The sequence below is a fragment of the Lathyrus oleraceus genome, chromosome 5 (assembly GCF_024323335.1).
Source record: "Lathyrus oleraceus cultivar Zhongwan6 chromosome 5, CAAS_Psat_ZW6_1.0, whole genome shotgun sequence".
Taxonomy (NCBI): domain Eukaryota; kingdom Viridiplantae; phylum Streptophyta; class Magnoliopsida; order Fabales; family Fabaceae; genus Lathyrus; species Lathyrus oleraceus.
The window spans coordinates 348,141,524-348,213,612 of NC_066583.1; the positions used below are offsets into that span (position 1 = coordinate 348,141,524).

The 72,089-nt window shown below is 38.3% G+C and overlaps 3 protein-coding genes across 3 annotated transcripts; all 3 read right to left on the minus strand.

Annotated features, from left to right (window-relative positions):
- Window positions 1-7,771: 7,771 nt before the first annotated feature.
- On the minus strand, window positions 7,772-11,471 carry LOC127084583 (non-specific phospholipase C1). Its single transcript, XM_051025066.1, has 3 exons — window positions 10,153-11,471; window positions 9,060-9,236; window positions 7,772-8,325 (listed from the first exon to the last, which is right to left on the minus strand). The coding sequence occupies exons 1-3, from the start codon at window positions 11,267-11,269 to the stop codon at window positions 8,024-8,026; spliced, it is 1,596 nt and encodes a 531-aa protein (XP_050881023.1). The 5' UTR covers window positions 11,270-11,471; the 3' UTR covers window positions 7,772-8,023.
- Window positions 11,472-45,458: 33,987 nt separating this feature from the next.
- LOC127080604 (uncharacterized) lies at window positions 45,459-46,639 on the minus strand. The gene is made up of 2 exons (XM_051020919.1): window positions 46,193-46,639; window positions 45,459-46,007 (listed from the first exon to the last, which is right to left on the minus strand). The coding sequence occupies exons 1-2, from the start codon at window positions 46,637-46,639 to the stop codon at window positions 45,459-45,461; spliced, it is 996 nt and encodes a 331-aa protein (XP_050876876.1).
- Window positions 46,640-48,053: 1,414 nt separating this feature from the next.
- On the minus strand, window positions 48,054-49,623 carry LOC127080605 (uncharacterized). Its single transcript, XM_051020920.1, has 3 exons — window positions 49,385-49,623; window positions 48,789-49,273; window positions 48,054-48,673 (listed from the first exon to the last, which is right to left on the minus strand). The coding sequence occupies exons 1-3, from the start codon at window positions 49,621-49,623 to the stop codon at window positions 48,054-48,056; spliced, it is 1,344 nt and encodes a 447-aa protein (XP_050876877.1).
- Window positions 49,624-72,089: the final 22,466 nt, after the last annotated feature.

Here is a 72,089-nt window from a genome sequence, read left to right on the forward strand (position 1 = left end):
AAGAAGTCAGAGGTTTCTTGGGACGCTTGAATTACATTGCCCGATTTATCTCCCATTTGACCGCCACCTGCAAACCCCTCTTCAAACTACTGAGGAAGAATCAAGAGATGATATGGAATGACGAATGTCAAGAAGCTTTTGACAAAATCAAGAAGTATCTCCAGGAGCCTCCGATCCTGATACCACCAGTTGAAGGAAGACCTCTAATTATGTATTTAACCGTGTTAGAAAATTCAATGGGGTGTGTGTTGGGGCAACATGACGAGTCTGGTCGAAAAGAGTATGCCATATACTACCTTAGCAAAAAGTTTACCGACTGTGAAACAAGATACTCACTGCTCGAGAGAACTTGTTGTGCTTTGGCCTGGGCTGCTCGCCGACTAAGACAGTATATGTTGAATCATACCACTTTGTTGATTTTTAAGATGGATCCCATCAAATACATATTTGAGAAACCTGCCCTCTCTGGAAGAATAGCAAGATGGCAGATGATTTTAACAGAGTATGATATCCAGTATACTACCCAGAAAGCAATCAAAGGAAGCGTGCTAGCTGATCATTTGGCTCATCAAGCAGTGGATGATTACCAATCTATGAATTTTGAGTTCCCAGATGAGGATGTCATGCTTGTTACTGATTATGAAGCACCTGGACCGGATGAAGGACCCGAACTAGGATCCCGATGGACTATGGTGTTTGATGGATCTTCTAATGCATTGGGCCATGGTGTTGGTGTGGTAATCATTTCTCCCGAGGGTTACCATACGCCTTTCACTGTTAGACTATATTTTCATTGTACCAATAATATGGCTGAATATGAAGCATGTATTTTGGGACTCAAGGCTGCTATAGACCGGAGGGTCAAGTTTTTGAGTGTGTACGGAGACTCAGCATTAGTAATCAGTCAAATCAAAGGAGAATGGGACACTAAGCATCCGAATCTCATCCCTTACCGAGAACGGGTGATGACATTAATCCCATACTTTGAAGAGATTACATTCGAACATATCCCACGAGAAGAGAATCAGTTGGCAGACGCATTGGCTACCATGTCATCTATGTTCAGAGTCAGATGGGACAATGAAGCTCCCATGATCACCATTGAGCGATTGGATGAACCAGCACATTGTTATGAGCTTAATACTGACGAAGTGGAAGAGAAACCTTGGTTCCACGAAGTAAAAAGATATTTAGAAACTCAGGAGTACCCTGAGGGGGCATCTATCAATGATAGAAAATTCCTGAGGAAGTTCTCTGCTAAATTCTTTTTGAGTAATGGAGTATTATACAAACGTAACCACGATTCGACTTTGCTTCGCTGTGTGGATAAAAAGGAAGCAGAAAAGATTATGGGAGACATGCACGACGGTATTTTTGGGACTCATTCTAGTGGACATACGATGGCCAAGAAGATTATGAGATCAGGGTATTATTGGTCTACCATGGAAGCTGATTGCCACCATCACTCCAGAACCTGTCACAAGTGCCAGATATATGCAGATAAAGTACATGCACCTCCTGCTCCATTGAACGTGTTGACCGCACCTTGGCCCTTTGCAATGTGGGGTATTGATATGATTGGGGAGATTAAACCTACTACTTCTAATGGACATCGCTTCATCCTTGTCGCTATTGATTACTTTACAAAGTGGGTAGAGGCCGCCTCATTTGCTTCTGTCACCAAGAATGTGGTGGCACGGTTCATCAAGAATAGTCTTATTTGTCGGTATGGTATCCCTGAAAGGATTATCACCGACAATGGTACTAATTTGAACAACAAGATGATTACTGAACTCTGCACGCAGTTCAAAATAAAACACCATAACTCTTCTCCGTACCGGCCAAAGATGAACGGCGCCGTGGAGGCCGCTAATAAGAATATCAAGAAGATCATACAAAAGATGACGGTGACGTACAAAGACTGGCATGAGATGTTACCGTTTGCTCTTCATGGTTATCGCACTTCAGTACGCACTTCGACAGGAGCAACTCCTTTCTCTTTAGTCTACGGAATGGAAGCCGTTTTACCAGTGGAAGTTCAGATTCCCTCTCTAAGAATCATGAAAGAGGCGGGCCTAGATGAAGATGAATGGATTCAGACTCGACTCGATCAGATAAACTTGATTGATGAGAAGAGACTTGCGGCTGTTTGTCATGGACAGATATATCAGAAGCGCATGACCCAGGCATTTAACAAAAGAGTCAGAAGACAGGTGTACCATATTGGTGATTTGGTGGTAAAGCGCATCACTCTACCACAAGGTGATCCCAGAGGCAAATGGATTCCCACGTACGAAGGGCCGTTTGTAGTTAAGAAGATATTCTCTGGTGGAGCCATGATACTAGCTACAATGGACGGCGAAGACTTCCCGCATCCCGTGAACGCAGACATAGTCAAAAAATACTACGCATAAAAGAGACCCGCTAGGTCGACGTACCTAGGCAAAAGTAAGGGCATCCCGGCGAACCAAAAAGGTTCGGGCAAAAATTAGGGATAAACATATAAAGACGTACACCCGGCAAGTCGAAAACCTGAAAAGGCGGCTTGGGCAAAAAAGGGTATCCTGGTGGATTGAAAACCTGAAAAGGCGATCCAGGCAAAAATTAGGGATTAAAGCGTATGACTATGTCCCGTTCTCAGACGGCTTCATCCAAGTTCAAAGGACTGAACAAACTAATCACTTCTATCCGACAGCAGGAGATGAGAGGCTTGAAGACATAATGGCAGTAGTGGAATTAAAGTCAATAGGACGTTTTCGGCATAGCTTTCTCTCTGTTTTCTTGACAATTTCCTCTTACTAGGATTTCTGTCTCCTTGTACACAAATTGCCTGTTTATAGGCCCTCTTTCAAAATCAATATAATTTCATTTCCAAAAAGATGCTTTTGCTTTACTTTCTCTGTTTTGTTTGCGTAAACGTCCATTGATTTAACTTGAATTGATATATGCATTTGAATATGATCGATGTTTACCAAAAACGCGTGCATAAAATAGGAATAGCGATTACTACAAGGCTTCAGGATCGAGGAGAAGGTCTAATCATGCTTTCCAATGAATCCGTTGCTAATCCTATCCCCCAGCAAAGCCAGTCATTCCAGAAGAGAGTGGCATTACTAGACAAATGGGTCATCTCTTCCACCCCCAGTCGGGCTTCTGTTGAACATTTCTACCATCAGACAGAAATCAAGCATCTCCGGCTACGAAAGGGTCATCGATACCAGTATCTCCCAACCAGAAGATTGAGAGTTGTTTTCCCCAGTAGAGTCCTCTGGAAGAACTGTTCAGATGCATAATTCATTCATTACATCATTTCACAGCATATGCATGCATACATCGTTTGCAGTTATTTTCAGAAGCATAAAACATCTCATGCATCATGACATGGCATGAAGCTAACTTTATTTTTCAGGTTAATTATCCTCCTAATGGTGGCATCTTTAAGCCCACCCCAGATATTCATTGCCAATACAACATCTACAAATACGATCAGATACAGTCTAACGTACGGTTCATTCTGATTCAGCCCAACATATAACTCCTTCCACTCAGATACGATCTAACGGACGATCCATTCTGATCTTCAACTACTCCAACACGGTCTAATGTACGACCCAGTTGGACCTTCATTTCTCAGGTACTGCCTAGCATACGGTCCATCCTGATTCATCTCAACATATGACTCCTTCAACTCAGATGCGATCTAACGTACGATCCATTCCGACCTTCAACAACTCCAATACGGTCCAACATACGACCCATTTGGACCTTCAAGGCCTCGGATGCTACCTAGCGTACGGTACATTCTGAAGGGTAGTCTGGCGTATGACTACCCCTTTATTATCAGATGCAGCCTAACGGACGGCTCGTTCTGCTACTCAGAGACGGTCTAGCTTACGACCCGCTTGGAGGTTCATCCCCTCAAATGCTACCTAGCGTACGGTACATTCTGAAGTGTAGTCTGGCGTATGACTACCCCCTTCATTATCAGGTACGGCCTAACGGACGGCTCAGTCTACAACTCAGATACATACGATCCATTCTGATCCTTCACCCCCAGTAACGATACAGTCTAACGGACGGCTCGTTCCGCAACTCAGATACGATCTAGCGTACGATCCATTCTGATCCTTTATCCCCAGCAGTGTATGACTCATTCGGATTCTTATCTCATTTTGATTCGGCACAACATATTACTCCTCCAACAATACGGTCTAGCGTACGACCCATTCGGATCTTCATTCCTCAGATACTACCTAGCGTACGGTACATCCCGAGGTGTAGTCTAGCGTACGACTACTTTTCGTCAGATACAGCCTAACAGACGTCCCATTCTGCAACTCAGATACGATCTAGCGTATGATCCATTCTGATCTGTTATCTCCAGCGGCGTATGACCCATTCTAACTCCCCAGTGAAGTCGACGGCCTAATGAATGACTCACTATACGGGCTAGCATATGACCCAGTGACACCCATGACTTCAGATATCTTCTAACGTACGACGTACTCTGAAGCTCTCATAAACAAACTTCCTAGATGGCATCTTTAAACCCATCTCCATCAAGACTAACTAATTGACAAGTGCAAATTTTTGGGGCGTTCTAAGTGTTCAATAATCTTCCACCTCCAGACCACGAATGACGTACATACCATTCTGACTCTCTCGGTTCAAGAATATTGAACAGGGGCAGCTGTCATACCCCAAAATTTGCCCATTAATATTTTAAGACATTTTTCAGGGCACTCCGACTCATTTTTATGACACTGATCTTAAAGGAACGAAGGCCCAGCTCACGAATGGCCCAATCCAGAAAATGGCCCAAACTGGCCTGTTCGCTACACGCTCGCCTAGCGAACGTTCGCTACACGCTCGCCTAGCGAACGTTCGCTACGCGTTCGCTACACGCTCGCCTAGCGAAGCTGACAGACAACAGAAAATTTCGGGCTTCATTCTGAGCCCATTAGGTCACAAAAAAGAGCATTATAAATACCAGCACTTCAGTAATGAAAAGGAGAACGAAAAAGGACGAAAGGAGAACCCTAGCAAGCAAACCCTGATACTCATTGGAGGCAAACCTGGAAGGAACTCGGCGGCACCAAGTTCTACCTCCGCCCAATTCCATCCGATTTGCCGATTCGAAGTCACAACTCAGTTGCTAACAGGTTTACATTGCTATCATTGTTTTATATTCCTAATTTGCATATGACTTTATGATTAGATTTATGAAATACCTTAAGCTTGGCATGTGAACTTTAATATATACCATGCATACCTTAAATGATTAATCGTATAATTGCAGTAATGAGATCCATAAGGCATGAAATTGGTTGAGATTATACTGATATCATATTCAAAAACCAGCAGCGCTCGCTAGTACATCGCTAAGCGAGCCAGTAGCGAGTACTCGCTAGGCCTTCGCTAGGCGAGGCAGGGGCGAATGGAACAGCGGCTGTTTCATTTTATTTTTGGCTGTTCTATCTTATGTTATTATAATTCTGCATCATTTGGTTTGAGTTCATGATTGTTGTGTTTATTTTATGGTGCAACTTTCAATTATATTTTATCTCGATGCTCTAATCCGTGTGTTGAATTGTGTAAAGGTTTACATGTTTCCAAGGAAATGGCCGGCTAGGCATTCCACCTTAGGGGTGGGATACCCTTGTGGAGTTTCACCCTAAATTACCTAATTAATTTTACTGTATTAATTTTAATGTATTAATTGTAATGTGGAGATTCATCCTAATTACCTAATTGATTGTAAAATACGGCCTCTAAATATGTGATCTCGGACCTCTCTTTATTGCCTTACGATATTACGGTATTACGGTCATGTCCCGCGAATGTGGGGATACCCTTAGCAAAGACCCTTCGATTAAATCATCATGTCCCTTTAAAATAAATCATAGTCCCTCGGATGTTGCCTTCGAATATATGATTTTGTCCCTCGATGACCCTTCGGTGTAGCCTACGGTTAAATGATGATCGTCCCTTCGAATGCTAAGGTATCCTTACAACTGTTGCCTTCAATGACCTATCGATGACCCTACGATGACCCTTAAACATCCAAAGGGTAAAATTACTTACTTCTCAATAGTAAGGACAATTTTACCCTCATAAGGATAGGAAACGTTCATAACGACCTTAGGAAGGTATAACTCTCAATTACTGGATCATAACCTAAAATATTTTCAACACCTCACACCTTTCAAAACCTCTTTTGGAAAATCACCACTTGGTATACATTCATACTAGAATCATTACCGAGTTATATTTTTTCAAACAACTTTCAAAACTAAACGAGATAACCACTTTGTATACATTCATAGGAGAATCATTACAAAGTTAAACTCTCTTTTCAAAACACTTTCTAAGCCGTTCACAAGCACTTTTTCAGACAAGAAAAATAACATAAGTGATCCAGCAATTAAGAGCCCATGGATAACCATGGATACAAAGGGTGCTAATACCTTCCCTTTGTATAATGTACCTCCCGAACCCAAAATCTATTGAGGTCTTTCCTGTTCTTTTCCACCTTTCCTTATTGGATGAAAGAAAAGTCGGTGGCGACTCTTGCTATCCGCGACATTGCGATAAAAAGCAAAACACCCCAAGTCAGTTCACCGTATGACAGTTGTACTTCTTTATGGTTGTCATAACCCTCCCTCCAAGATCTTGTGTTTGAAACTCCCTTGTTTTTCACCCTTCAAATGCAACAACTTGATCCATAGAACTCCCATGTGATTTCTTCTTTTCGATCTTCTATTGACTTATACATCCATAACCAATACTCTATGTTAGATAGTCAAATTTTCTCCCGGTATAACTTTATAGTTCAAGCAAATCTTCTTATCTGCCTTCCTAAAAAGAAAGAAATTTATTTGATAATATATCATCTCACACTTATATATAATAAGAAGTTCATCGCTTTTCCTAAAGTATGTATTAGTTATAATAAGATCAAAAATCGATGAAAACTCCAAGATAGATTTACCTTTCACGTTTACCTCCCTGAGACCATACCTCTCCTGCACGCCCTTAAAGTCTCTTGATACACTTCCCTACATGCCCATTAAATCCCCTCTTAGAAAAAAATTCTTTCGGAAACATCCTGAAATAAACCTACTAAATTCTTCCAAAATTTTACTTTAAAGTGTTCTGTTAACATAATATGAGGTGCATAAGGGTATATTCGCTCTACTACAAATTTATGAGTTGTGATTCGATCTCCTGTTCTTTTCACATCCATAATATCCTTCTTCCATTCCTAAAGACTAAGAGAATCCTCAATCCATTTCTCGATTTAACTTTATCAATATGTCAAAATTTAAAAATCCAAGCTTTATTTCCCCTTTGGACCCACCACTTTATATTTTGTAGGACATAAAATTGATCTTCCTCCTACTAAGATTTTTCTTTTTTTATGTTGCTGCCAAGGATTGAGTTACCACACCCTTTTGAAAAGCCTGTGTATCATAAATATTATGATTATCCAAAGCTTATCTTTAATTTGTTTGATTTAGCATTAGCCTTATTAATACCAAAATGCCATGGCCATATATACACATACAAAATAAAGTTTTACGTTATTTGACGATAAATAAAAACTAAAATATAAAGTAAAATGTTTTTTAGAATAAACAACAACATTACATTGAAAACAAGATACTGCTTCACATATTACATATTATTGTCTCGGTACATGAATGTCCACACAATATAAATACAATTTTACTTATATAGTCTTAAACATTTCATCTAGCATGTACTAAAATTGATCACAAATTTACAATACTTGATTTCTTCGTAAAGTTCAACCAACCACCACCACCACCACATGATTAATTATCAACTAAGTAAATAACTTAAACATTTTTCTAGCATAATAACTAACTAATTATCTAGTTAACTGTTCTTACTGAAAATATGTTTACCAAGACAACTAGTACATTTTTCTTAAGTTTACTACAAGCTAAACGTATATATATATATACTACTATATTTACACCTCAGAGTTGTGAAAGAATTAGTAAGATTCCACAGAAGCTCTACTGGTAAGAGAAGGTCTCATTATGACAATAGCAGATTCATTAGCACCAGCTTTAAGTGCAGCTTTTCCAGCTTCAAGAAACCTCTTCACTGCATCTTCTGCATACCTGTTTGCTTTTTTTACTGTCATACTTTTCCCGATATTCGGATAGGAGTTGAGTACATGATCGCCGTTGAGCTGAGACGCAAGCTGAATCAGTTCCATTTGGAATTCTGAGAGACTTGAATCTTCTCTAGGTCCATATGGCCTTAGATTAGTGTTGACTTCAGGAAGTGTTTCTATACAAGATATTAGAAATTGTGTCAATACAGAGTGCTGGAAAATAAATCAATAGCATCCAACGACTCTTGTTAGAATGACAGAAAATTTTGTTACATTTTGGACCATTTTGTGATTAATAATTGTACCATTGGAATTTGATTATACTTCCAAACATGCTTTTAAGATACAGACAGAAGTGGAAGTTTCTAAGACTGCACACAGACATGGCTTCCGAAACTAGACTGGTGTCAATTTTGGATTTATTGCCACGGATGTTAGCGTTAAATTGAATTTGGTGCAGTTTTTGCATCATGCAGTTTCCGATCTCGGCCGTCTGATTTCAAATTAACAGTCAAGATCATTTTAAATCGTTTTGTTAGTGTAATCTGTACTTTCTGATATCAGACTAACAGCCTAGATTGAAACTGCATGAAACCGTGTGCTTTCCATTGCAGGGAAAGCGGATCATCGTAGCTTCAAAGTCTACTGATCACCAGACTGAATGGATGATTATTCTTTTTTTATTCTCAGAAAGAGTAAAATAATAAGATCTGTGAGAACTACGATATTTGGCAGAATAACACAGAATGCACTATAACAATTTGAAGTTAAATTTATCTTACAAATCGAGTTTTGATATAGATATAGATCTGGCCAGCTGATAATGATGATTTAATTAGGGATCTAAACTTGAAATAGAGTGCAAAGAATGATGTAATCAAATTAAACATTCGAAGAAGTAGATGCAAACCTGGACAATCATCACGAGGAGTATCTCGAATGTAAAAGTATTTCTCAAAGGTACCAGCCCATGCATCTCTCTTTGTCAAGAAATTGGATTTTAAATTGAAAAGCTTCTTTACTGTGGCAGGAATAGATGAATGTTCATATTGAGAATATGGTGTTGGTCCATCAGGTCCATGAATCACTGCAAGAAAAGGAGTAGAAAGAGTTCTCATCACTATCAAACATATCCCTATTTTCATAACATGTCTCAATAAATAAGATACTTCCATTAACTCATTTAGTATATGTATCTATGCTCAAACAACTTTGTTACGTTTCAGTCAAATCTACAGGAAAGCTTGTTTAGATAAGTGAGAACTACAGTATATGACCAAATATTGTTTTCAGTATATTCTACAAGAGTACACAAAAGCATATTCTAAAAAATTCCCAATGAGTAAGGAAAATAGTACTGAAACCTGATCAAGTGCAACACTAACTAGATTCATGTCAAACTAGACCCAAAAATAACTTCAACAAAGGCAAGTACAAAGCCATATAAAGTTATCAAACAATTATATCTTCAAAATACCATCCTCTAACAACCAAATAAATCTAAGCATTCTGTATGTACATATTCATAGACCAAAGTATACTTCAACCAAGTCTAGAGGTACAACACAACTACCCAATCTGCATCAAATTCTGAAGACCAACAATAAAATAACACTTAACATCAAAATCGAACTAACATAATTCCGAAAAATAGGTATTGGACCTTCCTAGTTAAGACAACTTCAAAGACTAAAACATTAGCAATGAACAAGAACAAGACCCTGGTTTCAAAAATAGGTCTGGGACTACAAACTAAGTCACGACATTGAAGCTTTTGATGTCTTTGCAACCGCAACAAAATCACTATCAAAGTTACAACCGACACATTTGACTGCTATTCTCTACAATATTAAGAGTTGCATTAGGCCACTATTCTACACAATATCAAAAGACACTACTCTACAAAATAATATCAACAAATCTAAGCAGGACATAAAATTAAAACATTAAACAAGATTTCCAAAAACAAAAGTACTTAAAAATGGAAACTTTGGAAGTTATACCTGTACCCTTATCAATCCAAGGAGAGATCAGAAAAGTGGGAACACGAACACCCAATCTATCAAACCTAAAATAATAAGGGTGAGGCCCAATAATCCCATCAGGGTTAGGAACACCTTCAACCGGTGTAGGAACATGATCATAAAACCCACCATGTTCATCATAAGTTATCAAAATCGCCATTTCTTTCCACTGAGGACTCTTCCTCAATATCTCATACACTTCCTTCACAAACCTCTGTCCTATAGCCACATCATGAGAAGGGTGATCATCGTTCGCCGGAGAAACCTTCACGTCGAAGTAACGCTGCTCAACCACCACATAATTCGGTAACTTCCCCTTCATGGCATGCCTCTTAAACTTCAAACCATAGCTATGAAACTTGACAGTGTTCTTCAACTTTCTCAAACTCTTGAAAAATAGCGTTGCGGGGATGTTTTGGTAATAGATACCGAAACTAACGCCGTTATCGTTGAGCGAGTCGAAGATTGTGCGTTGAGGGAAACCGTGGATGAGATTCTTCCTAACGTTACTCATAGCACCGTGAGAAGTTGCGGAGTGGACATAAAACCGGTTCGGTTGAGTCGAAGCAGGAACTGAAGCGAACCATTTATCGAAAACCGTGAACTCGTTAGCTAACTCGGTGTAAACCGGGAGAACCTCCGGTTTGAACCCGCTCATAACGGTTTTCGACATTCCTTTGAGAGTTTGCTCGGCTTGTTGAGCGAAACCGTTCATCGGAGCCGGGTTAGACGAGCTTTCATTGGATCCGAATATTTGTGCTCTGATAGCTTGAAACGAGTGACCGGGATCGGAGTCAATGAAAACGGCGTCGTTTGAGACTGAAACTTTGGGGGAAGAAGGGTCGGAGACTCGGATCGGGTTTGTCTCGGTGCCGGTGAGTCCGTCGATGTCGGGTCGGGTTGATTTGAGCCAACCGAGTACATGGTCAAAGGAGCGATTCTCCATGACGATGACTACCACGGTTTTAATCGGACCTGAGATTTTGTGTTTTTTCCGGTAGAGATTTTCATCAGAGGCGGCGGCGGAGGAGAAATTGGGGGTGAGGAGAAGATATAGGAAGAAGAAAAAGGAGAAAGAGACTCGCCGGAGATTCATCTCCGGTGGTCAGTGAGGGGTTAGAAATGAGAATTAACAGTGAAGAGTGGTTTTGGTGATAAGTTACGTGTACGATTTATATAAGTGGTGAATGAAATGAATACGGTATATGCTTTCAAAATAAGGATCCGTTGTTAATGTCTTTGTCTTTTCTGTATTCAATACAAGAAAAATCTACAAGCTCATTTATGTGTAGGTAAGATGAGTACGTGCACATTCCAACAACCACAATCTTGTATTGGATATTTATTAGTACTAGTACCAATTAAGTACTCCTTCCTAATCATACAAGATGTCTCAATTACATTTTTCTTTCAATTTTAAAGTAGTTATATTTTCTCTCATCAATATATTTAAGACTAGTATTGATAAAAGAACAATTAATATTGAATGGAAATTTAAAAATATAAGTAAATTAAATTAAATAGTTTTACAAACAATTTAAAAGAATAGGAGGGGTATTAAAGTTGTCCAAAATTTTATTGATATTTAGCAGAAATCTAAAATTTGTCAATGGCAGAAGATAAAATTTTATGGTATAAAATTAGAATATGTTGCTAAAGTTTTTATAATTGTTCACTAAAACTTTTTTCTAACAAGTAAATTTGATTCAAGAAGTAAAGGGGTGTTTAAACTCACAAGAAAACAATTACAAAGACTTCAAACTTAAATTGGATTGATGTTCCAATCCTGAAAATTACAAGAAACATAACCTTTACGAATAGCAACGAACCACTCTTAAGAAATACTTTTAATAAAGATTAAGTTAAGCTCCAAATTCTTGAAGTCACCTTTGAAAAGAATGTCATTCCTATTGATGATTTAAATGATCGAACAAGAAGCGAGTCAAAATAACGCAACAAACCTACTCTTCAAAGAGACTATGGGATGGTTTCGAAAGATACTGAAAGTTGCGAATAAAGTATCTTGGACACCCTCAAAACTCATACCAAGCTAAGTAAATATATTGCTCCAAATTTCGACTACGAAAGAGCAACTAACAAAAGGATGGTTGACGGTCTTATCAAGATTGAAGTAGAGGGGACAAACTATGTTGTGAGAACCAGAGAGAACATTTCTTTTGAATAATTCTTCATTCGTAGGAAGCCTGCCAAAGAGAGGTCACCATCCAAAAATGAGAACTTTACAAGGGGCAATGGATTTCCAAAGACAGTTCAGGTCTTTTTGAATGAGATATGTCTCATAAATGTCTTCATTGTGTAATTCCAACAATCTTCAATAACTATCCTTCACCGAAAAATCGAAGTTATCTCTCCACCAAATGAAAGAGTCATTAATCCCATTGACTAAATACACCCCTTGTAGAAGCAAGCTTAGATCTGCAAGTTGGGATTGACCACGGTTTGAAAGGTTGCAAACAAAGATACGCATATTCCAAATCCAACCATTAGCACTCCAAGTTCCCATATTAGAAACATTATCTTCCACACATACTGCACTAGCAAAAAGATCAGGAAAGAGAATGCTCAATGGTTTAATTCCAAGCCACAAATATTTCCATAACATGATAGAATTTCCATTGTCAAGCTTTCCCTGGATACTACTCAAAAACTAGTTAAGATTTGAAGAGAGTAAAGTCCCTACATAAGTTATATCTTTCCACCATATAGAAGCTTTCTTTGAAGACAAAGGAAAGGAATCACACAACACCTTAGATTTAATATCCCCGTATCTAAAGACTAAAAAGTCACTCCAAATAGCTTTCTCCTTACTAAGAACACGCCATTTCCATTTAGAAAGTAAAACTTGATTGAACCATTTAATATTTTTTATCCATAACCCTCTATCCTTCTTAGATTTGCAAACTGAATTCCAACTAACCGAATTAATCTTCCTTTTATCACCTTTCCCTCTCCAAAAAAAAAAAGACCTAAAAATATTTTCAAAGTCGTGAATAAAAATTTTAGGGGCCTTGAAGAAAGATAAATAATAAACAAGGAGACTATTAAGGACATAATTAATTAAGACAACTCTACCACCAATTTAAAGATGCTTACCTTTCCACATAGATAATTGACTTTTAAGCTTGAGAATAATGTGGTTCCAAGAAGATTTCCTTATTGAATTGGCTCCTACTTGAACTCCAAGTAAAGAAAAGAGGATGTATCCAATTTAACAAGACAAAAATAAAGATGCAGCTTGTAAAAAGTGACCATGCACACTGATACCAATCAACTTGCTTTTGAAAAAATTGACTCCCAATCCTGACACTAATTCAAAATCTCCCATGATTGCTTTTATAGACAACAAATTATCCCAACACCCTTCACAAAGAATTATAGTGCCGTTTGCAAATTGAAGTAGATCAAACTAAATGTCATCTTTGATTTTGAAAGGTTTGAATACTCCTAAAGTGTTGGCATTACGAATTAAACCAGATAAGCCTTATGTAGGAATATAAAAAAAGAGACAAGGGGTCCTCTTGGTGAAGCCCTTTATGCACGAGAAAAATTGAAGTTGGACTCTCGTTTACCAAAACTAAAAAGTTGTTATTAAAAACAGAAGATTCTAACCAATTCATTTATTTATACCCGAAATTCATCCTTTTTAAAAACAAAACGAAGATAATCCCAACAAATCACAGGTTATCATATGCTTTTTAGCAAAATCCACCAGCTTATTGAGAACTAGAACCTCGTCTATCATTTGCATTTTCTTGATGAAAGAAGATTGGGAAGGAGGAATCAAAGAAGGCTTTACCTTTTTCAATATTGCAGACAAAACCTTGGAGAGAACTTGATAGAGACTATTGATCAAGCATATCGAACGATAATCATAAATATCTTAAGGATTCTCCGACTTCAGAATCAGAGCTAGAAAACTAGTTGTGATAGCTTTAGAAAGAATTGCAGTGTCAAAGAATTCATTCACAAAGGAGACAATGTCATCCTAGAGATTGTCCCAACATTTCTTGTAAAAGTCCATGTTAAAATTGTCTGGTCCGAGACTTTTATCAACCCCATAAGACCAAATATCATATTTTGCATAAAGGTTCTTCAAGAGAGGAGGACTCACTAACATTAAGCATGTTGAAACGCACTCCCTCAAGCGTAGGTCTCTTGGAGCAAGGCTCATGGAACCTACTTTTGAAATGGCCTTTGATCTCTTCTTTGATGTCAACTCTAATACCTCAAATTCAATTAATTAATTTAATTTAATTTAGTTACATTTTATTTAAATTAATTTATGTGTTTTATTTGGATAATTGGAGATTATATGTGTTTTGAAGGGTTTTGGAGAGAGTTAAGGGAATGGTGGAAATTAATTAGATTTATTTTAACTAAATTAAGTTGAGTGGAAAAATTAAAAATAAGGTAGTTGTAGAAAAATAAGAGAAATAATAGAATTTGATGGATAATTGAATTATTAGAACTAAATAATTAAAAATAATAGATATTAGAAGTTAGTAAGAGGAGTAAGGGGGAAAAGAGAGAATATGGGAGTATGCTGAGGGTAATAAGAGAATAACCTAATTAAGGGGAATTAAGTTTTTGTTTAAATAAAAAATGTGAGGGTTAGACCTTTGATCAGTGCATTTTGATGCATGTTCTTCTATAATTGTTAGGCATTTCTCTATTTTATTTTGCTTATTTTACTATTTTATTATATTTTTAGATTTAAGTTCATGTTTGCCTTTAATCTATTTTCGTTTGCTATTTTCAGTTTTAGCGGTTATTTGATACATGTTCACTGTTCGGATCATAACTTGAGTTACGAGATATCGTTTTGTGTGTTTTAACATACGTTAGAAAGCTAAGAGAAAGAGCTACAACTTTTGTTTTGAAGTCAAAAGTTGATTCAGAACGCAGAAGTCTAACATGATTCGTTGAAGTTTCGTATTTTGGGAAATAATTTCTTTTTGGCCATTTTTTGGGCTGAATTTAGGTTTTCCGACCCAATTTGAATTATAAGTGCAATCTTTATTTTTTTTAAAGGAGCAGCCGCGGTACTGTAGCCCATACACATTATTCACGATAACCTTTTGTGTTATACGATTATGAAAAGGAACTAATCTTCTAGAGTAAATTTGTTGTAACCGAATTTCCAAGGCTTTGAGGTTTTTATCCTATCAATTTAATTCCGTTTCTTGTTCAATTCTATTCTATGAAAATTCATTTTCTTAATTTGTATTTTATGGAATGATTTTGATTAAATTCGTATGATTGCATTCCTAACTATTAATCGTCGTTTTCGTCGCTTTGTCGTTAAATCGTGTTTACTTAATTCACGATTGTATTAATCTGTTTATTTAATTCAGAATATAGGAATATCAATCTGTCATATATCTATTGCGCTTGTAAATCGAAATTGAATCGAATAGAGATTGAAGCCGCTTAGGGAATTGGTAGGTAAAAATCAGTGATTAGCCGAAAACCGAAAATAGTAGATTGACTTATTTTATAATCACTTATTTACTTTGTTTTCTAAATCGATCCCTAAACCATAAATCCCCCTAAATCGATTTCATTAGGTTAACAATAATACAAGAATCCTTGTGATACGATACTCGAGTTGTTGCTTCCGTTAAACTACAGTTTTCCACTTACTCGTTTTGACCCATGCGCGACAGCGGATCAAATTGGCGTTGTTTCCAGGGATTCTTGTTGTTTTTAATCGTTAGTTAAGTCATATTGTCACACCCCAATTTTGACCCTGAATCGTTGATTCAATACATTCATCATGGCTGTTAGCATTTCTACATAGCATAACATGCATTCCATAGAGCATAATGCCTAGAATATTAGTCGAAATAATTTTTTGGAATTATAGGCGAACCGGTTAAATTAATCGCCAGATGTGCGTCAAATCAGTAGACGAAAAAATTTCAAATCAAGCTTGCGAACACCAGTTTTGTTAATCTATGTTTCGTGTAGTTTAATCTGGTATGCTCGATTTATTTTTTGGCTAATTTTTCGGTCACCTTTTGACCCGCCTGAGCCTTTTAATCGGTCAAAATTTATTTTAAAATTAAAAGAAACGTTGTATTTTTTCAATAAGTATATTTCGTGCTAATCATTTTAGTGCGTCCGATTTAATTTTTTTGAGCGAGTCTTCGCCCGACTTTTATTCATTTTTAATTCGCTCTTTTAATAAATAGTATTATTTTTGTTAGAACTATTTGTTTTGTTCACTTTGATTTTTTTTTTAATTATCGAAGTTGTTTCTAACTCACAAGATAATAATAAAGGTTTAATTAGAATTAATTTAGTTTTAGAAATTTAGGATATGTTCTATTTTAATTTTTATTACTTATCAATTTTGTTGAAAGTTTAAAAAGAGAAAATAATAAAAATATATGCATTGGATTCCTCTTGACATTGCACGGACAACTCACCAGAATTACATTGGAGGTTGAGTGGAAAGAAATTATGTTGGTACCTACGAGCCAATAAGAGCAGGGAACATGCGCAGGAAAAGGAGAGCTCATTTTTTCTTAAATAAAAAAAACTCTTTCCTGAAAAAAAAGATTGAACCCTTATTAAAAAAACCCTTTTTGATTTTCCTCCCTCCAGCCGCCTCAACCCTCACTTGTGTTTGCTTCTATCCACCCTTCCACATATCTCTGTTGCAGACTATCTCCTTGTCGGACCCCCCTTACGACACCGAACAACCGCATTGGACCTGGTAGCACATCTGTCTTAAATCTTCCTTCGCCATTTTTTTTCTTTCTTGAAACACCACCTACCCTTTTTACAACCTTTGCGCAACTTTTTTTCACCTAATCAAGAACCCACCATAACAATAACAACGTTAAAGAGGTGTCGGTTTCTCGCTCAGCCTTATAGTCGGACCAAGTTGTCAACCGCTTTGAAACAACAACAACGGTTACAACGACTTTGTCATAATTTATTTTCACCCACAGTAGCAGCTCGAGTGGGTATTTTTCATTTTTGTTTAATGCATTTTATTTGGTTCAGATTGATTTCTTTTTGTTTGTGTGATGTGCGTGAAGTTTTGCTTACGATTTTCTCAGCTATGTTTCGGTACTTCATTGTTTTTGTGGATAATATATATGTGAATTTATTTGCTTTCGTTTCCATCATAGTGGGTTGTGAGTGGCTTTGCATCTGCTTTGGTTGCATTTTGGGTGACGAAGAACAGTGCTTCGTTCATAAGGGATACATTATTGTTTTTTTTTTTTTTTTTTTTTTTACAATTATCTCTGTTTTTTTATATATTATTTACCGTTTCATGTAATGAATAATCACAACCAAAATGTTCTTCAGGTGGTAAGGGTGTCATTTGGTAAGCCCTAGGTCATGGGTTTGACCCTTGAAGATCCCTATTTTTGCTAGTTTTTTTCTAACCTTTTTTGTGTTATTCCCTTTTTTTTAGATACTTGTTGATTTTTTCCCTGTTTCTCTAATTCCTTTTTCTTAATTAAATATCGAGCTTTTATATATGGATCCAATAATTTCCATGTTATTTATCCATGATTATTTTTATCGATATATTGATAGTATTTCGCCGCGTTTTAATTAATCGCATATGACATTTCAATTATTGTCAATATGCGCAAACCGGCTTTGAGCACATTATCTAGGATTTTTGTTTGCTTTTTTTAATTTCCATTTTCCTTGCACGTTCTTGCATTATGTGACTTTGATTCGCATCCTCGCATCCCGATTTTAATCCGTACATGTCCCGATTTTATTTCTTTCAATTTACTTTTTTGAATGACTTGTAAATATAACTTGGTGTTTATTTATTTTCTTCACATGGCTTACTCTTGGGCCTTCTTACAATGAGACAATTCTCTCACACCTACACTCATGCATTGTTTATTCATTGATTGGGCCCGATTTATTTGTTTCATTATTTTGAATCCCCATTCGAAAAAATGTACCCCCACTCCCATGACATGTAATAATTTTACTGTTTTTATTTCTTTATTGCTTGATTGTTTAGCTAGTTACTAACACAAGAATAAAATTAATTTCTTTTCAAAAATATCAAAAATAATGACTCGATCTAACGTCGAGTATTTTCTCAATAAATCAATCAATCCATTTCAAATCCATCATTTTCTATTCATTCCATTTATTTCAAACCTTCATTCAAATTTTTCTTAATCGCCCATCAAATACTTGATCCAACGTCAAGTCATTTTTTAATAAAACTTAAAAATACTTAATTCCTATTTAAACACTTTTCAATAAAGATGAAAATGGAACATGGTGGATACCATGCACTCCTGAGACTAGGATTCGAGATGGATATCTCGTCTATCTTAGCTCTCGCCATCAGCCAAAATTGTCAATGCGGTTTCTTCAAACCCTTTCTCAATCAAATTCAAAAACACTTAATTCTTATTAAATACTTTTGCAAATAAAGATGGAAATGGAACGTGGTGGATACCACACACTCCTGAGACTAGGATTCGAGATGGATATCTCGCCTATCCAAGTTCTCAAACGAAAGGTACTTTGTTTCAAAATAATGCAAGGCAATGTTTCTCCACCTGTTTTGGGTAGTCCAACAATGTTTTCGTCGATTGACACAAAGTAGCTTTCGCTAAAATCGACCAACAAACAAACATTTTTCTACCCAGAACTACGTAAGCCTTGATTTCTCTATTGAGATACGTAGGAGCAGGATTTGTAAATCTTGTCAGGCCCATTAATAAAAAACTTAGGTTTAGTCCTTCGTCAAAAATCTAAAAACATTATTCTCTCTTCTATTCTTTCTTTCCCCCCTAACCACTTGAAAAGCCTAACATTTCAAACTAACACTAATGCGCACAACTAACCTAACGGTTCCCGTTTGAGTACAACAGATGTGAGGGGTGCTAATACCTTCCCCTTGCGTAATCGACTCCCGAACCCTGATTTGGTTGCGACGACCATAATCATTGTCGTTCTTTCTTGGGTTTTATCGATATTTCCCCTTTCCCTCTAGGAATAAATAAAATTCGGTGGCGACTCTGTTAAGTCCATCATTGTGAGCGTACGATTGCGCTTCGCTAGGTCGTGTTCTCATATTTTTGAGGTACGACAGATGACGACTCTGCTGGGGAATGCTGATGTTTCCCTAAGTGAGTCAAGCCTAGTTAGGACGTTTGTGTGCCTTTGTTTGTTTACTTGTGTGGCTTTCTCTGTTTTTCTTATGTTATATTTATTGTTATATTGATATATCTGTTGTATATTGGTTCCATTGCGATTGTTGGTATTTGGATATTCTGATTGTAAACCGTGTGGGAAAGACTTTACACCCAAGTCTAGAGTGATAAACATAAGATAGGACGATGGTTGAGTAGTACAGACTCCCGAGGTGAATACTTCGTAAGAGTCGGTATGAGAATCTCACTTAGAGTAGATCCTTTTGTAAATATTGTCGCCCGAGGTGAATACTTCGTAAGCTTCAATATTTCAAAGGGGTCCGTGACTCTAAGGACCTTTTAGAACATTGAACCTTTGGCCAACTAGGAATGATGGTTGCGTAGTATAGATTCCCGAAGTGAATACTTCGTAAGAATCGGTACGAAAACCTCGCTCAAAATAGATTCTCTAGATGGAGTTGACGACTGGAAAGTATTTTCCGTAAGCGTCAAACATTCTTTTGAATCCATGACACTGAGTACCCTGTCTAGAACCAAAGTTGATGGTTGCATAGTGCGGACTCCCGAGGTGAATACTTCGTAAGAGTCAGTACGAGAACCTCACCCAGAATAGATTCCCTTGATGAAGTTGATGACCGGAAAGTATTTTCCGTAAGCGTCAAACATTCTTGTGAATCAATGACTCTGGGGGTCCTTTGTAAAAAAACCCTAGATCATACCCGATGAGAACCCCATTTTGGAAAGCAATCAGATTTATCCATACCTCAGACCTTTGAACCTGTACCAAAAAAAACCATTGCATCCATCCATTCATTGCATACGCATAAAAAGCAAAACTCTTAGTTTGTTTCGCATTATTTCAGGAATCCAAGACTTGTTAGCAAAATGAATCCTGAGAGAAGAAGCACTTTTCAGTTCAAATACAAGAACGTGGACCTTGCCAGCCTGCAAAAGTTGAATGCCAAAGTAACACCAATCAAACTCAACAGCTTTGTGCAAGACTATGGAAGAATTTTGGACATCTTAAATGAGAAGATGAACATGATGACCACCGTGACTATTGCTCAGTTCTATGATCCGCCTCTACGTTGTTTCACGTTTTCTGACTTCCAGTTGGCTCCCACTTTGGAAGAGTTTGAAAGGATTGTAGGCCGGAATTTGAAGGTTCATAATCCATTTCCGAAGTTTGATGAAGGTATTCCTCCCAAGAGGATAGCTTTAGCTTTGTGTCTGAAGGTTTCTGAAGTTGTGGACAATTGGGATGTGAAGGGAGCTTTCAATGGATTTTCTAGGAAGTTCTTGGAAGATAAAGCTAAGAAGATGGAAAAAGAAGGGAATTGGGAAGCTTTCTATGTTGTGTTAGCTGTGTTGGTATATGGGATAGTTCTCTTCCCAAATATTGACCATTTTGTGGACCACCTGGCGGTGAGGATCTTCCTCTCTAGTAACCCTGTACCATTCCTCCTAGTAGACCTTCATTGTGCTCTCCATGATCGTCATGAGAAGAAGGGAGGAACCATTTTATGTTGTGCGCAGCTGTTGCATGCCTGGTTTAGATCTCATATGCCCGAAGATGGCCCTTTTGTCTTGAAGGAACTCAAGCCCTCTCAGAAGTTAGCTTCTCTCACCTCCAATCATGTGAAGTGGTATATTAGGGATTGGGAAACCGAGGATGTTATTGTCAGCATTGGAGACTTCCCCAATGTACCTTTAATAGGAACCAAGGGTTGCATCAATTACAACCCCGTGTTATCTTTGAGGCAACATGGTTACCATATGAATGACCCTCCAAAAGTTGAAGCTTTAGAGCCCTTCCTCTTGCACAGTGTTGAAGCAGATCACCCCATGGTGAAGAAGATCAAGAGGTCATGGCAAGCAGTTATCAGAAAGGGTAAGGAATTGGGTAAGAGGAATGTCATCGCTCGAGAGCCTTATACTTGTTGGGTGAGTGAGAGGGTTCAGATGGTTAAACTTCCTTTTCCATTTGATCCTTCTATCTATCCGTTGGTTCCTGAGCCAGAACCCATATTACCTGAAGATATGGAAAAGCTTAATGCCCGTATTAAGGAGCTGGAGTTGGAGAATGCTAACTTGAGGATTAAGCTCGGCCGAGTCTCGGTAAAGAATGGGGATTTGAAGGATGGTCAACAGAAGAAAGACAAAGAGCTCGAAATTTCCAACAAAAGAGCTAGGGAGTCTGAGGCAAGGAGAGAAAAATTCGGACAAGCGCTCTACAACACTAAATCTGTGTTCAAGACAAAGGAGGAAGAGTTGGATAGAGCTTCACTCCAGATTCAAAAACTCAACAAGACTTTGGAATTGACCCTTGAAATGAAAAGGGAAGCACGACTAATTTTTTAGATTCGTACTCGTGAACTGGAGAATACCATTCAAAAATACAAGGATACTTTGGAACGCAAGAAGCTGAGGACTGAAGAGTCGGAAAGAGTTTGCACACGACTGAACTTTCAGTTGGAACAAGCCAATGCTAGAATCCAGGCACTTGAAAGTGGGGATCGGGATGCTGCCTATCTGATGTTGCTGGGTGAGTGCAGATATTGGAGAAACCTCTATAGGGACCTAGAGGTGACCAAGGCTGAAGACTTGAGCATCATTCAAGACCTCCAAGGGATTTACACTGAGTGGAAGGGCAAATTTCTGAGGCTGTCCAGATTTGCGAATTCCGTCATGCAAGAGCTACTTGAGAAACTGCAAGAAGCTGATTGGTGCATGTGTCCAGAGAACACCCCGCATCAAGTCAATAATTTCATTAAGTTTTGTAAGGCGATGTTGGAGGGGCTGACTACCGACCTTGCTACGGTTCAGAAAGCCCATAAGCCATAGGAATTTTTGTTTGTATTTGAACTTTGCTATGAATTAATGAAAAAATCGCTTTTGAGATTCATTTTATTGTGTTTTATTGCCTTATTACTTGAAATATTTACGAACAAATGTTGTGGCATTTCTGAAATGAATGACTGAAACTAACCAAGAGTTTTGAAAACAAGATGCATCCATACATGCATTCATACATTTTCAAAATAGAGTCTCACTCAGTCCTTTCTTCCTCCAGTTTCACGTTGAATCTTCAACACCAGTACAATACTCACGCTCGAGCAAGACAGAGGATGGTTGAACAAGAGCAAGAGAGCGCCCGAGTTAGAGTTGAATTAGCCGAGATCAAGGGAGGCATGTCCCAGATGCGAGAAATGTTACAGGTTTTAACCTTCAGATTTGAGGCTCCGCAAGCGACCGTGATTTCGGAGATCACGGGCCCAGCAGTTGAAGTCCAGCTTCAGAGGTCGTTACCTTCAACCCTTCCTCCATATGGGCTACCTTACGACTTCATCCCTCGAGCGGAAGTAGTGCATGACATGGGGCAATCTGTCCAACAAGTTGTGCCATTACCGGTTTCCACCGATCCACGCCCAGTCATCCACACCGTTGCTTCACCAGCTGCCTATGCTAGGCATATTCCACACTTTGAAGATTAACATCACATGAATCAGACTGTCGACTCAATCGTTAGTGGTGATGAGGTAAGATTTGAAGATTTCAGAGAAGTGAAGGAGAACATGCAACTCCTTGAGAAGAAGTTCCGAGCATTAGAAGGAGACCACGTCTTTGGATCTGCTGCCAAAGAAATATGCCTTGTATCTGGGTTGGTGACTCCGGCCAAATTTAAAATTCCAGACTTCGACAAATACAAGGGGCATACTTGTCCAAAGATCCATCTCATCATGTATTACCAAAAAATGGCTGCACACGTGGAAGACGACAAGCTGATGATCCACTGTTTTCAAGATAGCTTGAGTGGGGCTCCTTCCAAGTGGTATTTAAGTTTGGACCAGAATAGGATCAGATGTTTCCAAGACCTGTCAAACGTGTACATAAAACACTACAAATACAACATGGACATGGCGCCTGACAGAAGACAGTTGCAAAGCATGTTCCAGCATGACAAAGAGTCCTTTAAGGAAAATGCTCAGAGATGGAGGGAACTGGCTTCTCAAGTTGAACTACCTCTAGCCGAGAAGGAATTGGCTTAACTATTTATCGACATTGTCCAACCTCAATTCTATGAGAAGATGGTTGGAAGTGCTTCCTTGGGATTCTCCGAGCTTGTTGCTATAGGGGCTCGTGTCGAATATGGTTTAAGAAATGGCAAACTTGTGGCTGTATCTGAAAATTCAAATGCTAATCCAAAGAAGTTCTCTGGAGGGTTTCCCAGAAAGAAGGAAGGGGAAACAAATGTTGTGACTATTGGCCAAGGAAGAGCCCCTCCAAGAAGGAGACAACAACAATATTCACCTCAACAGTATGTTCAACAACCCTTTCCATATCAGCAACCCCTGTATCCCGTCCAATACACCCTGCAACCGTATGTAGCTGCTGTGACGCCTGCAGTCAATCAACAACCTGCTCAGGCTTATCAAGGGCCTCCAATTTATCGACCAGCTCCAGTTCAACAACGTGCCGCGATTCCTCCATCTTATCAACAAGCACCAGCAGCTCCTGTCTATCAACAGCCGAGAGCTCAAGCTCCAAGGCAAAATGCTCAGAACCAGAATAGGAGGCAAGGGGATAGGGCAACATTCAATCCAATCCCAGTGTCGTACACTGAGCTTTATCCCTCCCTATTGCAAAAGGGTTTGGTGGTTCCCAGACCTATGGGACCTCCACCTGATCATCTGCCTCCATGGTACAACCCTAATTCACACTGTCCTTTTCATGAAGGTGCCCCCGGGCATGACCTAGAGGGTTGCTATGCTTTGAAGCATAGGGTTCGTGAGTTGATTGACAGTAAGATCCTGTCTTTTAAAGATATGGGACCGAATGTGAAGAACAATCCTCTTCCTCCCCATGGAGATCCTGCAGTAAACGCCATTGAAGATGTCTTTGTTGGTGTTATGGTTGAGAAGGTGGAGGATGTCAAGACTCCATTGGCAGCGTTCCATGCCCGGTTGGTGGAAGTTGGCCTGATTAATGTTAATCATGAAAATTGTGAAGAGTGTGCCACATACCCAAGGGGGTGTCAGGTGGTACGAGATAACATTCAATACTTGATGAATAAAGGAGTGCTTCAGATATCCAGCGTTACAAAGAATGAAGATGTGATGGTAATTGAACCTTGCTTCAATTTACCTGAACCAGTTAAAATCCCATATTACAATGGTAGAGTGGTTCCTACGAATAGTAAGTCGTCGCCTGTTGAGATATGTATGTGTAAGACCTTAATTTTGACCCTAAGATCCCTCATGGCATCATGTTATTGCATAAGTGCATTGCCTCAAGGATCATAGCATGTTTGGCTCCTTAACCCTAGGGTTGGGACTTGTTTGAGTGATTTGAGATCACCAAACATGCTTGTATTGTATATTATTGCTTTTCTTACTTTATTACTAACCAAAAGCACAAAAATATGCCACTAACTCTTTTTGTTTTGAAGCTCAAGTGATCATGTGCTCCACAATGCTCCTAGGAGGCTCCTAAGCCCAATGCAATGGCTAGATGAAGATGAGAAAAAGCATGACAATGGTCCACAAAGTTCCTAACCATAATATATGTTTTCCAAGTATCTCAATTTTCCAATTTGATCAAGATAACCCAAAGGGCTTGAACATTGTTTCCCAAGGAAATCCTAATTTCACTGTGCTTTGACTGTGCCTTGCCCATGAAGCAATCTCAACCTATGATCAAATTTAATCAAGGGAAGTTCTTTAATTTATCATTTTATGCATATATGAGCCTATTTGAGTCCCCTCAATCATTTATTCATCAAGATTGGAAGTTTGACTTTGAAAAGTTGACCAGTCAAGTCATCTGACTAAGTTGAGGTGCAATGAACTATAACTTTTGATGTGTTTGTCGAATGAAGATGACCCCAAAATAAAAAATGTTCCCAAAAACCATATGAACAACTTCAATGTTCATAAAAAATACATTTGAAGCTTGAAAGGACATCATTCATTTCAAAACATTATAGGTCATTTTGACTGAAACCCTAATTTTGGGTCAACTTGCCAAGGGCATAACTTTCTCAATTTTTATGATTTTGAGGTGGTACAAAAGGCATTGGAAATCTTGAGATGTCTACTTAAAATGTTATGTTGGACAAAATTCCATAATCCTAAAGGAAATACATGTTACATTGCAAAACATTATAGGTCATCTTGGACCTAATTCATTGAATTTGAAAAAGTACCCAACTTCAAATGCCCATATCTTTGTCATAGAAACTCCAAATGATGCAAAATTTGAGTCTAAATTGACTATATTGAAAGTATATACAACGTTCATGTTGGAGAGTGTTTCATTTGAAGCATTTATCATGAGGATAGAGGGGTTTGATTAAGCTTACTTTTGGTTAATTTTTTCAAAATGATTTGAACATGTTTTATACTTGAACTTTCCAAGCCAGTTTTGATAAATTTGAACATGTCAAATGTTTTTTTTCCCAACATGACTTTTATTCCTTATTTCAATAACTTTCCAACCATTACTCACAATAGTCATTTGGATCTACCATTTAGGAGATTCGAATTTTTCTTCATTTATGTGCATTTTTGATATTTTATGTTAAAGCTTGAAGTGCAAACATTTTCCATTCCATGTGCATGACCACATGCTTTCCATATGATCTCAGCAAGCTCCTTCAGCCATTCATGGGCCTCTTACACGTCCACAAAGGCCCATGCATTCAAAATTTCAATTCCCATGTACGTGAGCAAAGTGTGAAGTCAGATGCATTCATCTATAAATAAGGGATTCCTCTCCCTCATTTCATAACCTTTTGGAGATCCCATATGCTGCAGAACTAAAACCACACCCTCACCAAAGGAATCATTCATTATTTTTTCAGTATTTTTGAGCTTGAAATTCAGCAACATTAGTTGAGTTTTAAAGCTAGATTCCTTAGCCAATCATCTTCCCTACATTCAGAGATCAAAGAGGAGCAAAAAGCTTGAAGGATTCGTGGCCAGAAGCTCACCATTTTGAAGGTATAAACTCAAATTGTTTGGATCTGAAACTCATAATTCAATATAGTATTGTTGTGTTTTTGTGATCCTCTGAAGTCCTCATACTTGAGGCAAGCTTTTAGTGCATTCAATTTGCCATTTCATGAACAATTCGTGTGGACACCATGATTTTCTCCTTCATCTTTCTCTCAATATAGGAAGAGTGATAGGAATCTAATGGTACAGTGATGATCTACATCACATGAGCTTCATTTCCATGCCTTTGTTTTTCATTTTCGATGAGATCCATTTTCCTGCAAATCTGGCCGGATTCTGTTGGTTGATCGGAGAAGACGGTGGTTTCCACCGCCACCACCACGTGTGCTGCTCATGGCCCTTGGATCTCTCCCTCACGATATAATCTCATGCGTTCATTTCAATTACTTCTTTTAATGCATTATGTTGCGCTGTTGACTTGAGTGTATCGTGCATCTTCAGATCCAGACTGTGCACCATTGTTACGTCAATTAATGAATTGGATCTGGTGGCTCAGCATTTTTGGTTTTATTTAATTTTCTCTTTATTTTATTTTAATTCATTCTATTTTCAATAATTCATTAAAAATTCATATGAGGTCAGAAAAATATGAGACCAACTTAAAAATTTTTCTTGAAAAATCTAGTTTCATATTATGATTTTTAATTATTTTTGTGACCTCATTTGATATTTTTCATGAATTATTTGGTTTTTAATGATTTTTATTCATTTTAAAATGCTTTCTGACTTTTAAAAAATACAAAAATATTTTCATAGCATATATGGATCATGATAAGTCAATGAAAAATAGTCTCAACAATTTCTTTTTTGTTTTGAGATTATTTGAGATTTTAATTCTTATTATGCTATTTTTGGTTGTTTTTAATTGATTTTAATTGCTTTTTGGCTTTAAAAATTTGTGAGAAAATTAGTCAAAGTTTGTTTGACTATGTTGAACCTATGAAAATTTAATTTGACTTGTTGAAGTTGCTTTGAATTGAATTTGAGGTTCAACTTTGTTTGTTTATTTTTTATTTGTATTTTCTTTTAATTCAAAAATTACCAAAAATATTATTGACTTCTTGACTTGTTATATTCATTCTTCTTCTGTTTGGTGTTGATCAAGGTTGAATTGATTCAGCTTTGATCAAATTCATTGGATCTTGTGGTTTGAGACTCCTTAAGGATCATCACCTAGAAAGATGAATGAATTTGATCAAGGATGAGTTATCCCTTGATCAATTGGGATTGGTTGATGTCTTCTTACCCCCCCCCCTTCATCTTCATCCCTTTCTTTCCCTCAATGGCCAATGAGTTAAAGTCTTGAGGTTGGCCTTGACAAATAGAAGTTTAATCTTCTCTGATCCAAACCAAATTCAACTTGATCCATGATCAAGTGAGTTATTTTGTGTCAAAGATAGGTTACTTCTTGGTCAAGCAAATAACCAAAAGTCAATACAAGGCCCTTCCCCTTTTGTTTGGCCTAGCAAGTTTATGGAACTTGGCTTACTAGTCATGACCTCTAACTTGTGTTCTTTGCCTATATTCTTATTGACCGACCTCAGATAGGTGTGACTACTATATTAGTCCACTTACGATTGCTTAACATAGCGCTACATTGTCTTATGACAAGCTAACATAACTCTACTAACTACTAAGTTTAATTTGAGCTTTTAAATTCTTGTCATTTACTTTTAATGTCATTTATTTCTTGCTCATTATTCATCTTGATTTTCATTTTGCTCACTTGAGCACATATTTTATGTTTATGTCATTTTTCTTTTGCTCATTTGAGCCCATTATTGTATATAAATATATTGCTATTTTGTGTTGTTTTGTGTTTGTTTTGATGTGAACCAAAATACAAAAAGAGAAAGGACTTAGAATTAGGATTCACCCATGCTTAAAGGAGTTTAAGAGCAACTAGGCCTCATGCCTTTAGAATGCAAAATATATTGAAGAGCAACTAGGGCTCATGCCTTTAGAATTCTAAAATTCAAAGTTGACCTCAAAGGGCTTCTCCTCAAACTTATTCTTTGTCCATTCCCTTTATTATGTTGTGAGCTTTTTGATGTATGCTTTTGTGTGATAGGAATCCCATCTTAAGATTGGAAAAAGAGGACCATTGTCATGAGTAGCCAAGTTAAGAGTCAAGCCAATTGGAGATCCTAGGAGCTTGAATTCAAATTATTAAGTGCTTGTTTTGTGTGCTAAATCCAAAGGAAATGAGCATCTTGAGTCATCTCTATGACTCCAAGAAAAGGAACTCCAAGGGTTATCTTTCACCTCTTATCTTTGTATGCTTTAGGAATAGCCTTTCTCTCTTCTCCCCCTCTCTAACCAAGCCAAAAAAATCATTTTCAAAACTTTGACTTTATTTCAAATTAGAAACCTAGGCCTTAGGCCTTTGACTTTTCAAAACCATTTTCATAAATACTCATTGTGAATAAACTTTAATCCAACTTTGACCTCATCTTGTAAATAAATTTAATTTGTAAATATAACCCATTTCAAGTTGTTTTGTGGTTCCAATGGCCACTTGTTAAACCCTTTTCAAAAACATTAGTCATATGTTTGAGTTATCATAGTGGTTGATGTAAATCTCACCTCATCCTTAGTGTTGGATTATAAGCCTTCCATGCTTATTATAGGGTTAACCCCTCACTAGCATGTTGAAGCCTTCCTCACATGGTGAATTGTTGGTTTAGGTTGACTTTTCTCCATTTGATAACAAAAGACCTTAAGGCTTTTGATTAAAATCAATTCACCAATCTTTGAAATTTTTACCACGAACTATGAGGTTTTGATCCTCCTTTGTGATGGTACGTAGGCAATGGGTTCATCCATTCAAACAACAAAATTTGTAAATATAATCTATTCTCTTCTCACCCCTCCAATCTTTTGCACAAATCTTTTCACAAATACCAACCTACAACACATATTTGCAAAAAGGGTTCCCTTAGAGTATTAAGGATGTTTTGGGTGCGTAAAACCTTCCCATTTCATAACCAACCCCCTTACCTAGATCTCTGACATTTTTATTAGTTTTTGATTTGAAAAACTTCTTACTTGGCTTTTGTTCGCTTTTTAGCCTTTCCTTTGGATAAATAAAAGTGCGATCGCGACTCGAATTGTATGTTGACTTTTGGTTTAGTCAATAAGCCTAAAAGTAACGAAAACCCCGCTACAGTATGACCACGCCTTTTCCATATGAGAGCACCAAGGCCGTACCTTGGAAATATGAGATTACCGTTGTGGACAAGGTCGTTGAAGGAAATGCAGACGTTGAAGTGACAAAAGTTGTAAGTGAGGACGTCACCAATATTGCCGGAATGAGCAGAATGACCCGTAGTGGTCGAATCTATACACCTGAATTCAACGTGACTCCTCAAGGGCCAGCCAAGGAATCTACAATTGCAACTCCTGCTAAAGAACCCGAAGTGGTCCCATCTGAGGATGTTGTTGAGTTCTTGAAGTTGATCAAGAGAAGTGATTACAAAGTGGTGGATCAGCTGCATCAGACACCATCTAAGATCTCTATTCTATCTTTGCTATTGAACTCCCAAGCCCATAGGGAGGCTTTGTTGAAGGTGCTTGCCCAAGCTCATGTAACACAAAGCATAACAGTAGACCAGTTTGATGGGGTGGTTGTGAACATCACAGCTTGCAATACTTTGAGCTTCAGTGGAGAGGAATTACCTGAGGATGGACAAAATCACAATCGTGCTCTCCATATCTCGGTAAAGTGCAAAGATGATGCTTTGACAAGAGTTTTGGTTGATACCGGATCTTCTTTGAATGTTATGCCAAAGAAAACACTTGCCAAGTTATCTTATCAAGGACCAACAATGAAGCCTAGTGCCTTGATAATGAAAGCTTTTGATGGTTCCAGGAGAACCATAATTGGAGAGGTTGAACTGCCCATATTGATTGGCCCTCATGTATTCCCGATTAATTTCCAAGTCATGGATATTAATCCAGTGTATAACTGCTTATTGGGGCATCCTTGGATTCATGCTGCAGGGGCAGTCACCTCCACTTTACATCAAAAAATGAAGTTTGTAGTGGGCAATCAACTGATCATCATTTCTGGGGAAGAGGACTTTGTGGGTAGTCGTCTTTTATCCTTCAGATATATCGAGGCTGATGAGGACGCTTTGGAAACTTCTTTCCAAGCTCTTGAAATAGCCCATGCCACTTTTGTGGAAATGAAGGACCCTGTTGGGAAAGCTTGTTCATCTTTCGCTTCTCTGAAAAGCGCCAAGTCTAGTATTGAAGGAGGAAACCCTGAAGGTTGGGGTCAGCTTATTGATATTCGTGAGAAGCATGATCGCTTTGGTCTGGGATATGTGCCTTCTGCTGCGAAAGGAGCCCGAGTCCCTACAAAGGACAACACTCGAAGCATCCAGGAAGTATTCCTCAGTATAGGATTCATCCATGGAGATCAGGTCAACGCAATTGAAGACAACACCAAAGATGAAAATGTGCCATGTTTGGTTTACCGGTGTGAGACAGCTTTGAACAATTGGAAGGAGGTTGAGATTCCCGAAAAATTTTCCTTGTCAAAGTAATAATTGTTGTTTTTTTCCTTTCAAATCCTTAGCTCTGCCCAAGGCTAATGGATCATGTTGTAGGGCCCCTTTTCATTTTCAAATAATCATTATCAGTGAATGAAAGACATTTTGTTAAATTCTTATTATTCATTTATTTGCTTTCTCTTAAGAAAATGGCAATCTTTTCAAACAAACAAAACTTTTCATTTATGCATCTTTTATTTTTACTTTTCTAAAAGAAATCAATCATTCAAACATGCAGAATAAATGATAACCCCGTTGAATCCAATGACTCTACTCCCTCTCATAACTTTGACTCCCCTATCTACCAAGCGAAAGAAGAGGGTGAGGAAGATTGTTACATCCCCGACGAATTGGCAAGGCTGCTCAAGCACGAGTCCAAAGCCCTTCATCCACATGAAAAACCGGTGGAAACAATCAACCTTGGCACAGAGGAAGAGAAGAAAAAAGTCAAATTCGGAACCACACTTGAAGCAAGCGTCAAAGAGAGATTGGTCAAGCTGCTACAAGAATATGTGGATGTATTCGCATGGTCATACCAGGATATGTCGGGCCTGGACACCGACATTGTTGAGCAAAAGCTGCCACTTCAGCCAAACTGCCCGCCAGTAAAACAGAAACTCCGAAGAACAAGACCAGATATGGCTCTGAAGATTCGTGAAGAAGTCAAACGACAATTTGACGCTGGTTTTCTCGCAGTGGCGAAGTACCCATAATGGGTAGCTAATATTGTACCTGTGCCTAAAAAGCATGGAAAGGTGAGGATGTGTGTTGACTATAGGGATCTGAACAAAGCTAGTCCAAAGGACGATTTCCCTCTACCACACATTGATACTCTGGTAGACAACACTGCAAGTTTTGCTGTATTATCCTTTATGGATGGTTTTTCGGGATACAATCAAATCAAGATGGCTCCAGATGACATGGAGAAAACCATTTTTATTACCCCTTGGGGCACGTTTTGCTACAAGGTAATGCCTTTCGGTCTCAAAAATGTTAGGGCAACTTACCAAAGAGATATGGTCACTCTTTTCCATGATATGATGCACAAGGAGATAGAGGTCTATGTTGACAACATGATCGCTAAATCTCATAATGAAGAAGATCATATGAGCCATCTGAAGAAGCTGTTTGAACGCCTCAGAAAGTTTAGATTACAATTAAACCCTGCAAAATGCACATTCGGTGTCCGTTTAGGGAAGTTTCTTGGTTTCATCATTAGTCAACGAGGATTTGAGGTGGACCCCAATAAGGTCCGAGCTATACAAGAAATGCCTGCTCCACGCACCGAGCGAGAAGTTAGAGGTTTCCTTAGACGTTTGAATTACATCTCAAGGTTTATCTCACATATGACAGCCACGTGTGAGCCTATCTTCAAATTGCTTCGAAAGGATCAAGCTATCGAATGGAGTTCTGATTGTCAAAGTGCTTTTGAGAAGATTCGTTAATACTTACAAGAGCCTCCTATTTTGATTCCACCTATCCCAGGAAAGCCATTAATCATGTATTTGTCTGTGCTTGAAGGGTCAATGGGTTGCGTGCTGGGGCAACATGACGAAGCTGGTCGGAAAGAAAATGCTATTTACTATTTGAGTAAAAAGTTTACTGATTGTGAAAGTCGATATTCTCTTTTGGAGAAGACTTGTTGCGCGCTAGCATGGGCCACTCGTCGTTTGAGGTAGTACATGATCTTCCATACTACTTTATTGATCTCGAAGATGGATCCAATAAAGTATATCTTTGAGAAACCTGTGTTGATTGGAAGAGTTGCCCGTTGGCAGATGCTTTTGTCAGAGTACGACATCCAGTATGTGACCCAATAGGCAATTAAGGGAAGTGTGTTAGCAGAATATCTTGCTCATCAACCAATTGAAGACTATCAGCCATTGAAGTTTGATTTCCCCGACGAGGATATAATGGTGATAAAGGATTGTGAGATCCCAGGCCCAGAAGAAGGACCAAAACCAGGACCTCGATGGAAGATCGTGTTCGACGGTTCCTCCAATTACAGTGGTCATGGTGTGGGAGATGTTTGTATGAATCCTAATGGTGGCTTTACCCCTTTCACGGCAAGGTTATGCTTTGATTGTACGAATAATGTCGCAGAATATGAAGCTTGTATCCTTAGTATTGAAGTTGCAATTGATCTCTGAATCAATATCCTTGAGGTGTATGGAGACTCAGCCTTGGTGATCTATCAGGTCAAAGGTGAATGGGAGACCCGTGATGCGAAGCTTATCCCGTATCGTGCTCATTTTGTAAAGATGATAGAATACTTTGACGATATCACTTTCCATCACATCCCAAGAGTAGAAAATCAAGTGGCTGACGCTTTGGCAACATTAGCATTAATGTACCAAGTTAGATTCCGTAACGAAGCTCCACTTATTCGAATCGAGCGAAGAGATGAGCCTGCTTACTGTCAACTGATTGAAAAAGAAACTGATGGTAAACCATGGTTTCATGACATCAAGTGATATCTTCTAAGTCAAGAGTATCCAGAAGATGCTACGTTGTTGGATAAGAAAATGCTGAGGAGGTTGTCATCCAAATTCTTTTTGAGTAATGATGCACTTTACAAGAGAAACTATGACATGGTTCTACTCAGATGCGTGGATAGACATGAAGCAGACATGTTAATCAAGGAGATTCATGAAGGATCCTTTGGAACCCATGTTAATGGGCATGCCATGGCCAAGAAGATTTTGAGAGCTGGCTATTATTGGTTGACCATAGAGTCCGATTGTTCCAGCTATGCAAGAAAATGTCATAAATGTCAGATTTATGCTGACAAAGTGCATGTACCGCCAACACTTTTGAATGTTTTAACATCGCCTTGGCCCTTCTCAATGTGGGGAATCGACATGATTGGTGCTATAGAGCCTAAGGCTTCCAATGGTCATCGCTTCATCCTGGTTGCCATCGATTACTTTACTAAATGGGTGGAGGCTGCTTCCTACACCAATGTGACGAGACATGTGGTCGCTCGCTTTATCAAGAAGGAGATTATCTGCCGCTATGGAATCCCTAGCAAGATCATTATCGATAACGGTTCAAACTTGAACAACAAGACAATGACAGAATTATGTGAGAGTTTCAAGATTGACCACCATAATTCTTCTCCATATCGTCCAAAGATGAATGGTGTTGTTGAAGCTGCCAACAAAAATACCAAGAAGAGTTACGAGATGCCACCCTCAAATTCCCAAATTCTTTTTTTTTCTATTTTTTATGAATTTTTTACTGTTTTCATAGTCTTGAAAAAATTCCAAAAAAATTCCAAAATTCTTATTTCACTTAATTAGATTAAATTGTATGTTTTTGTAATTTTCTGTATTTATTTTGATTATATTTCTTCTTTCGTTTTGTTTCTGCCTAATAGGGACATTGTTGGCATTTTCGCATTTGTTACTGCATTAGTTCTGGCTACTAGGTCTGGTTGTTCTGATCTTTTTTATTTTGATCTTGCGGTTGAGAGATCCTTGCACGCGCGCCGTTGAGCAAATCAGGCTAGCACTAGTTCACCACTCGTTAGCAATTCTGATTCTGACTATTTGCACAACTTATTTGATTCTGATTCTGAACTTGCTTTTAATAACATGGCTGGACAAAGAACATTAAGGCAACTTGCTGCTCTTGATATGAATTACAATGGTTTATGTATTAATTATGCTGAAGTTACTGTTCCTTTTGAGTTGAAATCTGGTTTAATACACTTGTTTCCAAGGTTTAGTGGTCTTGCAAGTGAGGATCCGCATAAGCATCTTAAGGAATTTCAGGTTGTTTGCTCTACACCATTGAGACCTGAAGGAATCACCGAAGATCACATCAAGCTTAGAGCCTTCCCGTTTTCACTACAGGATGCTGCCAAGGATTGGTTATATTATCTTGAGTCAAATTCTGTCACAACTTGGAATGATTTGAAGAAAGTCTTCCTTGAGAGATACATTCCTGCCTCTAGAGTTGCATCAATCCAAAAAGAAATATATGGTATTAGACAGGGAAATGAGTCATTGGCTGAGTATTGGGAGAGATTTAAATAATTAGTATCCAGTTGCCCTCAACATCAGATTACCAAACAACTGCTTATTCAGTATTTCTATGAGGGATTATTACCAATGGATAGAGACATTCTTGATGCTGCTAGTGGTGGAGCACTTGTCGATAAAACTCCAGTTGCTGTGAAAGTCTTGATTGAGAACATGTCACTTAACTCCCAACAGTTCATAATCAGAAATAATTCTATGGTCCAAAAAAAAGGTGTGAATGGGATTTAGGTTTCCTCTTCCAACAAGGCTCTAGAAACCAGAATTAAAAAGCTTACTTCTTTATTGAAACAAATGGCTATGAGTAAATCTCAAACAACAAAGTTGTGTGGTATTTGTACTTCTACTGAACATCCAACCGACACATGTCCTATTCTTCAAGATGAGTCGGTCACTGAGTTGCCTCAAGCATATGTAACTCACTTTTTCAACCAAAGCAACAATCATAAAGGGTACAACATTCCTGAACTGTCCACCAACAAATACCATCCCAATTGAAGGAACCGTCCAAACCTTCGATATGGAAACCAGCAGCCCACCCAACAACAGTTAGTCATACCCCTGCCACAACCACAAACCCATCCCCAAGTCTCCACCTCTACACCTTCTGGACCTTCACTAGAGGATCTTGTCAAGCAAATGGTTGTGAATAATCTCCAATTTCAGTAACGAACGGATTCCAGTATTCATACTTTGCAGACCTAGGTTGGATAACTTGCCACTTCAATGAATGTCATGCAGGAAGCCCAATGATCAAACCAACTTCCTTCTCAAACAGTTGTGAATCCAAAAGGCCCTAATGATAATGTGAGTGCAATTTCCTTGAGATCCGGGAAGTTTACATAACCAACCCCAGAAAAAAATAAAAAAAAAGTCTTGAGGTAACACCTAAACCTTCTTCCATTGTGATAGAAACTGAACCCTCTGTTGTGGTAGAAACTGAAAAAGAAAAAGAGAAGGAGTATTTGCCACCAATTCCTTTCCCACATAGAATACTGAAAAACAAAAGGACTGATGACAAAGACAAACAAAGAGAGAGAGAGAGAGAGAGAGAGAGAGATTTTAGATGTGTTTAGAAAAGTGACCATAAATATTCCGCTTCTTGATGTGATTAAGCAGGTTCCAAAGTATGCAAAATTTCGGAAAGACTTATGCACAAGTAAGAGGAGGTTGAAGGGTAATGAGAGTAAATTTGGGACGTAATATTTTAGCCCTTATCCAGCCTAAACATTCACCTGAAAAAGCTACTGTTTCATCCCTCAATATACCCCAAAAGTGAAAGGATCCAGGAACTTTTACTATTCCCTGTACCATTGGGGAAAGTAAATTCAAAAATTGCATGCTTGATTTGGGAGCGAGCATTAATGTTATGCCTACTTCTATTTATAATAACCTTGATCTTGATCCTTTGCAGCATACAGGTTTAATCATTCAAGTGGAGAACAGAAGCAATGCTCGCCCTATTGGAGTAGTGGAAGATGTGCTTGTTCAAGTTAATGACTTGATTTTTCCTATAAATTTTTACATTCTGTAAATGTATGGAGAAACAAGTTCAAGAAGATCACCCATCATTTTAGGCAGACCGTTCATAAAAATGGCGAAAACAAAAATTGATGTTGACGATGGAACCATGTCCATGGAATTTGGTAACATTGTCGCAAAATTTAACATTTTTAATGCCATGAAATATACCTTGGAGGAGCATTCCGTTTTTCATATTGAATTGATCTCTGAGTTGGTTGATGACACTTTTTTTGAATTGTTTTCACTTGACTTTCCATCTCTATCGGGGTTTAATGATGTTTTTTCATGTGATGATTGTACTGACACTAACCTTTGTGTTGTATGTGTTGAGATTGATGTTGCCTTACAGGGTAACATTTCTCCTACAGGTGAAGTTGCCGATGAAGCTGTTTATGCAGTTGAAGCTCTCAACATCCCGACTTTCTCAAACACCCCATCCATTGAGCAACCACCTTCCCTAGAGCTGAAACAACTCCCTGAAAATATGAAATATGCTTATTTAGAGAGTAATGAAAAACTCTTGGTTATAATTTCTTCTAACCTTGATTTTGATCAAGATAATAAGCTTTTGCAGGTTTTGAGGAAGCATAAAAAGGCAATTGGGTGGACATTGGATGACATACCGGGCATTAGTCCCTCAATGTTTATGCACATGATTTTACTTGAGGATGGTTTTAAAATAGTGAGGCAGCCCCAAATGAGGCTTAATCCTTTGATTCTCGATGTTATGAAGAAATAGGTAACCAAACTCTTGAAAGCAGGTATCATTTATCCTATCTCTGACAGTAAATGGGTAAGACCAATGCAGGTTGTACCTAAGAAATCTGGACTCATAGTGGTCAAAAATGAAAAAAATGAACTTGTTCCCACTAGAATTCAGAATAGCTGGAGAGTTTGTATTGATTACAGGAGATTGAATCAGGCTACTAGAAAGGATCACTTCCCTTTGTCGTTCATTGACCAAATGCTTGAACGACTAGTGGGTAAATCACACTATTGTTTTCTTGATGGTTTTTCAGGTTACTTTCAGATTCATATTGCACCAGAAGATCAAGAAAAGACCACTTTTACGTGCCCATTTGATACATTTGCTAACAGGAGGATGCCTTTTGGTCTTTGTAATGCTCCTGGCACATTTCAGAGATGCATGATTAGCATTTTTGTTGATTTTATTGAAAATTGCATGGAAGTGTTTATGGACGATTTCACAGTTTATGGTTCTTCATTTGATGCATGTTTGAACAGTTTAAATTTGGTTTTAGAGAGATGCATCGGAACTGACCTTATTTTAAATTATGAAAAATGTCATTTTATGGTCGAACATGGAATTGTCCTGGGTCACATAATTTCTGAAAAAGGAATTTTAGTAGACCCCGCTAAGGTTGATGTTATTTCTACACTTTCTTACCCATCTTGCATTCGCGAGATTCGTTCTTTTCTTGGTCATGCAGGTTTTTACAGGCGCTTCATAAAGGATTTTAGTAAGATAGCTCTTCCATTGTTAAACTTGTTGAAGAATGATGTCACTTTCAACTTCGATGACAATTGCAAAAAAGCATTTGACTTCTTGAAGAAAGCATTGACCTCCGCTACCATCATCCAACCCCCTAACTGGACCCTCCATTTCGAGATTATGTGTGATGCTTTTAACTACGCTGTTGGGGAGGACCTTGCACAAAGAGTTGACAAGGATGCCCATATTATTTATTATGCTTCTAGGACTTTAGATTCTGCACAGTCTAATTACACCACCACTGAAAAGGAACTTCTAGCTATTGTTTTTGCTCTTGATAACATCATATCATATTTTCTAGGTTCCGAGGTTGTTGCTTTTACTGACCATGCAGCTTTAAAATACTTGTTGAAGAAGCCAGAAGCAAAACCGAGATTGATTCGGTAGATGTTGTTGCTCCAAGAGTTTAATGTGGAGATTAAAGATAAAGTGGAGCTGAGAACATGGTGGCTGATCATTTGAGCAAGATAGAGAGGGATGAATATCCTTTTCCCATTCAGGATGACTTTCTGGATGAACAACTTTTACTTTTGCATGGGATTACTCCTTGGTTTGCTGATATTGTTAATTATTTTGTTGCTGGTGTTTTTCCTACAGGTTCATCTAGGACACAAATTCACAAACTCAAGAGTGATGCCAAATATTATGTTTGGGATGATCCATATCTTTGGAAGTTTGGTAGTGATCAGGTAATTAGGAGACGTGTCCCCGACTATGAGATTGAATCTATTTTTCATCTTTCTCATGCTTTTCAAGTAGGGGGCATTTTGGTCCTCAAAGGACTGCAAGAAAAGTCTTAGACTCAGATTTCTATTGGTCCACTATTTTTAAAGATGCCTATGAGACCTATCAAACATGTAAAGAGTTCCAATTAGCAGGTACAACCATCACTCGTAAGAGTGAAATGCCTCAGCAACCTATGCTTTTCTATGAGGTATTTGATGTATGGGGAATCAACTTCATGGGTCCCTTTCCTATATCATTTGGTTATCTCTACATTTTGCTTGTTGTTGATTATGTTTTAAAGTGGGTGAAAGTTATCCCACTAGGACTAATGATTCTAGAGTTGTTGTAGATTTTGTCAGGTCCAATATTTTTTGCAGGTTTGGAATTCCCCGAGTTATCATAAGTGACCAAGGCACTCATTTCTGTAACCGCACCATGGAAGCTTTGCTCCGGAAGTATGGAGTTATGCATAGAGTCTCTACCACATATCACCCACAAACTAATGGGCAAGCTGAGATCTCAAATAGGGAGATCAAGTAGGTTTTAGAGAAAATGGTGCAACCAAACAGGAAGGACTGGAGTCGCCATCTAGAAGATGCACTTTGGCTCAAAGAACAGCTTTTAAGACACCAATAGGGATGTCTCCCTATCGACTTGTTTTTAGTAAGGCATGTCACATTCATGTAGAGATAGAACACCATGATTATTGGGCGGCAAAAAGTTGTAATTTGGAGATGCAACAAGCAGGTATTGAAAGAAAACTCCAATTACAACAACTTGAAGAGCTTAGGCTAGAGGCTTATGAGAGCTATAGGATTTACAAAGAGAAAACTAAGCACTTCCATGATAAGATGATTTCTAGAAAGGAATTCTCTATGGGCCAACAGGTTTTACTATTTAACTCCCACCTTAAGCTTATGGTTGGGAAGCTTCGATCCAAGTGGATTACCCCTTTTATTGTTACTAATGTTTTCCCTCATGGTGTAGTAGAAATAAAAAGTGCAGGTACTAACAAAACCTTTAAGGTTAATGGGCAGCGCTTGAAGATATTCCATGAAAGTTTGGTGCCTGAAGATGCACCCTTAGAAGAGCTTTCCTTGGAAAAGCCCGCCTACTCTGCAACTTGACCATGGGGCATCTTTTCCTTTTCTCTCACTCTTATTTAATAGTTGTGTCCTTTCATTGAGGACAGTGCATGTTTTAAGTGTGGGGGAGGGAACCATTTATTTATTTTGTTTTCAGTTTTTCTCTGTTTTTGGTTTTTAGTTGCTAAAAAAAAATTGCACGCTTTTTCCTTTGGTTTTTGAGTTACAATTATGAGTAATTTTCTTAGTTCTCTTGACTAAAGTCTTGTGGTGTGATGTTAAAAATTTGATGTGCATTTTTAGTATGATAGGTTGGACTAAACTCTAAATTGTATATCTTTAGCAGTAGATCATTAACCCTTGTGAGCTTTGAGCCTTATATGGATAACATACAAAAATCCATCTCTTTATTTCTTGTGTGATTCACTCATGTATGTTAGTCTCTAGAACTTGAATTGACTCTTGTTGATGTTGTTGTTTACTTGTGCACGCTGATGTGATAAATGCCATTTTTTTTTGTTTTTTTAGCCAGTTAGCAAAAAAGCCAATCCAAAAATAATATCATCCCTTGCTTGAAACCCCCTTAAGCCTATTATCCTTTTTTTGTTTGTTTAAAACTCATTACAAATCGAGAAGTGAAAAACAATGTTATCACCCTATTCAAAGGGTTGAAAGAGTCTTGTTTGGAGTTGTGTGGGGTTGAATAATTATGTTTGTAATATTTCAGAAGTTGGTAGGAAAAGAAAATAAAAATAGAAAAGAAAAAATGAATGAAAAAAAATAGAAGGATGTATACATGTCAATACATACTCCTTATGAAAAAGAAAAAAAAGAAAAAAAAGAAGAGAAAGGGGAAGAAAAATATGAATTTTAGCCTAGTACCCCCTTAGGATTTATCTCACCCTTACCTTGGCCACGTTACAACCAAATAAAAGTCCTTTTGATATTTGTGTGCATGTATTTCAATTATGGATGTTAGAGTATTTTCAAGCTTATGGTAGTACTAACTTTCATGTTGTGCTTTGAATGTAAACAGTTAAACTAAACACTTGAGAGTTGAGTGAATTTTATCCTGTGAGGATCTTACTGTTGTTGATGTACTCTTTGGTAATCTATTTTCCTATCTTCTTTGAATGTCGCAAAAAGTTGCTTACTAACACCATATTCTTGAAGCTTGGACTTAGAATTCTGCTTGTACCTTGTATCTTGAAAAGTTTTGGAAGTGCATGCTCTGTTTTCTTTCCTTTTGTTTTGAAATTGTAATTTTGCTCGGAGTGCAAAAGATCAAGTGTGGGGAAATTTTTACAGCACGTATTATCTTGGAGAACAAGAGAAAAAAGACAAGAGAGGAAACTTACGCTTTTGGAAGAAAACCCCATTGTTAGGGAGGTTAGAGATTGCCTTGCTGAAAATCTAAGGTAAGGGGGAAGATTACTCTCTTATGGGTGTATATTGTATGAAGGGAAGATAACGATTCTCAATGATGATGATTATGATGGTTTAATCGGACCGAGAGTTTGTGTTTTTTGCGATGGAGGTTATCATCGGAGGAGGCGGTGAAGTAGAAATTGAGTTGAGGAGAAGATATAGGAAGAAGAAAAAGGAGAAAGAGAGTCGCTATAGATTCATCTTCGGTGGTCGGTGAAAGGTTAGAAGTGAGAAGTAATAGTGAATAGTAGTTTTAATGATGAGTTACGTGTACGATTTATATAAGTGGTGAATGAAATGAATATGGTATATGCTTTCAAAATAATGATCCATTGTTAATGTATTTATATTTCTCTATTAAATACAAGAAAAATCTCCAAGTTCATTTATGTGTAGGTAAGACGAGTACGTGCACATTCCAACAACCACAATCTTGTATTGGATATTTATTTCCAATTAAGTATTCCTTCCTAATCATACAAAATGTCTCAACTACATTTTTTTAAAAGATTATTTCCAACAATATCTCTAGTTAATTTATCATGTAAAACACAAATTTGTTTTCTCTTTTCTATAAGGGAAATGCTCTTCCATCATAAGGGATGTCCTCTGATTGGAAAAATAGCAAGTGTATTATTTTGTCTGTATAATAATAATGGGGAAAGTTCCCCGAATGTCGATCTTAAGAACTGCTCGCAAATATTGAGTTAGAATTGTTGTTCAATTACACAAAAACTTGTGTTAGGGGTTTATGATTAAAAAATCTAAAAATAATTGCAACTAAAATAAATAATGTTGTAAAAAGGGTTTTCAAGGTAAAGGAACATGTCAGGGAATGTGTGTAATTTGTCCATATAATAACTCTGAGTCATTATTGCATCAATAAATATCAATTAATTACTACCAGTTCTCAAGGGTATTTTCTCCCAAGACCTTGGTGAGAAAACCTTTAATCATTCAGCCCTAATCTCTATGTCCGTAGAAAATTACCGGTGAAATTAAGCCTTAATAAATCGAGAATAATCTGGTTCATACAGGGTATCCGTAGTCCTAGGTGATATCACTGCAGAATAAGCTTATGAAAGCATTATCAATGGCGGTCCAGCCTAATTGATAATCATACATCAATCTCAATTGTTCCGAAAGAGAAAGCATTAAACACATCAAAAGATTACGGTAATTCTGAAAAACAATATTGTCATTGAAAATGTAAATGAAAAGTCATTACATATTCAAGTCAGGGACACCCCATAGCATTGTGAGGTTTAGCTACTCATATTGTTCAAAATAATTTCAAGATAAAAATTAGACTTTACAAGTAATTGGATAACTTGGATCTTCAATTACGTCCGCTCATGAAAATCTTCCGTTCTCTGAATTTCTTGATCTCTCAAATTTTCAATCGTGTAACAATTCTTCGTGTTGTCAAAAAGAGTTCTTCATTCCTCGTAAAAACTCTCCTAAATAGTGAAAATCCATTGGCAGTGGTTGGAAATCCCCAAAACATCTATTCAACTTAATACTTGATAAAAAAAACAAAAGAGCAAAAAGAATCAGCGCATAGGACAACACTGTTCGTGTCAGCTAACACGGGTGGCCGTGTTGCACCATTGATTTTCCTATTCCTTTTTCAATGCTCAAGCAAACTGACACGGCCCGTGTCAGGTGACACGGGCACCCATGTTGTGCCATTGATCCTTCCATTTTCTTGAATTCTTGTTAGGCTATCATCCTGCCACGGCCCGTGTCACATAACATGGGTGGCTATGGCAGGCCTCCTGTAGCTTGGCCATTTCCTTCCCGGAACACCGAATTTCTCCACTTTCTCGCACTGAGTCTTCTGGGTCTTCTACTTGGACCTGAAACGCATAAAATTCACACACCCAAAGTGTAAAATGTGACAAAAAATAGAAATGACACTAAATAGTGATAAAATAGTAAAATAAGATATTGGTGAAAGAAATAGACTCAAGAAAACATTAATTAAAACAAAGTAATACAAATCACTTGGATTCTCGCCGAATAAGTGATAAAATACATAGCATAAATGGTGACTAATCACAACCCCAAACTTATCTCATTGCTTGTCGTCAAGTAATTTATGTCACCCCCAAAAATAGTTGAAGAATCAACTTTTACCAAAATACTGTTGAGATCTTTCACAACTTACTCATTCTTCTTCTTTCAGGGTCCCTAGCTTTCCGCAATTATTTGTTCCGCCACACTTCCACATAGAAGTACTACTTCGCTTGTCAGCTTGTTTCACACACTCGCCTAGACTCTCGGGGCTATAGTGGTTGCACTCATGATTTCATAGTATGCAATACCGACTCATAAGCTTGAATGAATTCTCCTTTCATCATTGTACATGTACAATACACACACTCTCAAGGTCTTTCAGGTTATAAAGGGGCTTGGGTTAAGGTGGGATATGAAAAGGTTACAAATGGTTTTTGGGTTTAGAGTCAATGTCATTATTCTTTTTACTATGTTTGTTCTAACATATCATTTACATTTCTTTTTCTTTTTCAGTTTCGTTACTCATTTCTTTTTGTTTTTGGTTTTATACCCAACTGAGTGTTTCTCATTCGGTGAGTGCTTTTCTTCATTCTGTCAAATTTATCTTTTCTTTTCTCTTCCTTTTCTCTTTCTTTTGTTTCCTTTGTTTTTCAATGGTCGTTTTTTTCCGCACTCACCTTACTTTTAGTTTCTTATGGGGCTACCCCAAAGTTATAATTGAACACAACTTAAAGAACATAACACTTTCTCTGAACAGGGTAGGGAAGTGTTTTGGACGCGAGTTACATTCATGTGGTAATATATACAAACAAAGGGATACAAGCTCAAATTGGGTGAACGAAGGGTAATAACTAATAAGGTTGGCTCGAAAGGCTCAGGGTTAAAAGAAAAAACTTGCCTCAGTGTGTATACTAATGCAGTGAAATTCGAAGAGAACTTACGCAAACTATGAGTGATAGAGACATACCTGAATTATCTCTCATGATGAATCTTGTGTTTGACTTTTAATTTTCACCATGTTTGATAAAGCTAACAATTTTCGTAATACCTCTAGTGTGGTGAAACTTCCCTCTTAAGTTGGGATGTACAGGGTTCCTCTGTTGGTCGATCTCAAGAAAGTTATGTCTGATCATCTTCAACAGTATCAACATTTTTGGGGGTAATTCTTCGACAGTAATCAATCATCTATTATTACTTACCTTCGTCACTTATTCAAACACTGAACTCCAACAATTATGTGTTACTTGACAACACTTAATCAAAATAAACAATCAATGTAGTAACAAAAACAATAATAAATAGGAACTAGTAAACCTCCCCCAAACCTGAACTAAACATTGGCTTCAATGTTTTAGAACAAGAAAGAGATAGGTTTAACTTACAGTGCTCTCATTGAGGTGGAGGAGGAAAATGCAACATCATGGATTGCATTTCTTTCAGCATGGCTCATTTTGTCTCCCTTTGCTGAGAGACTGCATATCACCTGACTACAAAACAAAACAAATAACGAAAATGAAAATTCATCCGTAAGTAAAAGCGTGAGTTGCCTCCCACTAAGCGCTTTGTTTCATGTTGCATGGCTTGACGGTTTACCACACTATCCGTGTAGATAAACATTCTTTACCAGGCAAATTCCTCGTCCTTAAGGATAAGGCCTCTCCTTCTTTCTTTTTGCTTTTGGACTAGAACTAGAAATTTTTTCATTCGGAGTTGCTAATGGAGGTGGTGGTAGTTGAGAAGGCATTCTTGCATCTTTTTCTGATGTTGGTATGTTACTTTGCCTTCTCACATCTGTCCTGACATGCCTACTTGATAGTGATGTTCTTTTTCTACCTCTAGCTTCTTATTTTCAATAACATTCAAGGTTATTTCATAATCATAAACTTTTAAAGTTAATGTGTTCTGGTCCATGTCGAGATTGCATCGACTTGTTCTCATGAATGGTCGACCAAGAATGATAGGTGTCTCTTCATCTTCAGGTATGTCTATGATCACAAAATCAACTGGAAAACTCAATTCCCCTATTGTCACCAACACATCTTTTGTTATCCCATATGCATTCTTTATCGAGTGATCTACAAACTTCAGATTTGTCTTTGTATTATTGACATTTTTAATACCCAACCTGTGATAGATTGATAATGGCATCAAACTCACTCTAGATCCAGAATTAATTAGTACTTTTTTTGAAAGTTCACTCTAGATAACCACGGGTGATGGGTGATTAACCGGCTGAACAATATCTTTTCTTCTATAGGCTATCTCAACTGGCTCTGGTAAATTGAAAAATGGCTCAATTACAGCTACTTCATCTCTTCTCACGAGGCTACTAACTTGTAATACTCCTTGGTTCATCAAGTCTTGGACATCTTCTCGTACCATCTCACACCCTCTTGGATGAATGGCACATTCCTCACAATCTTTATGACAAGCACTAACTAAACCAGCTTCTACTAGTCTCGCATGGAACGCTAGCAAATGAGTCTTGATATTTGCAACATCTTTGATCACATGACCATCAGATGCTTCTTCAATTGCATTAACAGTTTCATGTGCTGGCAAAGGATTACTCTTGACATTAGGCCCCAAGTCTCTGAATGAAAGAATCTTCTTTTCCACCAATTCTCGCACTATATGCTTCAAAGCATAACATCCTTCTAAATCATGCCCAGGTGCACCCTCATGGAAAGGGCAATGAGCATTTGGGTTATAACATGGAGGCAAAGGATCAGGAGGTGACCCAAAGGTCTAGGAACCACTAACCCCTTTTACAACAGAGAAGGGTATAACTCAATATACGTCATCGGAATCGGACTGAAGGGAGGTTTAACACCTTGTCTTCTATTCTAAGAAGGTGGTTTCTGACGTGGAGCTTGAGCTTTTGGTTGATGATATGTTGGGGCTGCAGGTGCTTGTTGATATGCAGGAGCAACATGAGCAGGTTGATAAATTGGTGTTTGCTGAACTGGTTGATAAACAGGTACTTGTTTTTGGTTGAAATTTGGCCCAATTGCTGCCACATATGGTTGTTGAACGTATTGCACAGGGTATGCTGGTTGTTGTTGAGTGAAATGTCGTTGTTGCTTTCTCCATGATTGACTCCTTACTCGACTGGACGTTACAACATTCGTCTCTCCTTCCTTTTTTTTATGAAAATTTCCGGGAAACTTCTTAGCATTGTTGTTATTAGAAGTTCCATCAGCACTGATCATCTTTCCATTCTTCAAACTGAGTTCTACTTTAATGCCTACAGCTACCAAGTCAGAAAAACTTGCAGACACACTACCCATCATCCTCTCATAGAACATTGGTTGTACAGTATCCATAAACCAATCGGCTAATTCTTTTTCTGCCAAAGGTGGTTCAACCTGAGAGGCCATCTCTCTTCAGTGTTGTGCATACTCTTTAAATGACTCGTTGTCTTTTTGAGGCATATTCAACAATTCTCTTCTATCTGGAGCCATATCCATGTTGTATTTGTAATGCTTTATGAAAGCATCAAACAAGTCTTGGAAACACCGGATATGACTCTGATCGAGGCTTAGGTACCACTTAGAAGGGGCGCCCTTCAAACTGTCTTGAAAGAAGTGGATCATGAGCTCATCGTCCTCAACATGGGCAGCTATTTTCCGGTAGTACATAACAAGGTGGCTCTTAGGACATGTATGGCCCTCGTATCTATCAAAGTCAGGAGTCTTGAACTTCTCAGGAATTACAAGACCAGATACTAGGCACATCTCCCTAGCAGCAAGACCAAAGACTTGGTCACCTTTCATTGCCCTTAGTCTCTTCTCAAGAATCTAAAAATTCTCTTTAATACCCTTTACATCTTCATGCCTTTCTTCTTCTTCATCAGACATTTCTGGAGCATGTTGTTGATCTTCGAAGTAAGGTTGCACGCGTGTGTGAATAGTCGGTGATGCAAATGTATGGACCATAGGGCGGGCCTCGGTGGTTACTGGTAGAGGAACAATATGTTGAGTAGATTGCATTAGACCGGTGACTACTTCAGGTTGAGGTGTGAAGCCATAAGGTAGACCAAAATGAGGCAATATAGAAGGTACCGTCCTTGCGGGTTGGGGTTCAGGCATTGGACCAACGATCTCTGAAACGATTGTTGTTTGGGTGTCCATCTTGGCTCTGATGACTTGCAGCATCTCCATGATCTGACCCATGCTCCGTCGCAGGTCCTCAAGTTCTGAGTTGACTCTTTCCAACTCTTGTTCTTGTTCTGCCATTCTTTGTCGAGCACCGGCTCTGGTGTTGTATTGGTGTTGAGGACTCAGTGTGAAACTGGAAGAATACAGCGGAATGAGCTTTTATTTGAAGAATGACATGGATGCATATATGGATGATTTTTTTTTGCAAAGCTCTTAGTTATCTTTGTTATTCATTTCAGCAATGTTAGGACATTTTATTCGCAAGATTTTTGAATAAAAATAACAATAAATAAAATCCAGAATGACAATTTTTCATTAATTAAATTCAACATCAAATACAAGTGATTTAAATTCAAATTCAAGTACAAGTGATTCAAATTCAAGTACAAGTGATTCAAATTTAAGTACTGGTGAACTTAATTTCCATCTCAGCCCTTTTGATCGTAGCAAGATTGGTTGTGAGCTCTTTCACCATTCGCTTGCAAAACTTGACAAAGTTGAAAACTTGAGGAGGTGTGTTCTCGGGGCACATGCTCCAATCAACTTCTTGGAGTTTCTCTGGAAGTTCCAGCATGTTGAGGTTAGCAAATCTAGCAAAGTTGACGAATTTTCCATTCCATTCAACATAGAGGTCTCAGAGCTTCTTAATGACACACTGATCTTCGTCTAAGGCCGCTCTAGCCTCCATATACAGCCCCCTCCAATATACATAGTCATTCTTCAAGATCATGTAAGTTACATCACCTTCTTGGTTTTCCAAACCTGCAATCCTTCTATTAGCTTCTCCCAACTGGTACTCAAGGCGGAGACAGTTCCTCTCAGCTCCCTCCTTCCGAAGGACCTCACGAGACAACTTATCTTTGCAATTCTTGAGAGTGTCCCTGAGTTCACAGATTTGAGATTCATAGTCGATTCTAGCTTCTCTCTTCTCCACAAGAGATCTCTCCAACATTTTGTCCAACTCTTGAATTTTGAGGTGGGCTTTTTTGAGCTCCTCATTCTTGGTTTTGAACACAGGTTTTGTACCTATGAGAATATCATCAAGCTCATCCTTCTTGTCTTCAAATGTTCTTGCCCTCTTGTTGCTAGCTTCAAGGTCTCGGTCTTTCTCTTTACGTTCATCCTTCAGATTTTCATTTTCCAAAGTGGTTCGATTAAGCTTAAGCTGTAACTCGGAGTTTTCTAATTCAAGCTCCTTAATTTTGGCATTGAGCTTCTCAACGTATTCAGGTAGTATAGGTTTTGGCTCGGGAACTGGAGGAAAAATAGAGGGATCAAATGGAAATAGGAGCTTAACCACTTGAACTCTCTCTTACCCAACGAGTGTAAGGCTCTTTCACAAGGACACTCCTCCTTCCAAACTCCTTACCCCTTCTAACAATTATTTTCCAGGATTTCTTAATCTTCTTCACAATTGGGTTGTCTGCATCAATGTCATGCAAAATGAAAGGCTCTAAAGCTTCAGCTTTTGGGGGTCCATTCATGGAGTAACTATGTTGCATCAGGGATAATATAAGCTTGTAGTTGATGTAACCCCTAGTCCCTATCAAAAGTACATTAGGAAAGTCTCCAATGCTAACAATAATATTCGGGGTCTCCCAATCTCTGAAATACCATTTGACATGGTTGGCAGTAATGGAAGTTAATTTCTGAGAGGGTTTAACTGTTTTGGAGGTGTAGGGTCCTTTTTCAGGCATGTGAGATATAAACCAAGTATGCAACAACTGTTCACAACACAAAAGGGTTCCCCCTTTCTTCTCATGACGCTCATGGAGGGCATAGTAGATATCAGCTAGGAGAAAAGGTACCTGATTACCAGAGAGGAATATTCTTACGACCACATGATCTACGAAGCTGTCAAGATTTGGAAACAATACTATCCCATAAACCAATAGGGCTAGAACGACATGGAATGCTCTCCGTTTTCTCTCTTTCTACAACTTCACAACTTGTTCTTCCAAAAACCATCTAGAAAAACCATTGAAGGCTCCCTTCTTATCCCAATTACTTATGATCAATTGGACCTCCATACCCAAAACTGAAGTTATTCTCTTGGCAGTGATACCTTCATCAAACTTGGGAAATGGATCATGGTCCCTCAAATTCCGACCCACAATTCTCTCTAACTCTTCTAAAGTAGGAGCTAATTGGAAGTCAGAAAAGGTGAAATAACGCAGAGGTTGTAGCGGGGTATTCGTTACCATTAGAGATATTGACTAAATCCAAGGTAAACCATACAAGTCGAGTCGCCACCGCACTTCTATTTATCCAAAGGAATGGTTAGAAAGCGAACAAAAACCTAAAAGTTTTATCGAATCAAAAACTAGTAAAAATGTCAGAGATCTGGGTAAGGGGGTTGGTTATGCAATGGGAAGGTATTAGGCACCCAAAACATCCTAGGTACTCCTAGGGAGCCCTTTTCATAAGTGTTGTTCTAGTGTAAAGGGTGCAGGTATATCTAAAGTACTATTTACTAAAAGGAAGGTTAAAAGAAAATGACTTGCAAGGATGTCGCATCCACTGTCTACGTATCTCATCTGAGTATGAGAATCAGAGTCTTCGTAGCTCGGCTACCTATGGGTTAAAGAGAAGTGTGCTCGGTAATACGTCGCGTCTTATGCCTACGTATCTCATCTGGAATAAGAATCAGAGCAAAACGTAGTTCAGCTAACTAGGGGTTAAGGATTGCCATATGAACATGGACTTACAAAAGAGGACACCAGCTGTGTCAAAGGAGGGTGGGCAGTGTGTTCAACGTCCTAGCAGTAGGTGTCGCAGCTCGCTGAATCGAGTCTTAGGCAGTTACCTCTTTGCAATGGAACGGACTGACATGCCACAAGATCGGAGACGCACGGAAGGTCTAAAAGTGGGGAAGCTCTTCTCTAGAGTTGTCATGCAATATGGACCTATGTGTTAGGATTTACAAAGGGGAACATCTACCTAATGTTAGCATGCAAAGAATAGGGGAATTCTACCTATGTTATCACACCAAGGGTTCTACCTAATGGGTGCTTCCTAAACGGAACAAGAGTCGACGGATGGAGCGCGGAGAGGAGTTACAGATAAGGGTAGATGGCGATGCTGTAGGCAATCGACTTACAGGTAGAAGGCGATGCCTGAGGCAATCGACTTACAAGAGGATGGATGAATGCGTGTTGGTTCTGTTAAGTTTTGAAAATGATTACTCGACGTTGGATCGAGCTTTTGATCTTATTTTGAAATGGTTATCGAATGTTCGTTTTAATTCTTGTATTAACAGGTGACTAAATAAATAAATAAATAAATATTATACACTTTATGGGAGAGGGGTACATTTGTTATGAATGGGGATTGTTCATGGCAAACAAACAATAAGAATATATGCCTCATACATCATACAAGTAGGCAATAATTATCAATCAGATCGGATAAATAAACAATATATAATCAAACCAAAGAATCAAATAATGGAGCATTTAAACAATGCATGGGAGTATGAACATGTTAAATAATCAAGCAATAGAAAGCATGAATGAGAGAAACAAGTATAAAAGATAACAGATGAATCAAACAGATGAAAATATGCACACGAAGGGTCCACTGAATAATTTAATCAGGAAATGAGGTAAGGACCAAATAAAATCAAGGTAAAAGGCCTCTAATACATGGCATATGAGATGAACGAGGGAGGTTCAAAAGATCTCTTCAATTGCCATAAGCAATCCCTAAGTCAAACATCGATCATAAAGAAGTCAACTGAAAATTCAAGTCAACTTAAAAAATAACAAATAAATAGAAAATTATGAAAAAATAAACTAAATAAGGTGGGGTTAGGACATCATCATCCCCCAAAAATATTTTAAAAATAATGAAAATTGGCACGTGAATTAATTAAAACAAAACATAGGTCAAACCAAAAGTCAATTAATAAGACTAGGTTAGAAATAAATCAAGAATAAATAGTAAATTAATCAAGAAAATTATGAAAAAATAAACTAAATAAGGTGGGGTTAGGTAATCATCATCCCCCAAAAAGATTTTAAAAATAACGAAAATTGGTACATAAATTAATTAAAATAAAACAGAGATCAAACCAAAAGTCAATTAATGAGACTAGGTTAGAAATAAATCAAGAATAAATAGTAAATTAATCAAGAAAATTATGAAAACTTAAACTAAATAATGTGGGGTTAGGACATCATCATCCCCCAAAAAGATTTTAAAAATAATGAAAATTGGTACGTGAATTAATTAAAATAAGACAGAAGTCAAATTAAAAGTCAACCAACCAAACTAGGTCAAAAATAAATCCAAAATAAATTGAAAATGTGAAATAAAATTCCAAGAAAAGGTCAAGTTGACCATGCGACAGTGGTCAACCTTCATTCCAAAAATCAAATGCTAACAATAATTTTAAGTCATAAAAATAAAATTAATAAAAAAAAGTGTGTTAAAATGGACCATTTAGAATAAATAATTAAAATAAAATATTAATATTAAAAAAATACGAAAATAAAAATTATATAAAATTAAATAAAATGTTAAGAAAAGTGAAAAATATATTTGGGTAATTTTATGGACGAAGAAAATATTTTAAATAAGAAAAAGAAATATGAAAATGGAAGGATTAATGGTGATGAACATGGTAAGCAAGCGTAGATATATCAAAACATGGCCATGGAAGAGATGATTACCTAATGGAAAATAGAAGTGGAATGGAAGAGGAATGGAATCTCATATGTGATGAAGTTTTTCCTCCTTGCCACGAAATTCCAATGCTCCTCTAGGGTTAGGGTTTCAGCTTCTTAAATAGGGTGGATTAGGTGTTCTCATGGGCTTTTTAATAAGTGATTTATCCATAAGAATAAAAGTGTGAAGTGAGGTGTAAAATGTTGTTATTTTGGGCCAAACATAAGTGAATGGATGTCCAATGAATGGCCAAAAGAGGTAAAAAACGTGACTGGTTTGTGCAGCATGCTTAGAAAATATAATTGGGCCAGCCAGGCCCAAAATCTGCCTAGAAAATCAAGTCATGGTGCCCACTTTAAACGAATGTATCTCTCAAACCATGGATCCAAATGAGATGATTCCAAAAGGATGTGAAAGAGGACATGGCAAGGTAAAATTGTTGTGAAGAAAGTATTTTCAAATAATGCCTTGAAGTGCAAGAAAAATGGCCAAGAAGTCTTGACAAATTTTGGACTTAGAAATTTTTCTAAGTGTCCTAAACAAATGTCTCACTTTGTCTAAGCATAACTTTCTCAATTCTAATCCAAATGGAGCAAAATTTATATATCTATAAATCTTGGAACAAGAGGAACAACTTTCATGTTGGAGAAATTTTCAAATGGAGCTTTTATCTTGATGCAAAATGGGCTTAAAGTGAGTGCAACGATCATGAAAACTTGCCCTAAATGGAAAGTCAACCATTTCCAAATTAAGTAACTTTTCCAATTCCTGATTAAATGATGAATCCATGATCCAACCTTGATAAAATTTCACATGTAGGATCCCTTAGGCATGGATTTCGAGATTCCACTCTCAAAATGTCAGGAGTTGACTTTTCTGGCCCCACAGTTGACTTTTCCCAAACTGTCTGATTCCCGATTCCATTGATCAATTGAAGCACTTCTAGCTCAAACAAAGAGCTGATTTTTTGTATGTAGACCCTTGTGGACATATGGAGGGCCATGGAAAAGAGTTTCACCCAAAGAATCAGAAGTAAACTGATTTTATACCAAACCCTAATTTTAGGGCAAAATGATCACAAACTGATTGCACTGATTGCCAATGGATCTTTCTGAGATAATTGTGAATCTTCCTAGGTCAAGATGCCTCTCTAATCATGACATGGATGAGCTCCTCTACTTCCAACCAAACATTTCCTGTTGCAGGTAGCCATGAAACCCTAATTTCTGATTAAATCCAGATGAACACTCTGATAGCTTTGAATCCTTCACTGATGAACTGAGGACCATAATAAGATACTTGGACCCCCCTGAGACCCTTGAGACTTATATACTTATAAAATGAAGTCCAATTATCAATCTTGCTTTGTGTGGGCTCCTTCTGTTAAGGAGTGATCGATCAAAACCTGATCTCCATGTCACTAATGCAGTATGCAATGAGTATGACCTAATATGATGCTAATGAAGTGTAAAACATAATCCCATGCTTCCAGGAAAAATGAAGGGTAAATTTTGGGGTATTACAGCTGCCCCTATTCAATCAACTGGAAACCCGAAAGGAAGATAGCAATGGCTTTCGCACTTTCGAGGTATCAAGTGATTGAATACGATAAAAGCCCAAAAATTTACACTGAAGTGAAAAAATGAAGTAACAATGCCTGTCAGAATCGGCCAAGAGGTGGTCTTGAAAAAGAATCCGTCTGGTACGGTGAGAGTCGGTCTGAACACCGAAACAAGGAATGTTAGCCTAAATACCAAAATAAATGGTAACACAGAAATAACCATGGCCTGAATGCCGCTCATCAATCTGAATACTGGAAATGACTTCGATCTGAGCATCGGACGATACTTGATTATCAAACATCGGTCTGAACACCGGGAAACTGGCCTGAATGCCACTTCGGTCTGAATACCCGAAAACTGGCCTGAATGCCACAAGTTGCATCGACCTGAATGTCGGAAACTTCTTCGATCTGAACATCGGAAGATATTAGATTATCAAACATCGGTATGAACATCGGAAAACTGGCCTGAATGCCACTTCGGTCTGAATACCGGAAAACTAGCCTGAATGCCACAAGTTGCGTCGACCTGAACGTCGGAAACTTCTTCGATTTGAACATCGAAAAACTGGCCTGAATGCCACTTCGGTCTGAATACCGGAAAACTGGCCTGAATGCCACAAGTTGCATCGACCTGAATGTCGGAAACTTCTTCGATCTGAACATCAGAAAACTGGCCTGAATGCCACTTCGGTTTGAATACCGGAAACTTGGCCTGAATGCCACAAGTTACGTCGACCTGAACGTCAGAAACTTTTTCGATCTGAACATCGGAAAACTGGTCTGAATGCCACTCCGGTCTGAATACCAGAAACTTTCATGCCTGTCAGCATCGGCAGAAATAGGGAAAATGATAATTGAGGCGGCGCGTGGGCCAACAACCCCTGTTGGGACTAATAAAGATAAGTCATGAACAATCTTCAGTCTGAGTACTGGAAACAAATTCTGGCTTATCACTTGGGATACCGAGAATGCCTTATGATTTACATGCGTATGTTTGAATTTTTCAATGGCGTAATGCTCCATGAAAATGGAAATGCTACGCAATTTGGGAGGATGCAATGCAATATGATTCTACATGCAGGGATGCGAAATGCTTGATTAGAGAGAACGCCAAGCTGAGGCAAGGAATTCTGCTGGGGAAATGATCACCATCTTATGGACCCTGGCAAGGCTGTTGGAGATGCACAACACAAAGAACTCTGTGGGGAAATGACCCGCCACACGGTGTTTTGGCAAATAACAAAATACCGAGGCTCTGACTGGGGAGAGAATGGCACTGAAAACTTGCTGCTGAGGAAAGCGATAGTGGTTCTGGCAACCATAATCTGCGAGAGAGACGACTCAGCAGGGGAAGCAAACACTGATACGGTACCGAGATTCTGCTTCAAGGAAAGAGACCATGGGTCTAGCGTCGAGATCATCGATCTGGCATCGAACTCTGAGGAGCAGCCGCTTCTGCTGGGAAGATACAGTTTGGCACTGTCAACTCTGCTGGGGATATACAGTCAGACACTGTCAACTCCGCTGGGGATATACAGTCACACACTATCGACTCTACTGATGAATGTATAATCTAAAACAAATGCTTGGGGAAGTACAGCAGTGAGAGTCTGCTGGGGATTGAAGAATCCAACACTCGGACCAGCTCGGCAAGGATAAGATACCAAATTCCAACTGTTGAGGAAAAACATCCGCGATCATTTGATCGGGACCTTAAGGAAATGCCCTGAGTGTACCTGTTCTGAATAGACGATCCAAAGCACTTAAAATTTACAGCAATTTTCAATGTTTATTAAGCACATACATGTAAAGCTCTTATGTTTCATGATGCAATATTTATCAAAAAGTCGGACGTCATTTTTGCAAACAAAACAGTAAAATGAAAATGAACACAGAGATGTACTGAATAACATGATTTTATTGATTGAGTGGCTTCTGAATAGGTATTTACATCAGGAAGCAATCCCTGGAAAGAGGTAATTTCACAACAGATAAAAAACAGAAATTAATCTAATGGCAATGTGAAATGGATTTCTATCGGGTTCCAATTCTGCTATGATTCGCTCGTCTTCAAGATCCTCCAGACGATCAGCTTTCCGAAAAAGGTAATTGAACTGTTTCCTATCCTTCGGAAGTTTCTGGTTATCGACACGAGATGATATCCAGAACTACTCAGAACGCAGCCATTCGCTTAATCCCTAACTTTTGCCTGGATCGCCCTTTCGGGTTTTCAGTCCACCGGGATACCCATTTTTGCCTAAGTTGCCCTCTCAGGTTTTCAACTTACCGGGTGTACAATCTTTTCATTTTTTAATCCCTAACTTTTGCCCAAGCCTTTTTCATTTTCTTGGTTTGCCGGGATGCCCATTTTTTTTGTCTGGACTATTCTTTTTATCGTCCAGCGGGTCTATTTTATGCGAAGTATTTTTTAACTGCGTCTGAGTTCACAGGGGAAGTGAAGTTTTCACCATCCATAGTTGCAAGCATTAAGGCTCCACCATCAAAAACCTAGGTGACAATATACGGTCCATCATAGTTAGGAGTCCACTTGCCTCTATGATCTGTCTGAGGAGGAAGGATCCTTTTCAACACCAAATCTCCGACTTGGAAGCATCGAGGACGCACTTTATGATCAAAGGCTCTCTTCATCCGACTTTGATACAATTGCCCATGACAAATGGCTGTCATTCGCTTCTCTTCGATAAGACTCAACTCATTGAACCTTGTCTGAATCCATTCAGCTTCGTCTAACTTGACATCCAACATGACTCTTAGAGAAGGGATCTCCACTTCAACAGGTAGGACTGCTTCCATACCATACACAAGGGAATAAGGGGTTGCCCCGGTCGATGTACGTACTGAAGTACGGTACCCATGCAAGGCGAAGGGTAGCATCTCATGCCAATCTCTGTACGTAACGACCATCTTCTGCACAATCTTCTTTATGTTCTTATTTGCTGCCTCAACAACAACGTTCATCTTAGGACGATAATTGGAAGAGTTGTGATGTTGAATGTTGAAGTTCTTGCACAACTCCTTCATCATTTTGTTATTGAGGTTAGAACCATTATCAGTAATGATTCTTTCGGGAATCCCATAACGACAAATGATTTCTTTCTTAATGAATCGGGTAACCACATGTCTGGTGACCTTCGCAAATGACGCGGCTTCGACCCACTTGGTGAAATAGTCGATGGCAACAAGGATGAAATGATGCCCATTGGAAGCAGTCGGCTCAATCTTTCCAATCATATCAATTCCCCATATAGCAAATGGCCACGGCGAAGACATCACATTCAGAGGATTTGGCGGCACGTGGACCTTATCAGCATAAATCTGGCATTTATGACACTTCCGAGCATATTTGAAACAATCAGATTCCATGGTCATCCAGTAATAACCCGCTCTCAACAATTTCTTAGCCATTGCATGTCCGCCGGCATGAGTATCGAAGGAGCCTTCATGAACTTCCTGCATTAACATGTCCGCTTCGTGTCTATCCACGCATCTGAGCAAAACCATGTCGAAGTTCCTCTTATACAACACATCTTCTTTGTTCAAGAAGAAATGGCCTGGCAATCTTCTCAAAGTCTTTCTATCATTGTTGGATGCCCCTGCAGGGTACTCTTGATTCTTCAGAAAGCACTTGATGTCGTGATATCAAGGCTTGTCATCAACTACCAGTTCAGCAGCAAACACATACGCGGCCCTATCAAGGCGCATAACATCGATCCTGGGAACATGGTTCCACCGAATCACTTTGGTCATGGATGATAGAGTAGCAAGATCATCAGCCATCTGGTTCTCATCACGAGGTATATGATACAACTTTACTGTTGTGAAGAAAGTCAACAGTCTTCTCGTGTAATCTCTGTAAGGGACCAGATTAGGCTGGAGAGTATTCCAATCACCATTCACTTGATTGATCACTAGAGTTGAATCTCCAAAGATGTCCAGAGTCTTGATTCTCAAATCAATGGCTTGCTTAATACCCAAGATACATGCCTCATACTCAGCTTCATTATTGGTGCACTCAAAAGTCAGACGAGCGGTGAAAGGCATGTGGGCACCTTTCGGAGTGGTAATGACAACACCAATTCCACTTCCTTTGGCATTGACGGCCCCATCGAACATTAAAGTCCACTTTTCATCTGGATCAGGTCCCTCCTCAACAACTGGCTCTTCACAGTCTTTCATCTTGAGGAACATGATTTCTTCATCCGGAAAATCAAACTTCATCGGCTCATAATCATCAATCGGCTGCTGAGCAAGATAGTCTGACAGAATACTCCCTTTGATGGGTTTCTGGGATGTATACTGGATGTCGTACTCTGTTAGTACCATTTGCCAACGAGCAACCCTTCCGGTGAGAGCTGGCTTCTCAAATATATACTTGACTGGATCCATTTTGGAGATCAGTAAGGTTGTGTGAGTCAACATATATTGTCTCAATCGCTTAGCAGCCCATGCAAGTGCACAACATGTCTTTTCAAGCATTGAGTATCTCGACTCGCAATCTGTGAATTTTTTACTCAGGTAGTAGATGGCATGCTCTTTCCTACCTGTCTCGTCGTGTTGACCGAGAACACAACCCATGGAATTATCAAGTACTGTCAAATACATAATCAGCGGTCTCTCTGGGACTGGAGGCATGAGGATAGGAGGATTCTGCAAATACTCTTTTATTTTCTCGAAAGCCCTTTGGCAATCATCATTCCACCTGATAGCCTGGTCTTTTCTTAACAATTTGAATATTGGCTCACACGTGGCTGTTAGGTGAGAGATGAACCTTGCAATGTAGTTCAACCTTCCTAAGAAACCACAGACTTGTTTTTCTGTTCTTGGCTCAGGCATTTCTTGTATCGCTTTCACTTTGGCCGGATCCACCTCAATCCCTTTTCACTAACAATAAAACCCAACAGTTTTCCAGATCTCACCCCGAAAGTACACTTGTTTAGATTAAGCCTTAGCTTGAATTTCCTCAAACGCTCAAACAGTTTCTGCAAATTCACCAAATGTTCTTCTTCCGTCTGAGATTTGGCAATCATATCATCAACATAAACCTCGATTTCATGATGAATCATATCATGGAAAAGAGTTACCATAGCTCGTTGATATGTTGCCCCAACATTTTTTAGACCAAACGGCATCACCTTGTAGCAGAAGGTGCCCCATGGGGTTATGAAAGTTGTCTTCTCCATGTCTTCTGGTGCCATCTCAATTTGATTATAGCCAGAAAAGCCATCCATGAAGGAGAATACTGAGAACTGAGCCGTGTTATCCACCAAAACATCGATGTGAGGTAATGGGAAATCATCTTTAGGACTAGCTCTATTCAGATCCCGGTAGTCAACACACATCCGTACCTTTCCATCCTTCGTAGGTACTGGAATGATATTTGCAACCCATGGCGGATAACTTGTAACTGCTAGAAACCCTACATCCAACTGTTTTTGCACTTCTTCCTTTATCTTGATAGCCATCTCTGGTCTTGTTCTTTTGAGCTTCAGCTTGACCGGAGGACAATCCTCTTTGAGAGGCAAACGATGTACCACAATGTCGCTGTCAAGCCCTGGCATGTCCTGGTAAGACCAAGCGAAGATGTCAACATACTCTTGCAGCAATTCAATCGGCCCCTTCTTCACATTATCTTCCAAAGCGACCCCTATCTTGATTTCTCTCTTGACGTCCTCGGTGCCGAGATTAATCACTTCAATAGACTCTTGATGCGGTTGAATGACCCTTTCCTCCTGTTTTAATAACCTGGCAAGTTGTTCAGGGAGTTCACAATCTTCATCACCCTCTTCTTCAGCTTGAAAGATTGGATTTTCAAAGTCGAAGCAAGCCATAGCATAACTGTTATCAATATGATCCGGTGACGTGCATCTGTATGAGTGATGGTATGTGCTTATGAGTGTGAACAAGAAGTGAAAACTAAACAAAACATTGCCAAATGTATTTTTTTTATTTTTGAAAACTGCAAAAATAGAAAGACAGTGAGCAAAACATTTGAATGCAAAAAGACGTCCTTCATTTATGATAAAAAATGCAGGTATCCACATAGATGAGCCCTACAATGAGTCATTACGCCCTGGGCGGAACGTAAGACTTGGATATGCATGAATAAACAAAGAAAATTACTCTTCAAGAAGAGTGACTTGGATAATCTCTTCAGAAGACCAATTGCGGAGAACTTAACCCGGGACCCTCGGACGCACCCAGTTATCGATGTCGCAATCACTATCCCCATATTCTTTGTTGATTGCAGAGACCTGGCCAACATCTTTGACTGATTCGACTTCTCCTTCGACCATGTTAACTTTGCTCTACCATGCGGCGGCATGGGATTGTTGACAACATTAGGAGTCGGCGCAAAGTTAATGGCTTTTGAGTCAATAAGGTCCTGAACTATGTGCTTAAAAGCTTTGCAGTTCTCAATAGTGTGGCCAGGTGCCCCATAGTGGAATTCACACCTAGCATTGGCGTCATAACCCACTGAAAGCCTGCCAATAGGAGGAGCCAAAGTGCGTAACTGCACAAGTTGTAATTGTTGAAGGTCGGGAAGCAATTGGGCGTACGACATCGGAAGAGCGTCGAAACGCATATCCATCATTCTCTGTCTCTATTGATAAGCAGGTCTGTTACCCTGTTGTTGTTGGTATTGATTTTGTTGACGTTGAGGTTGTTGTTGTTGCACTGGTGCTGCAGCCAGAATGGTCACTGCTGCAACATAAGGTTGTTGATGGTAATTCTAAAAGTTATTCCTCCGGTTACCCATGCTCTGATAAGAAGATATGGCATTTGCATCCCCTTCTCTCCTCTTCTGTCCTCCTAAGAACGGCTTCTTTGACCCCGAAGATGATCCAACCCCATTTTGGATCTTACATGTCTTCAAGTAGTTCTCCACCCTCTCACCGGTAGATACCACATCAGCAAAATTCGAGGCGTTGCAACCCACCAGACGCTCCAAATAAGATCCAGGCAGTGTGTTCATAAACATGTTGGCCATCTCTTTTTCCAACATCGGAGGCTGAACACGGGAAGCCATCTCTCTCCAGCGTTGAGCATACTCTTTGAAGCACTCGTTGCTCTTGAGAGACAGATTCTGGAGCTGAGTCCTGTCAGGTGCCATATCCGCATTGTACTGATATTGCTTCACAAAGGCCTCAGCCAAGTCTCTCCAGCAGCGAATATGGGCTCTGTCCAGCCTCATATACCATTCCAGGGATGCCCCAGCTAGGGTGTCTTGGAAGAAGTACATGAGCAGCTTCTCATCATCAGAATACACAACCATCTTGCGGAAATAAGCTTGTACGTGAGTCTTCGGGCAAGAGTTTCCATTGTACTTATCAAACACGGGGACTTTGAATTTTGGCGGAACTCTCACGCATGGAACCAGCCCCAAGTCAGCAACATCCACACCAAGAGCATTCTACCCTTCCACAGCTTTCAACCTCTCTTCCAGTCTCCGAAACATAGGGTCCATACCATGGCCCATGCCAAAGTCCTTCTGAAGCAGGGGGAATTGATCCTCCTGATCATCATGGATGGGTTGTTGACCAAGGTTGCCATGTGGGATTGGGATAGGCCCCGGTCCATTGGGTCCATTAGCCTCTCCAGCGGGAGGATCAGCCATAGCCTTCAGTTGAGTAGTAGGGGGATTCCCCTGTACCAACAATCTAATCTCCTGTTGTCCCTGAGCCACTCCTTGGACCACTTCCATGAACTGATTCATGCGAATCCTCATCTCAGCGAGCTTTTCTTGTAAACCTTCCATTGCTCTCTGTTGATTCCTTCGGGTACCGTATCGGTGAATGCCTGAGTCAGCTATCCTAATAATGAAATACCAAACAAGATGAGAACACTGCGGCGGTACCTGTTATGCAAGACATGCTAATGAATATGCAAATGCAATGACATGTTTATCAATTTCAAAGGGTATTCTACCCCTTGATTCCGGTCTCACATTAGATAAACAGTGTAAGAAAACCCCGACTAGAATCAAGAAGAAGATATAAACCCCTAGGAATAGATAAACATGATGCATGCAATGCTTATGATTTAATTTTTATATCAGAGGAACTTCAGAGTCTTATTTGCAAATTTTGGAAATATTAAACGTTTATCACATACGGAAATATCACGTCAATTAATATTTGGAAATGTTTTTACGCCAAAGAAGTACAGTCTTGGTAACCAAATACAATACAAGAGATAAGGAAAATGAACATCCTATGGATCCCTAGAAGCAATCGTCCAAAGCCCTCGAGACCGGAAGATAAGCTGCACGAAGCCTCTTCACCTCCCTCTCATAGGTTGCCTTCATATCTGCCTTCTCTTTGGCGAGTCGATCATACTTCCTCTTCCAAAACTTGGAAGATTGAGGAAGTAGAGAAGTCAATGCGTCATCAAGATCATCAATAACCTGGTGCTCAAGAAACTCTATCAAAGCATCCTTCTCTCTGATCTGCTGAAACAACTCCTCTCGTTCACGGATCCAAGCACGCAAACGGTCTTCATCTCCCCACTCCTCTACTCCTTGGCTAGGGAGGGTTGAAGGCCCAGCCACAACCAAAGGTGTGGGTCTTGGATACTCATAAGGCGTGAGGTACTCGGAAGCTCTCCTCCTAACCCAAGAGGTATAGGGTTCCAAAGCGATACAGTTCTTCGAACCTAGCTCCTTCCTTCCTTTCTTATGGATCTTGCGCCAAGCGCGGACCATCCTGCCCTTCAAGCCTTGGGGATCTTTATCCTCCTGAAAGAACACACCCTCTAACAGAATGTTATTGGGTTTATCCTTTAGGGGGAACCCAAGCTGACGACGTGCCAAAATAGGGTTGTAGTTAATTCCACCGCATGTACCAAGAAGAGGTACATTGGAGAATTCACCATAAGAGTCGATAATCTGCACACCATCATATACACGGTTGTACCAAAAGATATCATCATTAGTGAGAGACATAAGTCTCGTGGACCACCGTAGACATCCTTTGTTCTCCTTGAAGGCGAGCGTCTGAGGCAAGTGCAAAATAAACCACTTGTACAACAGAGGCAAACAACACACAATGGTACCACCGCCCTTTGCATTCCTCATATGCAAAGAGAAATAAGTGTCACCCAACAAAGTAGGAACGGAATTAAGAGTAGAGAAAATCCTAATGGCGTTCACATCCACAAACTTGTCGATGTTGGGGAATAACACTAGCCCATAGATGAGAAGTACAAATATGGCCTCAAAGGCGTCCTCACTCATGGCCTTCCCAAACATAGTAGCTTGATCAATGAGGAAATCAGACGGGAGACCTTGAATTCCACCTTTGGTAGTCATATGAGTACCAATAATAGATTCATCTATACGCAACAGATCATCAATCTCTTGAGAAGAAGGAACTCTCTCCAAGCCACTGAACGGAAACTGGTCTAGGATAGGTATGCCCACAAGATAGGCATACTCCTCAAGCGTGGGCAAAAGCTGGAAATTCTGAAAAGTGAAGCAACGGTACAAGGGATCATAGAACTACACCAACACACTCATTAGACCTTAATCCACTTGAGTAGCCAGAATAGACAGAAGCTTCCCATGACGAGCCTTGAATTCCAAGGGATCTAATACATAGGATGTCAAACTCCTTAACTCTTTCAAGTCGGGTTGTCTGAAACTGTACTTCTTTGTATTCCTTCTTTGCTTATCCATGTCTGAAAATTTGCAAATAGAACTCTTAAGTTCCTTGAAAGTTTTCTCATTGTTGATGATATGGATGTGTATGAATGCATGAATGCATGGATGCAACAATCACACTCAAGGATCAAACAAATCACACCACACAAAGGTCATGGGATGGATCAAGTCATCCTTCATATCAATTATCCATTTTGGTGGATTATGGTTTACACCTTATCAACACCCAAGTTCCATTGACATTAAGGATACACAAGAACGGATCCACCACGAATCAAGGGCTTGTTGCGAGTCGCGAGCATGGAGTCTTGGTTAAGAACCACCCAAAGGGAGTGTACTATGGTTAAACCGGACAATCATGTTCTACAAGAGGTTCCCATAGTCGTCATCCCATCTTTCGGATATTATTGGATAAACGACTACTCGTATTCCAAAAATATTCTCAAGAGAGACTCTTATGAGTGTAGTATCGCGTAACAATCGTATCAAATCTTACACTTGAACGATCTTCGCACTACGTCCTAAAAATAGGCCAAGATGGGCGTGGTAAACTAAGGTCCTTGGCTTCTAAGGCATATATTGGAAAGAGTAATGCCTAACCACGACTACTCGTGTGACATTATTGATCCCATCATAACCTAGTCAACTTGCTAAGGAATAACTCCACACAAGTCAACAAGACTATGCCATTCTCCTATCCTAAGTGCACTCGAGTTCGGGTATAGAGCTCATCTCACAAAGATCACCAAGCATACAAGGAATTAATATTCAAACAATTCAATCATTACATACAATACAATAATCCCAAATTGCACAAAAATATGTCACGAAGCAATATACCATACAATACAACAAATATGAAAAGTAGGCAAAACCCACTAGGCAAATGATAGTCCCCAGCAGAGTCGCCACTTTTCTGTAGCGGGGTATTCGTTACCATTAGAGATATTGACTAAATCCAAGGTAAACCATACAAGTCGAGTCGCCACCGCACTTCTATTTATCCAAAGGAATGGTTAGAAAGCGAACAAAAACCTAAAAGTTTTATCGAATCAAAAACTAGTAAAAATGTCAGAGATCTGGGTAAGGGGGTTGGTTATGCAATGGGAAGGTATTAGGCACCCAAAACATCCTAGGTACTCCTAGGGAGCCCTTTTCATAAGTGTTGTTCTAGTGTAAAGGGTGCAGGTATATCTAAAGTACTATTTACTAAAAGGAAGGTTAAAAGAAAATGACTCGCAAGGATGTCGCATCCACTGCCTACGTATCTCATCTGAGTATGAGAATCAGAGTCTTCGTAGCTCGGCTACCTATGGGTTAAAGAGAAGTGTGCTCGGTAATACGTCGCGTCTTATGCCTACGTATCTCATCTGGAATAAGAATCAGAGCAAAATGTAGTTCGGCTAACTAGGGGTTAAGGATTGCCATCTGAACATGGACTTACAAAAGAGGACACCAGCTGTGTCAAAGGAGGGTGGGCAGTGTGTTCAACGTCCTAGCAGTAGGTGTCGCAGCTCGCTGAATCGAGTCTTAGGCAGTTACCTCTTTGCAATGGAACGGACTGACATGCCACAAGATCGGAGACGCACGGAAGGTCTAAAAGTGGGGAAGCACTTCTCTAGAGTTGTCATGCAATATGGACCTATGTGTTAGGATTTACAAAGGGGAACATCTACCTAATGTTAGCATGCAAAGAATAGGGGAATTCTACCTATGTTATCACACAAAGGGTTCTACCTAATGGGTGCTTCCTAAACGGAACAAGAGTCGACGGATGGAGCGCGGAGAGGAGTTACAGATAAGGGTAGATGGCGATGCCGTAGGCAATCGACTTACAGGTAGAAGGCGATGCCTGAGGCAATCGACTTACAAGAGGATGGATGAATGTGTGCTGGTTCTGTTAAGTTTTGAAAATGATTACTCGACGTTGGATCAAGCTTTTGATCTTATTTTGAAATGGTTATCGGATGTTCGTTTTAATTATTGTATTAACAGGTGACTAAAGATATAAAGAAATAAATATTATACACTTTATGGGAGAGGGGTACATTTGTTATGAATGGGGATTGTTCATGGCAAACAAACAATAAGAATATATGCCTCATACATCATACAAGTAGGCAACAGTTATCAATCAGATCGGATAAATAAACAATATATAATCAAACCAAAGAATCAAATAATGGAGCATTTAAACAATGCATGGGAGTATGAACATGTTAAATAATCAAGCAATAGAAAACATGAATGAGAGAAACAAGTATAAAAGATAACAAATGAATCAAACAGATGAAAATATGCACACGAAGGGTCCACTGAATAATTTAATCAGGAAATAAGGTAAGGACCAAATAAAATCAAGGTAAAAGGCCTCTAATACATGGCATATGAGATGAAGGAGGGAGTATCAAAATATCTCTTCAATTGCCATAAGCAATCCCTAAGTCAAACATCGATCATAAAGAAGTCAACTGAAAATTCAAGTCAACTTAAAAAATAACAAATAAATAGCAAATTAATCAAGAAAATTATGAAAAAATAAACTAAATAAGGTGGGGTTAGGACATCATCATCCCCCAAAAATATTTTAAAAATAATGAAAATTGGCACGTGAATTAATTAAAACAAAACATAGGTCAAACCAAAAGTCAATTAATAAGACTAGGTTAGAAATAAATCAAGAATAAATAGTAAATTAATCAAGAAAATTATGAAAAAATAAACTAAATAAGGTGGGGTTAGGTAATCATCATCCCCCAAAAATATTTTAAAAATAACGAAAATTGGTACATAAATTAATTAAAATAAAACAGAGGTCAAACCAAAAGTCAATTAATGAGACCAGGTTAGAAATAAATCAAGAATAAATAGTAAATTAATCAAGAAAATTATGAAAACTTAAACTAAATAAGGTGGGGTCAGGAAATCATCATCCCCCAAAAAGATTTTAAAAACAATGAAAATTGGTACGTGAATTAATTAAAATAAAACAGAAGTCAAATTAAAAGTCAACTCAACCAAACTAGGTCAAAAATAAATCCAAAATAAATTGAAAATGTGAAATAAAATTTCAAGAAAAAGTCAGGTTGACCAGAAGACAGTGGTCAACCTTCATCCCAAAAATCAAATACTAACAATAATTTTAAGTCATAAAAATAAAATCAATAAAAAAAGTGTGTTAAAATGGACTATTTAGAATAAATAATTAAAAGAAAATATTAATATTAAAAAAATACAAAAATAAAAATTATATAAAATTAAATAAAACGTTAAGAAAAGTAAAAATATTTTTGGGTAATTTTATGGACGAAGAAAATATTTTAAATAAGAAAAAGAAATATGAAAATGGAAGGATTAATGGTGATGAACATGGTAAGCAAGCGTAGATATATCAAAACATGGCCATGGAAGAGATGATTACCTAATGTAAAATAGAAGTGGAATGGAATCTCATATGTTATGAAGCTTTTCCTCCTTGCCACGAAATTCCAATGCTCCTCTAGGGTTAGGGTTTCAGCTTCTTAAATAGGGTGGACTAGGTGTTCTCATAGGCTTTTTAATAAGTGATTTATCCATAAGAATAAAAGTGTGAAGTGAGGTGTAAAATGTTGTTATTTTGGGCCAAACTTAAGTGAATGGATGTCCAATGCATGGCCAAAAGAGGTAAAAAAACATGACTGGTTTGTGCAACATGCTTAGAAAATCTAATTGGGTCAGCCAGGCCCAAAATCTGCCTAGAAAATCAAGTCATGGTGCCCACTTTAAACGAATGTATCTCTCAAACCATGGATCCAAATGAGATGATTCCAAAAGGATGTGAAATAGGACATGGCAAGGTACAATTGTTGTGAAGAAAGTATTTTCAAATAATGCCTTGAAGTGCAAGAAAACTGGCCAAGAAGTCTTGACAAATTTTGAAGATTTTGGACTTAGAAATTTTTCTAAGTGTCCTAAAAAAATGTCTCACTTTGTCTAAGCATAACTTTCTCAATTCTAATCCAAATGGAGCAAACTTTATATCTCTAGAAAGCTTGGAACAAGAGGAATAACTTTCATGTTGGAGAAAGTTTCAAATGAAGCTTTTATCTTGATGCAAAATGGGCTTAAAGTGAGTGTAACGATCATGAAAACATGCCCTAAATGGAAAGTCAACCATTTCCAAATTAAGTAACTTTTCCATTCCTGATTAAATGATGAATCCATGATCCAACCTTGATCAAATTTCACATGTAGGATCCCCTAGGCATGGATTTTGAGATTCCACTCTCAAAATGTCAGGAGTTGACTTTTCTGGCCCTACAATTGAAGCACTTCTAGCTCAAATAAAGAGCTGATTTTTTGTATGTAGACCCTTGTGGACATATGGAGGGCCACGGAAAAGATTTTCACCCAAAGAATCAGAAATAAACTGATTTTATACCAAACCCTAGTTTTAGGGCAAAATGATCAGGAACTGATTGCACTGATTGCCAATGGATCTTTCTGAGATAATTGTGAATCTTCCTAGGCAAAGATGCCTCTCTAATCATGACATGGATGAGCTCCTCTACTTCCAACCAAACATTGCCTGTTGCAGGTAGCCATGAAACCCTAATTTCTGATTAAATCCAAATGAACACTCTGATAGCTTTGAATCCTTCACTGATGAACTGAGGACCATAATAAGATACTTGGACCCCCCTGAGACCCTTGAGACTTGTATACTTAGAAAATGAAGTCCAATTCTAAATATTGCTTTGTGTGGGCTCCTTCTGTTAAGGAGTGATCGATCAAAACCTGATCTCCATGTCACTAATGCAGTATGCAATGAGTATGACCTAATATGATGTTAATGAAGTGTAAAACATAATCCCATGCTTCCAGGAAAAATGAAGGGTAAATTTTGGGGTATTACAAAGGTGAATCGTAGAATTGAGCTATAGTCACAGTTGTCATTGGTTCCATCTTTTCATTCAAAATGCTCAGAATCCTCCCATAATCGTCCACGAATTCAGTGAGCTTGATGACTTTGACACTCAACTTCTTCAAACTGTCAAGGTCCACTTTCTTGTACTTGAATTGAAATGTGCTTCTTCTTTCAGGATTCATTTTCTCTTGCAAATGACTTAGATCCCTGAAACAAATGGAAGACGACTAAGAGCTTTGATTTTTATGCATATGCAATGAATGTAGATGAAATGCAATTTTTTTATACAGGTTCAAAGGTTTGAGGTAACGAATGAATCTGATTGCTTTCCAAACAGGTTATCACCGGGTATCATCTAAGGCTTTTACAAAGGCCCCTAGAGTCATGGATCCCCAAGAACGTTTGATGCTTACGGCAAATTCTTGCTGCGCATCAACTCTTTCAAGGGAATCTATTCTAGGCGAGGTTTTCGTATCGATCCTAACAAGGCATTCACCTCGCGAATCCATACTACGTAACCAACGACTTCGGTTCTAGACATGGTTCTCAGAGTCATGGATTCACAAGTATGTTTGACCCTTACGATAAATTCTTGTCGTGCACCAACTCCTTCGTGAGAATCTATTCTGAGTGAGGTTTTCGTATCGATTCTAATGCGGTATTCACCTCGCGAATCCACACTACGCAACCATCATTCTTAGTTGGCCAAAAAGGTTTAATGTTCTAAAAGGTCCTTAGAGTCATGGACCCCTTTAAAAACATCAAAGCTAACAAGGTATTCACCCCGCGCAATAACATTTTCAAAAGGATATACTCTAAGTGAGGTTCTCATGCCGACCCTTACGAGGTATTCACCTTGCGAGTCCGCACTACTCAACCATCGTCCTATCTTATGTTTCCGCTCAAGACTCGGGTAGAAAGTCTTTACCTCGAGGTTTTGCAATCAGATATCCAAGTACCAATGATCCAATAGAGCCATATAACAATATAACAATAATGAAAGCATAAGGTAAAGAAAAGCCATATAAGTAAACAAACATAAGCACACACAACAACCTAACTAGGTCGGACTCACTTAGGGATGGGAGTGTCCCCAGCAGAGTCGCCATCTGTCGTACCTTGAAAAATGAGAACGACCTTGCGAAGCGCAATCGCACGCTCGCGGGATGGACTTAACAGAGTCGCCATCGATCTTTATTTATTCCCATAGAGGGAAAGAGAAAATGTCGAATAAAACCCCTAAAGAAGGACAAGGATAAGGTCATCTCAACCAATATCAGGGTTCGGGAGTCGGTTATGCAAGGGGAAGGTATTAACACCTCTCACGTCCGTTGTACTCAACAGGAACCGTTTGGTTAGTTGTACGTGTTAGTGTTTGTTTATAATTTAGGATTCTCGAGTTATTAAGAGGGTAAAGAAGAGGACAAAAGGTTTATTTTTTATTAGTGGGCCTGACAAGATTTCGCAATCCTGCTCCTACGTATCTCAAAAGAGAAGTCAAGGCACACGTAGTTCTAGGTAAAAAAAGTTTGTTTGTTGGTCAATTTTAGCAAAAGCTATCTTGTATTAATCGACGGAAAACACCGTTTTACCAAAAACAAGTAAGAAGATGACATTTACACCACATTGAATGGATTTACAAATCACATTCACGCCACTTATCTCAACTCAACAGTTGTGGATGAAACATTGTTTTTCATCTGCTTAAGACAAAATGTCTTTCGTTTCTGAAAAGGTTTTTGGTTGTGCCAAAAGGCAAAAAAAGGTTTGAATGAGTTTGATGTATTTTTGGAGATGGCGAGAGTTTGGATTAGCGAGATATCCATCTCGAATCCTAGTTTTAGGAGCTCGTGGTATTCACCCCGTTCCATTTCCATCTTTATTAAAAAAGTGTTTTGAATATTTTTATGTATTTTGAAGTTTTATTGGGAAAATGCACTCGATGTTGATCGAGGTTTGTTTATGGTTAAAAAAAGTTGAAGTGGTTTTATGGTTTGAAAAATGATTTGAATGTGGATGGTTGATAAATCTAGATAGTGAGAACGGTTTGAAAAGAAAAGTTTCAGATGGGTTGGTCTTGAGATGATTTTAAAAATAGCTTGACGTTGGATCAAGCTTTTGACTTGCCTTGCGAAATAATTTTGAAAAATGATTTTGGGTAAGTGATTAGAAATGAATTGAAATTGATGATTAAATAGGATGGACACAAATGGTAACGCGAAAGGTGCGAATTGGATCGCGAATGGATACGAATTCAAATGTAACGACAGGAACTCAATCACAAGGCGTAAATCAAACACCGCAAGATCCTAATATATATACAAGCATTCGACAATGATAAAAATAAAATAAAAATAAAGATAAATACGAGAACATATACAATATTTACAACACACATCCATAAAAAAATGACTTAAAAAAAATGCACGGATTAAAATCATTACGCAAAGACGCGAATCAAAGACGCGTACGCAAAGACGTGCAAAGGCTACCACAAGAAATTTAATTCGATATAAACATAACAATGTTGGATCGTTGTTCTTAGCACAAATCGAAACATACAAATTGCTAACGTATAAGCAGTCATTACAAGTCGAATCAAAAAATAATAATATGATAAAAAATCAAATGAAAACATAAAGTTGTGAATCGAAACGCGAATTGGTAAGCACACAAAAAACGGTTCGCCGCTATGCTAAACCATCAGATGCGTATAAAATCGAAATACAACAATAAACAAATACAGAACCGTATATATACCAATAAAAATCAATCATTAGCTTGCTACACTTAACGTGATCATCGCAATATGAATCAAAATCGTGCGGATCTAAATTTATAAAAAAGAAACACAAATTAAAAATAGAATAAAACGTGTTAAAAAAGACTAACAATATTGCTAATGCAAGAATGCGATCATCGCAACCGAATCGAACTAACACAAATGGCACACATCATGCATACATATATGCAAATAGCGTATTGACATGATTCGATCCAAGCAACATAATCGAAACCACAAAAAAAATTAACACAATATATATATATATATATATATATATATATATATATATATATATATATATATATATATATATATATATATATATATATATATATCAAGTAACACATAATATATTTATATATGTATCAAATAAAATGAACGTACAAAAAAGTAAACAAGTGTAAAAATCACCAACTCACATGTCGTACGACGACGAGAACCGACAAGGAAGAATGTTAGAAACAATTGAAATTGTTTACTGTATTGAAAATTTGTGAAAAGTGGATCTCATTCTCCAGCCACATTTGTGTCTGTATTTTCCCCTTTTTCTTTTGTGCCTTCTTCTCTCAACATCACTATTATATATACATGTCACTTTAGGGTTTTTAATAATTTTGAAAATCCACAAATGCCCTTGGTGCTTATTTTAGAAACAAAGTTAAATAGTATTAACTAAAACTAAATAAAATTAAATATTAAAAAAATAACTAAAATACAAATATAATAAAAACACCAATAATTCTATTTAATTTTTCTAAACACTCTGAAAAAAATGCCAAAATAAAAACCTCTAAAATAAAATAAAGTCGGGCGCAAAAATGGTCGAAAAAATAAATTGACCGCACCAAAATGATCAACATGAAATAAACTTCTCGAAAATATACAACATTTGATTTAATTTTGAAATAAAGTTTTACCGGTTAACAGGCCCAGACTGATCAAAATGCGACCAAAACAAGTCAAAAAAATAAAACGAGCACGCCAGGTTAAACTACGTGAAACGTAGATTAATATAATTGACGTCTGCAAGCTCGATTTTGAAATTTTTTGTCCACTGATTTTACGCAC

What these genes read in the sequence shown, in the direction of transcription:
- LOC127084583 (XM_051025066.1), bottom strand. Translation starts at nt 11,269, where the DNA reads ATGAATCTCCGGCGAGTCTCTTTCTCCTTTTTCTTCTTCCTATATCTT. An exon ending in TTGGATTGATAAGGGTACAG is followed by an intron (nt 9,237 to 10,152) that starts GTATAACTTCCA and finishes CTTTTCTTGCAG; the next exon opens with TGATTCATGGACCTGATGGA. An exon ending in TCCTCGTGATGATTGTCCAG is followed by an intron (nt 8,326 to 9,059) that starts GTTTGCATCTAC and finishes TATCTTGTATAG; the next exon opens with AAACACTTCCTGAAGTCAAC.
- LOC127080604 (XM_051020919.1), bottom strand. Translation starts at nt 46,639, where the DNA reads ATGGCCTCTCAGGTTGAACCACCTTTGGCAGAAAAAGAATTAGCCGAT. An exon ending in CAATTTATCAACCTGCTCAT is followed by an intron (nt 46,008 to 46,192) that starts GTTGCTCCTGCA and finishes AGTGGTTCCTAG; the next exon opens with ACCTTTGGGTCACCTCCTGA.
- LOC127080605 (XM_051020920.1), bottom strand. Translation starts at nt 49,623, where the DNA reads ATGGTAACGAATACCCCGCTACAACCTCTGCGTTATTTCACCTTTTCT. An exon ending in TTCAATGGTTTTTCTAGATG is followed by an intron (nt 49,274 to 49,384) that starts GTTTTTGGAAGA and finishes AAATCTTGACAG; the next exon opens with CTTCGTAGATCATGTGGTCG. An exon ending in GAAAATAATTGTTAGAAGGG is followed by an intron (nt 48,674 to 48,788) that starts GTAAGGAGTTTG and finishes TTTTTCCTCCAG; the next exon opens with TTCCCGAGCCAAAACCTATA.